Below are 69,626 nucleotides of genomic sequence, written 5' to 3'. Positions count from 1 at the left end.
TCTCTCCCTGTCCCCCTCTCTCTCCCTGTCCCCCTCTCTCTCCCTGTCCCCCTCTCTCTCCCTGTCCCCCTCTCTCTCCCTGTCCCCCTCTCTCTCCCTGTCCCCCTCTCTCTCCCTGTCCCCCTCTCTCTCCCTGTCCCCCTCTCTCTCCCTGTCCCCCTCTCTCTCCCTGTCCCCCTCTCTCTCCCTGTCCCCCTCTCTCTCCCTGTCCCCCTCTCTCTCCCTGTCCCCCCTCTCTCCCTGTCCCCCTCTCTCTCCCTGTCCCCCTCTCTCTCCCTGTCCCCCTCTCTCTCCCTGTCCCCCTCTCTCTCCCTGTCCCCCTCTCTCTCTCTCCCTGTCCCCCTCTCTCTCTCTCTCCCTGTCCCCCCCTCTCTCTCTCTCTCCCTGTCCCCCTCTCTCTCTCTCTCTCCCTGTCCCCCTCTCTCTCTCTCCCTGTCCCCCTCTCTCTCTCTCCCTGTCCCCCTCTCTCTCTCTCCCTGTCCCCCTCTCTCTCTCTCCCTGTCCCCCTCTCTCTCTCTCCCTGTCCCCCTCTCTCTCTCTCCCTGTCCCCCTCTCTCTCTCTCCCTGTCCCCCTCTCTCTCTCTCCCTGTCCCCCTCTCTCTCTCTCCCTGTCCCCCTCTCTCTCTCTCCCTGTCCCCCTCTCTCTCTCTCCCTGTCCCCCTCTCTCTCTCTCCCTGTCCCCCTCTCTCTCTCTCCCTGTCCCCCTCTCTCTCTCTCCCTGTCCCCCTCTCTCTCTCTCCCTGTCCCCCTCTCTCTCTCTCCCTGTCCCCCTCTCTCTCTCTCCCTGTCCCCCTCTCTCTCTCTCCCTGTCCCCCTCTCTTTCTCTCCCTGTCCCCCTCTCTCTCTCTCCCTGTCCCCCTCTCTCTCTCTCTCCCTGTCCCCCTCTCTCTCTCTCCCTGTCCCCCTCTCTCTCTCTCCCTGTCCCCCTCTCTCTCTCTCCCTGTCCCCCTCTCTCTCTCTCCCTGTCCCCCTCTCTCTCTCTCCCTGTCCCCCTCTCTCTCTCTCCCTGTCCCCCTCTCTCTCTCCCTGTCCCCCGCTCTCTCCCTGTCCCCCGCTCTCTCCCTGTCCCCCTCTCTCTCCCTGTCCCCCTCTCTCTCTCTCCCTGTCCCCCTCTCTCTCTCTCCCTGTCCCCCTCTCTCTCTCTCCCTGTCCCCCTCTCTCTCTCTCCCTGTCCCCCTCTCTCTCTCCCTGTCCCCCGCTCTCTCCCTGTCCCCCGCTCTCTCCCTGTCCCCCGCTCTCTCCCTGTCCCCCGCTCTCTCCCTGTCCCCCTCTCTCTCCCTGTCCCCCTCTCTCTCTCCCTGTCCCCCTCACTCTCTCTCGCTGCGTCCCTCACTCTCTCTCGCTGCGTCCCTCACTCTCTCTCGCTGCGTCCCTCACTCTCTCTCGCTGCGTCCCTCACTCTCTCTCGCTGCGTCCCTCACTCTCTCTCGCTGCGTCCCTCACACTCTCTCGCTGCGTCCCTCACTCTCTCTCGCTGCGTCCCTCACTCTCTCTCGCTGCGTCCCTCACTCTCTCTCGCTGCGTCCCTCACTCTCTCTCGCTGCGTCCCTCACTCTCTCTCGCTGCGTCCCTCACTCTCTCTCGCTGCGTCCCTCACTCTCTCTCGCTGCGTCCCTCACTCTCTCTCGCTGCGTCCCTCACTCTCTCTCGCTGCGTCCCTCACTCTCTCTCGCTGCGTCCCTCACTCTCTCTCGCTGCGTCCCTCACTCACTCTCGCTGAGCTCGAACGGCTGAATGGCCCAGTCCTGCTCCTATTCCTTGTGGTCTGTTATTGCTAATTATCTCTCTGTTTATCTATTTAAGATTATCCGGAAAAGTGGGATGGGAATGAATTCGGCATCGTTTTGGATTTGGATACTGGAGAAATCATCATTTGGGGTAAGTATTTACAAATGAGAGGGGCGATATTGTTGGAGAGGACAGTGTGAAACAGATTGGTAAGCTCGAGGAAATACTTGTTAGGAAGGAAGATGTGTTGGGCATTTTGAAAAACTTGAGGATAGACAAGTCCCCCGGGCCTGACGGGTTATATCCAAGGATTCTATGGGAAGCAAGAGATGAAATTGCAGAGCCGTTGGCAATTATCTTTTCGTCCTCACTGTCAACAGGGGTGGTACCAGGGGATTGGAGAGTGGCGAATGTCGTGCCCCTGTTCAAAAAAGGAACTAGGGATAACCCTGGGAATTACAGGCCAGTTAGTCTTACTTCGGTGGTAGGCAAAGTAATGGAAAGGGTACTGAAGGATAGGATTTCTGAGCATCTGGAAAGACACTGCTTGATTAGGGATAGTCAGCACGGATTTGTGAGGGGTAGGTCTTGCCTTACAAATCTTATTGAATTCTTTGAGGAGGTGACCAAGCATGTGGATGAAGGTAAAGCAGTGGATGTAGTGTACATGGATTTTAGTAAGGCATTTGATAAAGTTCCCCATGGTAGGCTTATGAAGAAAGTAAGGAGGCATGGGATAGTGGGAAATTTGGCCAGTTGGATAACGAACTGGCTAACCGATAGAAGTCAGAGAGTGGTGGTGGATGGCAAATATTCAGCCTGGATCCCAGTTACCAGTGGCGTACCGCAGGGATCAGTTCTGGGTCCTCTGCTGTTTGTGATTTTCATTAATGACTTGGATGAGGGAGTTGAAGGGTGGGTCAGTAAATTTGCAGACGATACGAAGATTGGTGGAGTTGTGGATAGTAAGGAGGGCTGTTGTCGGCTGCAAAGAGACATAGATAGGATGCAGAGCTGGGCTGAGAAGTGGCAGATGGAGTTTAACCCTGAAAAGTGTGAGGTTGTCCATTTTGGAAGGACAAATATGAATGCGGAATACAGGGTTAACGGTAGAGTTCTTGGCATTGTGGAGGAGCAGAGAGACCTTGGGGTCTATGTTCATACATCTTTGAAAGTTGCCACTCAAGTGGATAGAGCTGTGAAGAAGGCCTATGGTGTGCTCGCGTTCATTAACAGAGGGATTGAATTTAAGAGCCGTGAGGTGATGATGCAGCTGTACAAAACTTTGGTAAGGCCACATTTGGAGTACTGTGTACAGTTCTGGTCGCCTCATTTTAGGAAGGATGTGGAAGCTCTGGAAAAGGTGCAAAGAAGATTTACCAGGATGTTGCCTGGAATGGAGAGTAGGTCTTACGAGGAAAGGTTGAGGGTGCTAGGCCTTTTCTCATTAGAGCGGAGAAGGATGAGGGGCGACTTGATAGAGGTTTATAAGATGATCAGGGGAATAGATAGAGTAGACAGTCAGAGACTTTTTCCCCAGGTGGAACACACCATTACAAGGGGACATAAATTTAAGGTGAAAGGTGGAAGATATAGGAGGGATATCAGAGGTAGGTTCTTTACCCAGAGAGTAGTGGGGGCATGGAATGCACTGCCTGTGGAAGTAGTTGAGTCAGAAACATTAGGGACCTTCAAGCAGCTGTTGGATAGGTACATGGATTACGGGAAAATTATATAGTGTAGATTTATTTGTTCTTAAGGGCAGCACGGTAGCATTGTGGATAGCACAATTGCTTCACAGATCCATGGTCCCAGGTTCGATTTCGGCTTGGGTCATTGTCTGTGTGGAGTCTGCACGTCCTCCCCGTGTCTGCGTGGGTTTCCTCCGGGTGCTCCGGTTTCCTCCCACAGTCCAAAGATGTGCGGGTTAGGTGAATTGGCCAATGATAAATTGCCCTTAATGTCCAAATTGCCCTTGGTGTTGGGTGGAGGTGTTGAGTTTGGGTAGGGTGCTCTTTCCAAGAGCTGGTGCAGACTCAGGGGGCCGAATGGCCTCCTTCTGCACTGTAGATTCAATGATAATCTATGATTAATCTAGGACAAAGGTTCGGCACAACATCGTGGGCCGAAGGGCCTGTTCTGTGCTGTATTTTCTATGTTCTATGTTCTATGTTCTATTCTGTTCTGTTGAGAATTCACTATCTTCTTTGAAAATAAAACCCTTCCTTTGAAAACATTGCCTCATTCCCACTACTTGCTGTAAATATCCTGGCAGCTTCTGTTGTGGAAATTGGAGAGGAACATTTATTCCGTTTGTAACCCCGTGGTGCACCTGTCCTGGTAGTGTTTGATGGGGACAGTATAGAGGGAGCTTTACTCTGTATCTAACCCCGTGCTGTACCTGTCCTGGGAGTGTTTGATGGGGCAGTGTAGAGGGAACTTTACTCCGTATCTAACCCCGTGCTGTACCTGTCCTGGGAGTGTTTGATGGGGACAGTGTAGAGGTAGCTTTACTCTGTATCTAACCCCGTGCTGTACCTGTCCTGGGAGTGTTTGATGGGGACAGTGTAGAGGGAGCTTTACTCTGTATCTAACCCCGTGCTGTAGCTGTCCTGGGTGTGTTTGATGGGGACAGTGTAGAGGGAGCTTTACTCTGTATCTAACGCCGTGCTGAACCTGTCCTGGGAGTGTTTGATGGGGACAGTGTAGAGGGAGCTTTACTCTGTATCTAACCCCGTGCTGTACCTGTCCTGGGAGCGTTTGCTGGGGACAGTGTAGAGGGAGCTTTACTCTGTATCTAACCCTGTGCTGTACCTGTCCTGGGAGTGTTTGATGGGGACAGTGTAGAGGGAGCTTTACTCTGTATCTAACCCAGTGCTGTACCTGTCCTGGGAGTGTTTGCTGGGGACAGTGTAGAGGGAGCTTTACTCTGTATCTAACCCCGTGCCGTACCTGTCCTGGGAGTGTTTGATGGGGACAGTGTAGAGGGAGCTTTACTCTGTTTCTAACCCCTGTGCTGTACCTGCCCTGGGAGTGTTTGCTGGGGACAGTGTAGAGGGTGCTTTACTCTGTATCTAACCCCGTGCTGTACCTGCCCCGGGAGTGTTTGCTGGGAACAGTGTAGAGGGAGATTTACTCTGTATAAAACTCCGTGCTGTACCTGTCCTGGGAGTGTTTGATGGGGACTGTGTAGAGGTTGCTTTACTCTGTATCTAACCCCGTGCTGTACCTGTCCTGGGAGCGTTTGCTGGGGACAGTGTAGAGGGAGCTTTACTCTGTATCTAACCCTGTGCTGTACCTGTCCTGGGAGTGTTTGATGGGGACAGTGTAGAGGGAGCTTTACTCTGTATCTAACCCAGTGCTGTACCTGTCCTGGGAGTGTTTGATGGGGACAGTGTAGAGGGAGCTTTACTCTGTCTAACCCCGTGCTGTACCTGTCCTGGGAGTGTTTGCTGGGGACAGTGTAGAGGGAGCTTTACTCTGTATCTAACCCTGTGTTGTACCTGTCCTGGGAGTGTTTGATGGGGATAGTGTAGAGGGAGCTATACTCTGTATCTAACTCTGTGCTGTACCTGTTCTGGGAGTGTTTGATGGGGACAGTGTAGAGGGTGCTTTACTCTGTATCTAACCCCGTGCTGTAGCTGCCATGTGAGTTTTTGATGGGGACAGCATAGAGGAACCCTTACTCTGTATCTAACCCTGTGCTGTACCTGTCCTGGGAGTGTTTGATGGGGACAGCGTGAGTGAGTGGTTGTGTCAGTGTATAAGTGAGTGAGTGTGTAAATGTGAATTAGTTAGTGTGTGAGTATGTGAGTGAGTGACTGTGTCAAGAGTTACTGAATGTGTAATGGTGAGTTTGTGTAAGAGTGAGCAAGTCAGTGTGTGTGTGTATGTCAGTGTGAGTGATTGTGTAAGTGAGTTTGAGTGTGTGGGCGAGTTAGTGTGGAACAATGAGTGAGTAGGTGAGTGAGTGTGCGAGTGTGTGTGTAATAGTGGGTGTGAGTGAGTGTGTGTGAGTGAGTGAGAGTGAGTGAGTGTAAGAGCGAGTGTGTGTGTGTGTGTGTGAAGGAATGTGTAAGAGTGAGTGTGCAAGTGAGTGCTTACGTATGAGAGAATGAGTGTGTGTAAGACTGAGTGAGTGGTGTGAATGTGTAAGTGAGAGTGTGAGAGTAAGTCAGTGTGTAATAATGAGTGAGTGTGTAGGAATAATTGAGTTTCAGTGTGTGAGCGAGTGTGTAATAGTGAGCAAGTGTGCATCAGGGTGTGTAAGCGTGATTTCGTTATTAAGTGCGTGATAGTGTGTGTTAGTGAGCGATTGTGTCAGGGTGTGAGTGAGTGTGTAAGAGTGAGTTAAATCTAACCCCTCAATTTGGTTTCACTCTGTAACACACTCCTGGGTATCTGTTATTCTCTATATATGATGTGGAGATGCTGGCGTTGGACTGGGGTGAGCACAGTACGAAGTCTTACAACACCAGGTTAAAGTCCAACAGGTTTGTTTCGATGTCACTAGCTTTCGGAGCGCTGCTCCGTCCTCAGGTGGCAGGATTCACCTGAGGACGGAGCAGCGCTCCGAAAGCTAGTGACATCGAAACAAACCAGTTGGACTTTAACCTGGTGGTGTAAGACTTCGTCCTATTCTCTATATAAACTATCCTGAACCCCTCGATTAGATTCCAGTCTGTAACTCATTCCTGGGTATCTGTTATTCTGTATATAAACCATCCAGAACCCCTCGATTAGATTCCAGTCTGTAACGCACTCCTGGGTATCTGTTATTCTTAAAATAAACTATCCTGAACCCCTCGATTAGATTCCAGTCTGTAACTCATTCCTGGGTATCTGTTATTCTTTATATAAACCATCCTGAACCCCTCGATTAGATTCCAGTCTGTAACTCACTCCTGGGTATCTGTTATTCTATATATAAACTATCCTGAACCCCTCAATTAGATTCCTGTCTGTCACTCACTCCCGGGTATCAGTTATTCTATATATAAACTATCCCGAAGCCCTCTATTAGATTCCAGTCTGTAACTCACTCCCGGGTATCTGTTATTCTATATATAAACTATCCTGATCCCCTCGATTAGTTTCCAGTCTGTAACTCACTCCCGGGTATCTGTTATTCTGTATATAATCTATCCCGAAGCCCTCCATTAGATTGCAGTCTGTAATTCATTCCCAGATATAATCTATTCTGTGTATTAACCAACGATATGCCGGACTGAGATGAGGAGGAATTTTGTCACTCAGATGGTGGTGAATCCTGGGAATTCTCTATCCCAGAGGGATGTGGAGACTCAGTCATTGAGCCGGTTCTGGACTGCGATTGATGGATCAACAAGAGGCACGTGGATAGGGCCGGAAGACGGTGTTGAAATGGAAGAATCTCCATGATCATATTGACTGGTGGAGTGAGTTCGAAGGGCTGAATGGACCAGTCCTGCTCCTATTCCTTGTGGTCTGTCATTGCTAATTATTTCTATGTTTATCTATTTAAGATTATCCGGAAAAGTGGGATGGGAATGAATTCTGCATCGTTTTGGATTTGGATATTGGAGTAATCATCATTTGGGGTCAGTTCTGTTATGTTGATAATTTGCGATCTCTTTTCAAAATAAAACCCTTCCTTTGAAAACATTGCTTCATTCCCTCTACTTGCTGTAAATATCCTGGCAGCTTCTGTTGTGGAAATTGGAGAGGAACATTTATTCCGTTTATAACCCCGTGGTGCACCTGTCCTGGTAGTGTTTGATGGGACAGTGTAGAGGGAGCTTTACTCTGTATCTAACCCCGTGCTGTAGCTGCCCTGGGAGTGTTTGATAGGGATAGTGCAGAGGGAGCTTTACTCTGTATCCAACCTCGTACTGTACCTGTCCTGGGAGTGTTTGATGGGGACAGTGTAGAGGGAGCGTTACTCTGTATCTAACCCCGTGCTGTACCTGTCCTGGGTGTGTTTGATGGGGAGAATGTAGAGGGAGCTTTACACTGTATCTAACCCCGTGCTGTACCTGTCCTGGGAGTGTTTGATGGGGACAGTGTAGAGGGAGCTTTACTCTGTATCTAACCCTGTGCTGTACCTGTCCTGGGTGTGTTTGATGGGGACAGTGTAGAGGGAGCTTTACTCTGTATCTAACCCCGTGCTGTACCTGTCCTGGGAGTGTTTGATGGGGACAGCGTCGAGGAAGCTTTACTCTGTATACATCATCGTAATGTAGCTGCCCTTGGAGTGTTTGATGGGGACGGTTTAGAGGGATGTGTAATCTGTTTGTAACCCCATGATGGACTTTTGCTAACAGTGTTTGATGGAGATTCTGAATCTTGAATTGATGTATTCTGTTAGTCTCCCCATCTTATCTGTCTCTGCATCTCTCTATCTCTCTCTGAGAATCTGTCTAAACAAATCCACGATCAGCAGTCAGCCATTTTAAGTTACTTAACGGTGGCCATTTTATGTGAGCACAACACTGAGACAATTCGGACAGTTGTCCAAGTTAGTGTCAAACAAAAACTGAAGGAAAGAGTTGTATTTAAACATGATATGTTGGGCAATGTGGATGTACAAATGGAGCTTGTACACCAGTCACTGAAAGAGGAGAGGGGGGTGCAGCAAGCAGTTAAGAAGGCCAATGACACGTTGGCCTTCATTGCAAGAGGGATTTGAATTCAGAAGTGGAGATGTCTTCCTGCAGTTACACAAGGCCTTGGTGAGACCACACCTGTAGTATTGCGTATAGTTTCGGTCTCCCTAACTGAGAAAGGATATAGTTGTCAAAGAGAGAGTGCAGCGGAGGGTCAATCGTCTGATAGGGAGGTTGCCGGACTGTCCTAGGAGGAGAGATTGGTTCAATAGGGCCTGAATGAGCCCTGTTTCTCCAACCTAACCCTGGAGATCAAATCCCACATTCCTGGTGATTTCTCCACTCTCAAAGATGGAAAGATATTGACTAAGTTTATAGCAGAAATTGACTGATTTCCAAATCGCATTGACATAAAGGGATATGGGGATAGTGTTGGGGAAAAGACATTGAAGTGAAGATATTTCACAGCTCGATTCACAGAATACAGACAGCAAAGTACCTTAAATTTTGGAAGTGCCACAAATGTTGTCAAACATTTGGGAAATGATTGGAAACAGTTTGGACTGAGATCTCCTCAGTGACCTGTGTGCAGACCCCACCCCCGACTTTCTGTCAGCAATGTCCCCCTCGGTGTGGTTCCTGTGTCTGCTAAGGAAGACACTTGTCCTGTCTATGGTTATGTTAATTCAGCAGTCAGCAACAGATTCTGTCCTGTCCTTATTTCTGTCTTTGGTTTAACATTTGTTTCCCTCTGAATTTCTGACGTGTTTGGAATGACTATTCGTCTGTCGCCTTAGAAAGGCTTTCCATAGAATGAGTAAAAACCAGCAAGAAATCACAGAATGTGAGTTAAACACAACTTCATTTCTGCCTCCATTTTAAGAGAAGATTCCTGGCCAGACAAACAAAGCTCATTGCAAAGTTTCACTTCATATTTTACCTGTTGTTCACAGACAGATTTCTTCAATGAGCCTCGCTGTGTCCCCCACTCTCTCGCTGGGTCTCCCACTCTCTCGCTGGGGCCCCCTCTCTCTCGCTGGGTCCCCCTCTCTCTCGCTGGGTCCCCCTCTCTCTCGCTGGGTCCCCCTCTCTCTCGCTGTGTCCCCCTCTCTCTCGCTGGGTCCCCCTCTCTCTCGCTGTGTCCCCCTCTCTCTCGCTGTGTCCCCCTCTCTCTCGCTGCGTCCCCCTCTCTCTCGCTGCGTCCCCCTCTCTCTCGCTGCGTCCCTCTCTCTCTCGCTGCGGCCCCCTCTCTCTCGCTGCGGCCCCCTCTCTCTCGCTGCGGCCCCCTCTCTCTCGCTGCGGCCCCCTCTCTCTCGCTGCGGCCCCCTCTCTCTCGCTGCGGCCCCCTCTCTCTCGCTGCGGCCCCCTCTCTCTCGCTGCGTCCCCCTCTCTCTCGCTGCCGCCCCGTCTCTCTCGCTGCGGCCCCCTCTCTCTCGCTGCGGCCCCCTCTCTCTCGCTGCGGCCCCCTCTCTCTCGCTGCGGCCCCCTCTCTCTCGCTGCGGCCCCCTCTCTCTCGCTGCGGCCCCCTCTCTCTCGCTGCGGCCCCCTCTCTCTCGCTGCGGCCCCGTCTCTCTCGCTGCGGCCCCCTCTCTCTCGCTGCGGCCCCCTCTCTCTCGCTGCGGCCCCCTCTCTCTCGCTGCGGCCCCCTCTCTCTCGCTGCGGCCCCCTCTCTCTCGCTGCGGCCCCCTCTCTCTCGCTGCGGCCCCCTCTCTCTCGCTGCGGCCCCCTCTCTCTCGCTGCGGCCCCCTCTCTCTCGCTGCGGCCCCCTCTCTCTCGCTGCGGCCCCCTCTCTCTCGCTGCCTCCCCCTCTCTCTCGCTGCCTCCCCCTCTCTCTCGCTGCCTCCCCCTCTCTCTCGCTGCCTCCCCCTCTCTCTCGCTGCCTCCCCCTCTCTCTCGCTGCCTCCCCCTCTCTCTCGCTGCCTCCCCCTCTCTCTCGCTGCCTCCCCCTCTCTCTCGCTGCCTCCCCCTCTCTCTCGCTGCCTCCCCCTCTCTCTCGCTGCCTCCCCCTCTCTCTCGCTGCCTCCCCCTCTCTCTCGCTGCCTCCCCCTCTCTCGCGCTGCCTCCCCCTCTCTCGCGCTGCCTCCCCCTCTCTCCCGCTGCCTCCCCCTCTCTCCCGCTGCCTCCCGCTCTCTCCCGCTGCCTCCCCCTCTCTCCCGCTGCCTCCCCCTCTCTCCCGCTGCCTCCCCCTCTCTCCCGCTGCCTCCCCCTCTCTCCCGCTGCCTCCCCCTCTCTCCCGCTGCCTCCCCCTCTCTCCCGCTGCCTCCCCCTCTCTCCCGCTGCCTCCCCCTCTCTCCCGCTGCCTCCCCCTCTCTCCCGCTGCCTCCCCCTCTCTCCCGCTGCGCCACTCGCTCTGCGCCCCCAGTGTCTGAGTGAGTGTGTAAGTGCGAGTGAGTGTGTATAACAGTGAATGAGTGTGTCAGAGTCAGTGTGGATGTGAGTGTGTCATACAGTGAGTGAGTGTAAGAGTGAGAATTGGTGAGAACTAGTGTGTGTGAGAGTGAGTCAGTACGAGTGTGTGTGTGTAAGTGTGTGAAGAGTGTGTTTGAATAAGAGTGACTGAGTGTATAAGAGTGAGCGTGTGAGTGAATGTGAATGTGCGAGTCTGTGGGCGTGGTTGTGAGCGGGTTGGTGTGTGAGTGATTAGTGTGTGAGTGGGTATGTGAGTGTGAGTGATTGCAAGTGTGGGTGTGTGTGTAAGACTGAGCGAGTTAATGTGTAAAAGTGAGTGAGTATGTGTGTGTAAGTGTGTGCGTATGTAAGAATGTGTGTGTAATAGTGTGTGAGTGAGGATGTGAGTGAGTGTGAGTATGTAAGATTGTGTGTGTGTGAGACAGTGTGTAAGAATGATAGTGTTTGTGTAAGTGTAAGTGTGAGTGTGTAAGTGTGAGTGTAAGAGGATTGTGCAAGCGTGAGTGTGAGTGAGGAATTGTGTGTAAGTGAGTGTGAACAACTGAGTGTGTCTGTGTCTGAGTGAGAGTGATTGAGCGTGTAGGAGTGAGTGAATGTGTGAGTGTGAGTGTATGAGTGAGGATGTGAGTGTCTGAGTATGTATGAGTGAGTGAGTGTGAATGAGTAATTGTGTGTAAGTTAGTGTGAATGAGTGAGTCAGTCTGTGTGTGAGCGAGAGTGAGTGCATGTGTAAGAGTGAGTGAGTGTGAGTGAATAATTGTGTGTGAGTGAGTCTGATCCTGAGTGAGTGTGTGTGAGTGAGTGAGCGTGTGAGTGCATGTGTGAGGATGTGTGTGCCTGAGTATGTATGACTGAGTGAGTGTGAGTGAGAGAGTGTGTAAGAGTCGGGGTGTAAGAGTGAGTGTGTGATTGGGTGAGTTAGTGTGTGTGTAAAAGTGAGTGTGGATGTAAGAGTTAGTGTGAGTGATTGTGTAAGTGTAAGTGTATAAGTGAGTGAGAGTGTAAGTGTGAATTAGTTAGCGTGCATGAGTATGTGAGTGAGTGTGTAATGGTGAGTGTGTAAGAGTGAGCGAGTCTGTGTGTGTGTATGTCAGAGTGAGTGATTGTGTAAGTCAGTTTGAGTGTGTGTGAGTGTGTGAGAGAGAGTTGGCGTGTAAGAATGAGTGAGTGGATTATTGAGTGAAAGAGTGTATCTGTATGTAATAGTGAGCATGTGATTGACTGTGTTGGGGTGAGTGTGAGTGATTATGTAAGAGTGAGTGTGAGTTAGCATGTGGGAGTGACAGTGTGTCAGAGTCACAGTGTGTCAGAGTGACAGTGTGTGTGTGAGAGTGAGTGTGAGTGTGTTTAAGACTGAGTGATAGTGTGTGAGTGATAGTGTGTGAGTGATAGTGTGTGAGTGATAGTGTGTGAGTGATAGTGTGTGAGTGATGGTGTGTGTGAGTGGGTGTGTGTGAGTGGGTGTGTGTGAGTGGGTGTGTGTGAGTGGGTGGGGGTGAGTGGGTGGGGGTGAGTGGGTGTGGGGGTGAGTGGGTGTGGGGGTGAGTGGGTGTGGGGGTGAGTGGGTGTGGGGGTGAGTGGGTGTGGGGGTGAGTGGGTGTGGGGGTGAGTGGGTGTGGGGGTGAGTGGGTGTGGGGGTGAGTGGGTGTGGGGGTGAGTGGGTGTGGGGGTGAGTGGGTGTGGGGGTGAGTGGGTGTGGGGGTGAGTGGGTGTGGGGGTGAGTGGGTGTGGGGGTGAGTGGGTGTGGGGGTGAGTGGGTGTGGGGGTGAGTGGGTGTGTGTGAGAGACCGATTGAGTGTGGAATCAGCGTGCAATAATGAGTGAGTCTGTAGTAATGAGTGAGTTTCAGTGTGTAAGTGAGTGTGAGTGAGTGATTGTGTAATGGTGAGTGAGTGTGAGTCGAGGTGTGTAAGAGTGAGTTAATGAGTGAGAGTATGTTAGTGAGTGATTGTGCAAGAGTGTGTGAGTATGTGTGTGTGTGAGACTGATTGAGTGAGTGTGTGAGAGTGAGTGAGTGTGGAATCAGTGTGTAATAATGAGTGAGTCTATAGGAATGAGTGAGTTTCGGTGTGTAAGTGAGTGTGAGTGAGTGTGTAAGCGTGAGTTAAATCCACTCGATTAGATTGCACACTGTATCGCACTGCAGTGTATCTGTTAACTGTGAGTGTGTGCAAGAGTGAGCGAGTCAGTGTGTGTGATTGTGTAAGTGAATTTGAGTGTGTGAGCGAGTTAGTGTGTAAGAATGAGTGAGTGTGCGAGTGTGTGTAATAGTGGGGGTGAGTGTGTGTAAGAGTGAATGATTAAGTGTGTGAGGGAGTGCGAGTTTGTAGCAGTGTGTGTGAGTGAATGTATAAGAGTGAGTGTGTGAGTGAGTGTGTAAGAGAGTGAGTGTGTGTGTGATTGAATGTGTAAAGGTGAGTGGGGGGTGTGAGTGAGTGTTTAAGTGTGAGAGAGTGTGTGTGAGAGACTGAGTGAGTGTGTGAGAGTAAGTGAGTGTGTAATAATGAGTGAGGGTGTAGGAATAAGAGTGTGAGTGAGTGTGTAATGGTGAGCGAGTGTGAGTCAGGGTGTGTAAGAGTGAGTTAGTGAGTGTGTTAGTGAGTGATTGTGTACGACTGTGTGAGTGAGTGTGTAAGCGTGAGTTAAATCCACTCGATTAGATTGCACACTGTATCGCACTGCAGTGTATCTGTTAACTGTGAGTGTGTGCAAGAGTGAGCGAGTCTTGCACGACTAGAGAGCTCGATTAGATTCCAGTCTGTAACTCACTCCCGGGTATCTGTTATTCAATATATAAACCATTGTGAACCCCTCGATTAGATTCCAGTCTGTAACTCACTCCCAGGTACCTGTTATTCTATATATAAACACGCCTGAATCCCTCAATTAGATTCCAGTCTGTAACTCACTCCCGGGTATCTGTTATTCTATACATAAACACCCCTGAATCCCTCAATTAGATCCTGCTCCTATTCCTTGTGGTCTGTTATTGCTAATTATCTCTCTGTTTATCTATTTCAGAGTATCCAGAAAAGTGGGATGGGAATGAATTCGGCATAGTTTTGGATTTGGATATTGGAGAAATCATCATTTGGGGTAAGTTCTGTTACGTTGATAATTTCCTATCTTCTTTAAAAATAAAACCCTTCTTTTGGAAACATTGCCTCATTCCCTCTACTTGCTGTAAATATCCTGGCAGCTTCTGTTTTGGAAACTGTAGAGGAACATTTATTCCCTTTGTAACCCCATGCTGAACCTGTCCTGGGAGTGTTTGCTGGGGACAGTGTAGAGGGAGCTTTACTCTGTATCTAACACCGTGCTGTACCTGTCCTGGGAGTGTTTGATGGGGACAGTGTAGAGGGAGCTTTACTCTGTATCTGACCCTGTGCTGTACCTGCCCTGGGAGTGTTTGATGGTGACAGTGTCGAGGGAGCATTACTCTTTATCTAACCCCGTGCAGTACCTGTCCTGGGAATGTTTGATGGGTCTTTAAGAGAAGATTCCTGGCCACAAAAACAAAGCTCATTGCAAAGTTTCACTTCATATTTTACATGTTGCTCACAGACAGATTTCTTCAATGAGCTGCTCTATAAATTTGGATTCAATTTGATTTATTCACACTGTGAGATGTCAAGCTTATTCCTCAATCAATACAGGGTCATCGGCAACAACATCATTTTATTAGACAAGGAGGTTCAATGGGATTTTTTCACTGAAATCATCTGATGTCATTTCATGAGATTAGAATTTATAATGAAACAATTTGGATTCAATGAAAACGGTTAGTTTGATAACCCCAACTGCTTTCTGTTAACTCGCCCGTCACTCTCCACTCTCACCTTGTTTTTAAGTTGGGGAATTCTGCTGGCAGCTTGTGCACAGGAAGAGCCCCAAAATGGTGGCACTTTCAAAATTAAGTTCAGAGTCTCTGAAGATGGATTTCTTTCTCTCTTTCTACTTGAACATGTACACACTGACAGCAGGCATATTGATTGCACAGCAAGATTCCCCAGTCAGAAATGTGATCATGGTGGAAAATTCCCCTACGTCCCCTTTGGAAAGGTTGAATTAACTCCCTCATTCCCACGTTTAAGTTTAAGACTTTTAACTCATGACCTTCAAACATTTTGCAGTCCGTGAGCTACTTTTTAATAAGTGTGGTCACTGTTGCTGTGTTTTTTGAAAATATTTTCATTCCGATGAGGACGGACATAACAACATACAAACAATCAGTCAGTCACAACACAAACAAAATACTATTCTCCTCATTTGACATTTATTCCTTTATTTCCATTAAACCTTTCCGCTCTTCCCTCCCCTTACCCACTGGCAACAAACAGATCTGTAAATAGAGACAAGAACAGCTTCCATCTCGTCCAGAAACCCCCATCTGAGCCACAAAGGGCTAACTTTAGTTTCTCAAGTTTAAGGAATTCCGCAATATCCCTCAACCATGTCGATATTTTTGGCGGATCTTCTGACTTCCCTTCCAATAAAATTAGCCTCCGGGCGATCAATGTGACAAAGGCCACCACATCGGCCCCGTCCCCACCTATTAGTCCCGGTACTTCCGACACCCCAGAAATTGCCTCGTGGTCCCAGTAATATTTCCACCTCCACAACTTTTGTTCGTGTTGAAATAGCGAGAGCCAGAAGCCCACAAATCGTGGACGTGACCAGAAGGTGTGGACATGGTTAACTGGTCCTCCTTTACACTCTCACATTTATCTTCTTCCTCTGTGAGGAATCTGCTCATTCGTTCCTGTGTCATATGGGCCCCTGTGTACATCCTTGAATTGTATCAAGCCCATCCGAGCACATGAAGATGTCGCATTGACCCTGTGTATAATCTCACTCCATAGTCCCCATTCCAACTCCATATCCAACTCTTCCTTCCACTTTTGTTTCATCTCTTCAATCGCTGCTTTCTTTCTGTCCATCAGCCACCTGTAAATGTTAGTAATTCTCCCATCACCAACTCAGCTGGGAGGAGCAATTTCTCCAGCAGCTTGTTCTCCGGTAGGCAAACGAACGAGGACAACTCCTTTTTCACCAAGTTTCATCATTGAAGATAATTAAACTTCACGTCCCTCTGCATTTTATGTTTCTCCCTCAATTCTTCAAATCTACTTTCCAACAACAAGTTGTAACCTGTCTCAGCCCAGCTTTATGCCACTGTTTAAATATTGTATCCAGTCTTGCCGCTGGGGTGAATCGGTGGTTTCCATAAATAGGGGCTCGCACCGTCAAGTTTACCAAAGCAAAATGGCGTCTCCGCTTGCTCCAGATGTTGAAGGAAGATGCCAGCACCGGGCTTTGTGTCAACCTCCCCGGGGGAAATGGGAGTGCAGCCGCAGCGGAAGTCTGCAAACTAGCCCCCTTACACGATTCTTCCACCACCTGTACCCATTCCGCTTCTTCCTCTCCCCACCATTGCCCAATCTTCTCCAAATTCACCGCCCAATAATAATACAAAAGATTGGGAAGCACCAACCCTCCCACCCACCCATTCTTTTTAAATATGAGCTGGTCTTTTTGAAGAGAAATCCAATTAATCACCTTCCAGTTACCGATGGAGAAGTCATCTGCCGCATTTTCTATCTGATTAGAGCAGGGTGTCTGTGTGAGGGTAAGTGTGTTACTGTGTGTGTGGACTTTTCTCTATCTGTCTATCTGCCAGTCGCCCTGGTCCAAGATTATATTTCACTCTCCATAGATGCTGCCTGACCTGCTCAGTATTTTCCCGCATTGGTACAAGTGCGCGGAGGTAAGGCTGAACTTATACAAGACACTAGTTAGACCTCAGCTGGAATATTGTGGACAGTTCTGGGTGCCACACTGTAGGAAGGATGTGAACACACTGGAGCGAGTGCAGAGGAGGTTCACAAGAATGGTTCAGGAATGAGATACTTCAGTGATGAGGTTAGATTGGAGAGGTTGGGTCTGTTCTCCACGGAGAGAAATGGCCAAGAGGAGATGAGATAGAGGTGTTCAAATTCTTGGGGGTGCCGGACAGAGTAGACAGGGAGAAACGGTTCCCACTATTAAGAAGATCAAGAACGAGATGGCAGAGAATTAAAGTGAATTGGAAAAGAAGCAAATATGATGTGAGAAAATGGAAACAGTATAGTGTAGAGAGAGCCCTGCTCGATATCTGACCCCGTGCTGTACCTGTCCTGGGAGTGTTTGATGGGGACAGTGTAGAGGGAGCTTTACTCTGTATCTAACCCCGTGCTGTACCTGTCCTGGGAGTGTTTGATGGGGACAGTGTAGAGGGAGCTTTACTCTGTATCTAACCCCGTGCTGTACCTGTCCTGGGAGTGTTTGATGGGGACAGTGTAGAGGGTGCTTTACTCAGTATGTAACCCCGTGCTGTACCTGTCCTGGGAGTGTTTGATGGGGACAGTGTAGAGGGAGCTTCACACTGTATCTAACCCCATGCTGTACCTGTCCTGGGAGTGTTTGATGGGGACAGTGTAGAGGGTGCTTTACTCTGTATCTAACCTCATGCTGTACCTGCCCTGGGAGTGTTTGATGGGGACAGTGTAGAGAGAGCTTTACTCTGTATCTGACCCTGTGCTGTACCTGTCCTGGGAGTGTTTGATGGGGACAGTGTAGAGGGAGCTTTACTCTGTATCTAACCCCATGCTGTACCTGTCCTGGGAGTGTTTGATGGGGACAGTGTAGAGGGTGCTTTACTCAGTATGTAACCCCGTGCTGTACCTGCCCTGGGAGTGTTTGATGGGGACAGTGTAGAGAGAGCTTTACACTGTATCTAACCCCATGCTGTACCTGTCCTGGGAGTGTTTGATGGGGACAGTGTGAGGGAGCTTCACACTGTATCTAACCCCGTGCTGTACCTGTCCTGGGAGAGTTTGATGGGGGACAGTGTAGAGAGAGCTTTACTCTGTATCTGACCCTGTGCTGTTCCTGTCCTGGGAGTGTTTGATGGGGACTGTGTAGAGGGAGCTTTACTCTGTATTTAACCCCGTGCTGTACCTGTCCTGGGAGTGTTTGATGGGGACAGTGTAGAGGGTGCTTTACTCTGTATCTAACCCCGTGCTGAACCTGTCCTGGGAGTGTTTGATGGGGACAGTGTAGAGGGAGCTTTACTCTGTATCTAACCCCGTACTGTACCTGTCCTGTGAGTGTTTGATGGGGACAGTGTAGAGGGAGCTTTACTCTGTATCTAACCCCGTGCTGTACCTGTCCTGGGAGTGTTTGATGGGGACAGTGTAGAGGGAGCTTTACTCTGTATCAAAACCCATGCTGTACCTGTCCTGGGAGTGTTTGATGGGGACAGTGTAGAGGGTGCTTTACTCAGTATGTAACCCCGTGCTGTACCTGCCCTGGGAGTGTTTGATGGGGACAGTGTAGAGAGAGCTTTACACTGTATCTAACCCCGTGCTGTACCTGCACTGGGAGTGTTTGATGGGGACAGTGTAGAGGGTGCTTTACTCAGTATGTAACACCGTGCTGTACCTGCCCTGGGAGTGTTTGATGGGGACAGTGTAGTGAGAGCTTTACACTGTATCTAACCCCATGCTGTACCTGTCCTGGGAGTGTTTGATGGGGACAGTGTGAGGGAGCTTCACACTGTATCTAACCCCATGCTGTACCTGTCCTGGGAGTGTTTGATGGGGGACAGTGTAGAGAGAGCTTTACTCTGTATCTAACCCCGTGCTGTACATGTCCTGGGATTGTTTGGTGGGGACAGTGTAGAGGGAGCTTTACTCTGTATCGAACCCCGTGCTGTACCTGTCCTGGGAGTGTTTGCTGGGGACAGTGTAGAGGGAGCTTTACTCTGTATCTAACCCCGTGCTGTACCTGTCCTGGGAGTGTTTGATGGGGACAGTGTAGAGGGAGCTGTACTCTGTATCTGACCCAGTGCTGTACCTGTCCTGGGAGTGTTTGATGGGGACAGTGTAGAGGGAGCTGTACTCTGTTCTAACCCCATGCTGTACCTGTCCTGGGATTGTTTGATGGGGACAGTGTAGAGGGAACTGTACTCTGTATCTGAACCTGTGCTGTACCTGTCCTGGGAGTGTTTGATGTGGGCAGTGTAGAGGAAACCTTACTCTGTATCTAACTCCTTATTCATGGGTCACTAAACGCGAGCGTGCGGGTACATTAAGCAATCAGGAGGGCCAATGGTACGTTAACTTTCATCGCTCGGGGTTATTAGTACAGGTTTCAGATGACTTGCTGCAATTGTACAGAGCCTTGGTATCAACACACCTGGACCATTGTGTAGAGTTTTGTTCTCCATATCTAAGGAAGGATATACTTGCTGTAGAAGGAGTGTAACGGAGATTCACCAGACGAATCCCTGGGATGGTGAAGTTGTCTGATGAGGAGAGATTGAGGAAAATGTACCCGTGTTCCCGAGAGTGCCGAAAAATGAGAGGTGATCTTGAAACATACACAATTCATACGGGGCATCACAAGATAGATGTAGGTTGGATGATCACTCTGACAGGTGAGATTAGAACCAGGGGAGGGGGCACAGTCTCAAACCACCAGACATAGAAGCAGAATTAGGCTACTCGGCCCATCGAGTCTGCTCCACCATTCAATCATGGGTAATATTTTTCTAATTCCCATTCTCCTGCCTTCTCTCCATAACCACTGATCCCCTTATTGATCAAGAACCTATCTATCCCTGTCTTAGAGATACTCAGTGATTTGGCCTCGACACCCTTCTGCGGCAAAGGGTTCCACAGATTCACCACCCTCTGGCTGAAGAAATTCCTCCTCATCTCTGTTTTAAAGGATCGTCCCTTTAGTCTGAGATGGTGTCCTCTGCTTCTAATTGTTCCTACAAGTGGAAACATCCTCTCCACGTCCACTCTATCCAGGCCTCGCAGTATCCTGTAAGTTTCAATAAGATCCCCCCTCATCCTTCTGACCGCCAACGAGTACAGACCCAGTGTCCTCAACCATTCCTCATACGACAGGTTCTTCATTCCAGGGACCATTCTTGTGAACCTCCTCTGGACCCTTTCCAAGGCCAGCACATCCTTCCTTAGATACCGGGCCCAAAACTGCTCACAATACTCCAAATGGGATCTGACCAGAGCCTTATCCAGCCTCAGAAGTAGATCCCTGGTCTTGTCTTCTCGCCCTCTTGACATGAATGCTCAGAATCAGGGGTAGACCATTGCAGACTGAGATGAGGATGAATTTCTTCATTAAGAGGGTGGAGAATCCAGAGGGTTGTGGAAGCTCAATCATTGAGCATGTTCCAGACACAAATCGAGTGTGTATAATGCAATAGGAATGTGTGTGTGAGTGTGCGTGCGTCTGTGCGTGCCAGGATCTGTTTGAATGGTGGAGCAGACTCGATGGGCCAAATCGCCTACACCTGCTCATATTTTCCTTTGAGACTTAAATGCGTATACACACACAGGTTCACAGATACACACACACATGCGCGTGCACACACTGACTGATACATACATGGGTCCAGATACATGCATACATACACACACATGCGTGCATAGACACATGCGTGTGCACACACATTGGCGCACACACACACATATATATTAGCCATTTAAGACCATTTGATAGAATGCGACACATCCCAGTTTGCCAATGACACCAAACATTAGACAGCGTTGTAAGCAACATAGCTGGAAATATCAAATTGCAGGGAGATATTATCGTTTTGGCAGTAGACTGAACTGGTGGACGTGTTTCAGTGTTGGGAAAGGTTTAGATGATGTGCTTTAGACTTAAAAAGGATAGAACCGTGATCTTTTTAAATGATGAGAAGACAGAAACAGTGGAAGTTTAAACTGTACAGATATTTCACAGCTAGATTCACACAATACAGACAGCAATGTATCGTAGATTTTGGAAGTGCCACAAATGTTGTCAAGTGCAGTGCGAGGCGTACCTCAATGTTTCAGTCTTACTGAGAAACTGTCAGCCCACAGGGATAACCTTTCTGTATAATAGGATTGAAGCACAAGTTCAAACAGTTTTGTTTCAAAGTTTAAAATAACCAGTCATTTTTCTGTGCAGCTTTCGGAATCTGTCAGTGGAATTTAGGTTATACAGGCAAGTGTTAACAAGAGTATTGGGAACTGATTAGAAGTTTTGATGGAGGTATTCCTGCATTATGGAAATGTGTGAGATCTATTTAGGGTTGGGGAATGGATTGATCAAAGGATGTAGTTTTTTGTTATCTATATCAGACTGACAGCCTTGAAGATTCACAACTTCCATGTGCTGAGATAAAGGATTGATTAACCAAGGCCTATTATTCAAATACTTCAGACAAGTGACAAAACAACAATAACAGAGAATATACAAACAGAGACAAGCAGACACCTGGAATCGGAGCTTAAACTTCATGTTTAAATGTGAAGGGCTGAAATAAGCAAGAGTCCACCCTGGGATTCGGTGCAATTTGAGTTCTGCTTTTCCATCAAATAAAAATAACTATCTGCAATGAAAAATTCTTTGGACAGGACAGAGGGATTTTGACTCTGTATTTAAGCCCAGACAGTATTTTGGTTGTGAGTGTTTGATGGACAGTGCAGAGAAAGCTTTACTCTGAAACACTGGAATTTAGTTTAAGGGTGATTTAATCACATGCTTCAGAATAATAATTGATATTGTACATCTCGTGTGTGTCTCAGTGTCAGCTGTGAAACATGTACAGCACAATCTCATCCTGTTTCTGTGTGTCTCTCTGAAATTAGCTGGTCCATTTCCTAAATTACCACTGACTCGATTTCAAAAGGGCTCCATTGCCTGTGAAGCAGTTTGTGATACCCAAAGGTTATGAAAAGTGCTTTCGAAAAGTCTGTCCCCAAGCTGTTGTGAGGATGTTCAGAGTCAGTGTGTAACTTGGGTCACACACAGGCCAGATACACCACTCCAAGTTAAAGGTGGAGAATGGATCTCGCTCCATTTGAAAGATGTAATGACGCAGCCTGTCTGAGTTTGTGTCTGTGTGTGAGTTTGTGTTTGTCTGTACACGTGTTTGTGTGTCTTGGGTGGGGTGGGAGGTTGTGTGTGTGACTCATTACGCGGCACGGTAGCACAGAGTGTAGCACTGTGGCTTCACAGCTCCAGGGTCCCGGGTTCGATTCTTGGCATGTTCTCCCTGTGTCTGCGTGGGTTTCCTCCGGGAGCTCCGGTTTCCTCCCACAAGTCTGAAAGACGTGCTGTTAGGTAATTTGGACATTCTGAATTCTCCCTCTGTATACCCGAACAGGCGCCGGAATGTGGCGACTCGGGGATTTTCACAGTAACTTCATTGCAGTGTTAATGTCAGCCTACGTGTGACAATAAAGATTATTATACATGGTAGTCCCACAGGCTCTTACCCTGGGTACATGGTAGTCAGCACTCCAAAACTGTTAATTGTAGTGTCCACAGCAGTGTGGTGTAATGTAGTATTAACTGGGACAAGAGCTCATAGTATAAACAGTGACGGGGTCAACTGCAGTGATCACTGGGAAAGGAGCTAATGTGTTCTCAATAGAGATGTGGATGAGAACGGTTATATATTACAAGGTAATATTCACAATGACATTCTCTAATGCAGTAATATTTCTCACACCGTGTAGAGCAGGATTTACAGCTACTGATGCTGCTGGGAAATAAAGTCATCCAGGGCTTTGTATCGGATTATTAAAATAGGTTATTGATTAAGGTGGTCTAGTCGCTAAGGCAGATCAGCTGAATGGCCCATTCCAGTTCCTATGTACCTCTCCTGGGAGTATTTGGTGAGGACAGATGTAGAGGGAGCTACATCTGGACAATTTTGGACACTAAGGGCAATTTAGCATGGCCAATCCACCTAACTTGCACATCTTTGGACTGTGGGAGGAAACCGGAGCACCCAGAGGAAACCCACGCACACACGGGGAGCATGTGCAGACTCCGCACAGACAGTGACCCAAGACGGAATCGAACCTGGGTCCCTGGAGCTGTGAAGCAATTGTGCGATCCACAATGCTACCATGCTGCCCCAGAGCTTTACTCTGTATCTCACCGTGTGCTGTACCTGTCTTGGGAGTGTTTGATGGGGACAGTCTAGAGGGAGCTTTACTCTGTATCTCACCCCGTGCTGTACCTGTCCGAGAAGTATTTGATGGGGACAGTGCAGAGGGAGCTTTACTCTTTCTCTAACCTTATGCTGTACCTGTCCTGTTAATGTTTAATGGGGACAGTGTAGAGGGAGCTTTACTCTGTATCTAACCCCGTGCTGTACCTGTGTGGGAGTGTTTGATGGGGACAGTGGAGAGGGAGCTTTACTCTGTATCTAACCCCGTGCTGTGCCTGTCCTGGGAGTGTTTGATGGGGACGACGTGGAGGGAGCTTTAATCTGTATCTAACCCCGTGCTGTACCTATCTTGGGACTGTTTGATGGTGATAGTGTAGAGGGAGCTTTTTACTGTATTTCACCCAGTGCTGTACCTGTCCTGGAAGTGTTTGATGGGGACAGTGTAGAGGGTGCTTTACTCTGTATCTAACCCCGTGCTCTACCTGTCCTGGGTGTGTTTGCTGGGGACAGTGTAGAGGGAGCTTTACTCTGTATCTAACCCCATGCTCTACCTGTCCTGGGTGTGTTTGCTGGGGACAGTGTAGAGGGAGCTTTACCCCACGCTCTCTGTGCGTCCCACGCTCTCTGTGCGTCCCACGCTCTCTGTGCGTCCCACGCTCTCTGTGCGTCCCACGCTCTCTGTGCGGCCCACGCTCTCTGTGCGTCCCACGCTCTCTGTGCGTCCCACGCTCTCTGTGCGTCCCACGCTCTCTGTGCGGCCCACGCTCTCTGTGCGGCCCACGCTCTCTGTGCGTCCCACGCTCTCTGTGCGTCCCACGCTCTCTGTGCGTCCCACGCTCTCTGTGCGTCCCACGCTCTCTGTGCGTCCCACGCTCTCTGTGCGTCCCACGCTCTCTGTGCGTCCCACGCTCTCTGTGCGTCCCACGCTCTCTGTGCGTCCCACGCTCTCTGTGCGTCCCACGCTCTCTGTGCGTCCCACGCTCTCTGTGCGGCCCACGCTCTCTGTGCGTCCCACGCTCTCTGTGCGTCCCACGCTCTCTGTGCGTCCCACGCTCTCTGTGCGTCCCACGCTCTCTGTGCGTCCCACGCTCTCTGTGCGTCCCACGCTCTCGGTGCGTCCCACGCTCTCGGTGCGCCCCTCGCTCTCGGTGCGCCCCTCGCTCTCGGTGCGCCCCTCGCTCTCGGTGCGCCCCTCGCTCTCGGTGCGCCCCTCGCTCTCGGTGCGCCCCTCGCTCTCGGTGCGCCCCTCGCTCTCGGTGCGCCCCTCGCTCTCGGTGCGCCCCTCGCTCTCGGTGCGCCCCTCGCTCTCGGTGCGCCCCTCGCTCTCGGTGCGCCCCTCGCTCTCGGTGCGCCCCTCGCTCTCGGTGCGCCCCTCGCTCTCGGTGCGCCCCTCGCTCTCGGTGCGCCCCTCGCTCTCGGTGCGCCCCTCGCTCTCGGTGCGCCCCTCGCTCTCGGTGCGCCCCTCGCTCTCGGTGCGCCCCTCGCTCTCGGTGCGCCCCTCGCTCTCGGTGCGCCCCTCGCTCTCGGTGCGCCCCTCGCTCTCGGTGCGCCCCTCGCTCTCGGTGCGCCCCTCGCTCTCGGTGCGCCCCTCGCTCTCGGTGCGCCCCTCGCTCTGTGCGTCCCTCGCTCGTACACATGCACACGCACTCATTCACACTCTCACGCACTGCCTCACTTACACACACACACACAAAATCACTTGCGCGCATGCATTCGTGTACACGTGCTCACTCGCACGCGCTCACACTGATGCTTACACACACACACTCACTGTTACACACTCACTCGCTCACTCACACAGATGCTTACACTCATTCTTATGCACACACATTTATTCTTACACACACACTCATTCGTACTCACTCACGCGCACTCACTCACACTCACGTACACACTCCCACTTACACACTCACGCACTCTTTCTATTTGCGTCTCTCTCTCCCTGTCCCCCTCTCTCCCCCTGTCCCCCTCTCTCCCCCTGTCCCCCTCTCTCTCCCTGTCCCCCTCTCTCTCCCTGTCCCCCTCTCTCCCTGTCCCTCTCCCTCCCTGACCCTCTCTCTCTCCCTGCCTGTCCCCCTCTCTCTCCCTGTCCCCCTCTCTCTCCCTGTCCCCCTCTCTCTCCCTGTCCCCCTCTCTCTCCCTGTCCCCCTCTCTCCCTGTCCCCCTCTCTCCCTGTCCCCCTCTCTCCCTGTCCCCCTCTCTCCCTGTCCCCCTCTCTCCCTGTCCCCCTCTCTCCCTGTCCCCCTCTCTCCCTGTCCCCCTCTCTCCCTGTCCCCCTCTCTCCCTGTCCCCCTCTCTCCCCCTTTCCCTCTCTCTCTCCCTGTCCCCCTCTCTCTCTCTCCCTGTCCCCCTCTCTCTCTCTCCCTGTCCCCCTCTCTCTCTCTCCCTGTCCCCCTCTCTCTCTCTCCCTGTCCCCCTCTCTCTCTCTCCCTGTCCCCCTCTCTCTCTCTCCCTGTCCCCCTCTCTCTCTCTCCCTGTCCCCCTCTCCCTCTCTTCCTGTCCCCCTCTCTCTTCCTGTCCCCCTCTCTCTCCCTCTCTTCCTGTCCCCCTCTCTCTCTCTCTCTCCCTGTTCCCCTCTCTCTCTCTCTCGCTGCGTCCCCCTCTCTCGCTGCGTCCCCCTCTCTCGCTGCGTCCCCCTCTCTCGCTGCGTCCCCCTCTCTCGCTGCGTCCCCCTCTCTCGCTGCGTCCCCCTTGTGGTGTTGGGTGCTCTGGTGCACAGATGAGCCAACACAGTTGTATGTGGTACAACTCTATTTTATTATAACTCTTATAATACAGTTCGTTCTGGATACTCTGCACGTGCTGTCTCCCTAAGTGTGTTTGGCAATAGATGTGTCCTGGTTCTCCTCTGCAGCTAATACTGACCACCGGGGGTCGTGTCTGTGCTTTTATATCTTTCTGTCATTGGTTGTGGTGTTGTGTGTTCTGATTTGTCTGTTGGTGTGTCTATCATGATGTGTGTGTTTGAATATCATGACATCCCGCCTTTTTACAAAGATAAGTGCCTACGTGGTTATAAATATAATTGTGTCGTGAGTGCATCTAAGAGTGTGTGTTTGTGTTGTGTACAGCGTGTGTTTATGACGTAACTATTTACATGGGGCGATGTCGGGTGCGTCACACTAACAAGGTTGTACCATAACAAAACTTGGATGCGAGAGAAAAAAAAAACTTGAACATTGGTCCGGTCAGACGATATCTGGAACAATAAACAACAACAGGTTATAATACAGAAGTGTTTGACTTTTTGAACGTATGAACAGCGTTATAAGTCCAGTCTAATGGGTGACCGCCTCAAGAATGGGCTGGTCCTCAAGCCGGTTCAGCTGTGGAGATTTGGGGTCACACTGGTTCACCTTGGACTGTTGGAGGTGATGCTGTTGCCGAAGTCTCTACTTTACCATTTGTTGTACTTCGTGCAGTGCTTGGTTTTTTCATTCGTGCAAATATAACATTCAACATCTTTGTTAGTGGTGCCCTGGCTGTGGTTTGGTTCTGGTGGCGATGGAAGGGGCATGATCCGTGGCATCTCCACGAAGTCATCCTTGGGAACCAGTGGAGGATCCGGCGTGTGCGTACGGTGCAGTTGCGAGCGTGGAAGGCGGCACAAAGCCCGCTGATTGCGCCTACGCACCAATCCATCCGCCCTGCATGCCAGGAACAAGGTGGAGTCTGTTTTCTTTTTATGTTTGTTAAGGACGGCATCTTGTAGCCGATGGGTCGTTGCCATCGAAGTAGCACCATCACTAATATCATGCAAGGCGATGACTGTGCCAGATGTGGAAGTTGGCCGAGACAGTGTACGCTGGTTCCGGCCACCTGCTGTGCCGGAAGGGCGACTCCGCAGAGAAACGTCGAAGCATGTCGCCTTGGAGAGAGAATTGTTGCTCGCATCAACGTCTGGCGATGGCGCGAATTGGTGTGTCCATCTTGGACCGCCGGTGCTGGTTGCCACTGCCGACCCAGTGGGACTGCCACGCGATCCATTCCCTGTCGCCGTGGCATCTGCCGTCACCCTGAGCGTGCCATCACCGAGGCCGCGACACCGCCCGTCCGGAGCAAGGTCTGGCGTGCGCAAATCAGAGTCGGCGCTTGGCTGCTCCCCATCTGGAGTCCGGTCTGCCTTCCGTCGATGCCCCCCGTCCGGAGTCCCAACAGGTTCACTGGAGGCAGCCGAGATTCCCTGAAGCTGCACTTCTGGAGTCGGAACATGCAGGAATGCACCAACCAGCGGAGAGGCTCGAGCCATCGAGGGTGGAAGCGGTGCGCCGCCACCGCAGTCGTCAGTGGTCCCACCGTGATCGTCGAGTGCCTCGGTACGCACTAGGCGAGGTCTGTCACCTTGCACCTTTTGCATGGGAAGTGGGATGCTGTCGTCACTCGTCTCACATCCCGTGGATAGATCGTCATTAGCAGCTTGCTGTTCACTAGGGTTGGGTAAATTGTCAGAGTTTTCATCTGGTGGTGCACACCATGTCGGTGGACTGTCATTGTCTTGCCATTGTCCTTCATTTGGGCTTTTCTTCTTTGGAACTTTAAATCTTCCCCCAGACATTGCAGAACCTTGTTTATTACCCCCAAATTCTCCCATATGTATGGTCTCGAATATAGGATCCACTGTTTCTATCGACATTGTACCATTTTCCAAAGAACATTCCGTTTCACTTTTCTTCTCAGGTACCTCATATGTAACTTTGTTTAATGTACATGCCTTCATGGTCTCTGGGTCTGATTTTGCTGGGACTGGCATGGTCACAGTCTCTATTTTACTGTTCTCAATTGCCCACATTATAACTGCTTAATCACTGGGGTTAGTGTGGTACAATGGATAATCGGGTCGACCTTATCTGCATCTTCACCATTAGTGGAAAGCACACTTGGTTCACTTGAAACTGCTGTGGGTTTTAGATTCGTTATCTGGCTACTCGATGTCGGTGTCCTCAGGATTCTTGCTCCAATGTTCTGCTCAATAATCAGTGGAGTGTGTATAGGTTCAATGCAATTAATGTTCCCCTCCAGGTTTGAAGAGTCATTACTTACTAACTGCTGGTCTCCGAAGTTGGGATTTTGCGGCATTGTGTTGAAGGGAGACATTTGTCCCTGCTGTAGATATGATTCAGGTTGTGTTATTTCCATTACCTGAGGATCAATGCCTTGTCCATTTTTTCGATCCGTACTAAAACACTGGCAATTCTCAGTCTGCTCCTTGCAAGTTAAACATTCAATTAATTTCGTTAGCAAATCCTCAGCATCCTTCTGTGGCCGTGCAGCATTATTAATCTCTGTTCGGCTACAATGATCCTGAAGGTCAGCGCATAAACCATTTTTCTTCGGGCTTGGACGAGGCGATTCCTTTGGCTTGTCTTCAGTTGGGCTTGAACAGTCTTCAGCGCTGTGCCCTTCATTGTAGCATGAGAGACCGTCATGGTCATGCTGCTGTGTAGTGGAGCATGGTAGGCTGTTATAGCCTTCTTGCTGTTCACGTGAGCATGGCAGACTTGCATCGTCTGCCGCTGGTTGGTCAGGAGAGGTTGCTAGACCCTCATGGTCTTGTTCCTGCAAGGACTGCGCTCTGGAGTCTTGCGTTCCTTCCATCGTGGAGTCCGTCCACGAGCTCTCTGTGGAGGCTTGTGACACTGGAGTCACTTCTTGTTCGTGCAAGGACTGCGCTCTGGAGTCTTGCGTTGCTTCTATCGTGGAGGCTGTCCACGAGCTCTCTGTGGAGGCTTGTGACACTGGAGTCACTTCTTGTTCGTGCAAGGACTGCGCTCTGGAGTCTTGCGTTGCTTCTATCGTGGAGGCTGTCCACGAGCTCTCTGTGGAGGCTTGTGACACTGGAGTCACTTCTTGTCCGTGCAAGGACTGCGCTCTGGAGTCTTGCATTTCTGCAATTGTGGAGTCTGTCCACGAGCTTGCTGTGGAAGCTTGTGACACTGGAGTCACTTCTGGTTCATGCGAGGACTGCACTCTGGAGTCTTGCATGTCTTCTTTCATAGAGTCGGGAACGTTGAGCGGGACGTGGACCACGCTCTGTGTGGCAGCAGGGCACTCTCCGTGTACTTGCACCGCTCCCTGTCTGTTAATGTCAGGCTGCAGCATCATCCGGTACTGATAAGTTGGAACGTCATATCTGCTGGATTGAAGATCCTCAAATCCGAAAAATGAATCCGCATCTGCGTCGGATTCAATGTGGGGGCCGCCAATGTGCAACACGAAAGGTTCGTCCGAGTCATAGTCATAAAGGACCACGGAGCTATCATTGGGCTCGCGAGGTCCGGAAACCCTGTAAAAATCGTCATCGAAGTATTCAAGGTCGGAATCATCGGCTTGTGCGTAGGTAACTGCTTGTCGGAGGGTTCTTCGGAGGTCAAATTCATCTCCTGGGTCAATTTGCGGCACTGTGCTGTCATTCCAGGTGAGGGAAGGTTGTTTTTCAGCTTTAACAGATTTTTGTTTTTTTGATTTGGGACGTTTCCCTTTTAAATTGGATTTGGGACATTTCCCTTTTAAATTGGTGCAGTCTGGGGCCTCTGACATCCTGACGCTCGGTATGTAGCACGTAGGAAGCGACTGCGCATGCTCAGATCGCTGTTCCTTTACCGATGGCCGTTTTCTTGACTGCGCATGCGCAGCATCTCGCGCATGCGCAAACGAAACTTCCGGTTCTGCGCACTTCTCGCGCAACTGTGCTAGCGTTATACCTTTAGCAAGATGGCCGCCGAACTCGACCCAGCCTTTTCTCAGGCCCGGGATTTCGGGCTCCGGGATCCCAGCCACGAGGTGAGTACTGCAGCTTTTCTTACCTTTAAGTGCCCATTGGATTGCGTATTCTTCACAGTACTTGGAGAATTTGCCCAGGACTGCCTGGTAATCGTACCTTTGCTGCCTCCTGAAGAACCTGAACCTTCTGAACATTTCTCTTGCCCTTGCACCGACGACGGTGAGGAGAAATTCAATTTTTTCCCTATCATCCAGGTCTTTGAGTTCAGCTGCCACCAGGAACAATTCGAAATTTTGCCGGAATCGCCGCCAGTTTTCGTGGAGGTCGCCGTCGCACTGGAGCGCCTGCGGAACCGGGAGCTTGTACATCATGCCTGGGCACTGCTGGTTGTCTGTGTACACGGAGGTATGCCGGCAGGTATCGCTCCACTCCTGTACCATGTGGTGTTGGGTGCTCTGGTGCACAGATGAGCCAACACAGTTGTATGTGGTACAACTCTATTTTATTATAACTCTTATAATACAGTTCGTTCTGGATACTCTGCACGTGCTGTCTCCCTAAGTGTGTTTGGCAATAGATGTGTCCTGGTTCTCCTCTGCAGCTAATACTGACCACCGGGGGTCGTGTCTGTGCTTTTATATCTTTCTGTCATTGGTTGTGGTGTTGTGTGTTCTGATTTGTCTGTTGGTGTGTCTATCATGATGTGTGTGTTTGAATATCATGACACCCCTGTCTCGCTGCGTCCCCCTCTCTCGCTGCGTCCCCCTCTCTCGCTGCGTCCCCCTCTCCCGCTGCGTCCCCCTCTCCCGCTGCGTCCCCCTCTCTCGCTGCGTCCCCCTCTCTCGCTGCGTCCCCCTCTCTCGCTGCGTCCCCCTCTCTCGCTGCGTCCCCCTCTCTCGCTGCGTCCCACTCTCTCGCTGCGTCCCACTCTCTCGCTGCGTCCCCCTCTCTCGCTGCGTCCCCCTCTCTCGCTGCGTCCCCCTCTCTCGCTGCGTCCCCCTCTCTCGCTGCGTCCCCCTCTCTCGCTGCGTCCCCCTCTCTCGCTGCGTCCCCCTCTCTCGCTGCGTCCCCCTCTCTCGCTGCGTCCCCCTCTCTCGCTGCGTCCCCCTCTCTCGCTGCGTCCCCCTCTCTCGCTGCGTCCCCCTCTCTCGCTGCGTCCCCCTCTCTCGCTGCGTCCCCCTCTCTCGCTGCGTCCCCCTCTCTCGCTGCGTCCCCCTCTCTCGCTGCGTCCCCCTCTCTCGCTGCGTCCCCCTCTCTCGCTGCGTCCCCCTCTCTCGCTGCGTCCCCCTCTCTCGCTGCGTCCCCCTCTCTCGCTGCGTCCCCCTCTCTCGCTGCGTCCCCCTCTCTCGCTGCGTCCCCCTCTCTCGCTGCGTCCCCCTCTCTCGCTGCGTCCCCCTCTCTCGCTGCGTCCCCCTCTCTCGCTGCGTCCCCCTCTCTCGCTGTGTCCCTCACTCTCTCTCTCGCAGTGTCCCTCAGTCTCTCTCTCGCTGTGTCCCTCACTCTCTCTCGCTGTGTCCCTCACTCTCTCTCTCGCAGTGTCCCTCAGTCTCTCTCTCGCTGTGTCCCTCAGTCTCTCTCTCGCTGTGTCCCTCACTCTCTCTCGCTGTGTCACTCTCTCTCGCTGTGTCACTCACTCTCTCTCTCTCTGCGTCCCTCACTCTCTCTCGCTGCATCCCTCACTCTCTCTAGCTGTGTCCGTCACTCTCTCTAGCTGTGTCCCTCACTCTCTCTCGCTGCGTCCCTCACTCTCTCTCGCTGAGTCCCTCACTCTCTCTCGCTGCGTCCCTCACTCTCTCTCGCTGGGTCCCTCACAATCTCTCGCTGGGTCCCTCACTCTCTCTCTCAGCGTCCCTCACTCTCTCTCTCTGCGTCCCTCACTCTCTCTCGCTGCGTCCCTCACTCTCTCTCGCTGCGTCCCTCACTCTCTCTCGCTGCGTCCCTCACTCTCTCTCGCTGCGTCCCTCACTCTCTCTCGCTGCCTCCCTCACTCACTCTCGCTGCGTCCCTCACTCTCTCTCGCTGCGTCCCTCACTCTCTCTCGCTGCGTCCCTCACTCTCTCTCGCTGCGTCCCTCACACTCTCTCGCTGCGTCCCTCACACTCTCTCGCTGCGTCCCTCACTCACTCTCGCTGCGTCCCTCACTCTCTCTCGCTGCGTCCCTCACTCTCTCTCGCTGCGTCCCTCACTCTCTCTCGCTGCGTCCCTCACTCTCTCTCGCTGCGTCCCTCACTCTCTCTCGCTGCGTCCCTCACTCTCTCTCGCTGCGTCCCTCACACTCTCTCGCTGCGTCCCTCACTCTCCCTCGCTGCGTCCCTCACTCTCCCTCGCTGCGTCCCTCACTCTCCCTCGCTGCGTCCCTCACTCTCTCTCGCTGCGTCCCTCACTCTCTCTCGCTGCGTCCCTCACTCTTTCTCGCTGCGTCCCTCACTCTCTCTCGCTGCGTCCCTCACTCTCACTCGCTGCGTCCGTCACTCTCTCTCGCTGCGTCCGTCACTCACTCGCTGAGCTCGAACGGCTGAATGGCCCAGTCCTGCTCCTATTCCTTGTGGTCTGTTATTGCTAATTATCTCTCTGTTTATCTATTTAAGATTATCCGGAAAAGTGGGATGGGAATGAATTCGGCATCGTTTTGGATTTGGATATTGGAGAAATCATCATTTGGGGTAAGTTCTGTTCTGTTGAGAATTCACTATCTTCTTTGAAAATAAAACCCTTCCTTTGAGAACATTGCCTCATTCCCACTACTTGCTGTAAATATCCTGGCAGCTTCTGTTGTGGAAATTGGAGAGGAACATTTATTCCGTTTGTAACCCCGTGGTGCACCTGTCCTGGTAGTGTTTGATGGGGCAGTGTAGAGGGAACTTTACTCTGTATCTAACCCCGTGCTGTACCTGTCCTGGGAGTGTTTGATGGGGACAGTGTAGAGGTAGCTTTACTCTGTATCTAACCCCGTGCTGTACCTGTCCTGGGAGTGTTTGATGGGGACAGTGTAGAGGGAGCTTTACTCTGTATCTAACCCCGTGCTGTACCTGTCCTGGGAGTGTTTGATGGGGACAGTGTAGAGGGAGCTTTACTCTGTATCTAACGCCGTGCTGAACCTGTCCTGGGAGTGTTTGATGGGGACAGTGTAGAGGGAGCTTTACTCTGTATCTAACCCCGTGCTGTACCTGTCCTGGGAGCGTTTGCTGGGGACAGTGTAGAGGGAGCTTTACTCTGTATCTAACCCTGTGCTGTACCTGTCCTGGGAGTGTTTGATGGGGTCAGTGTAGAGGGAGCTTTACTCTGCATCTAACCCCGTGCTGTACCTGTCCTGAGAGTGTTTGCTGGGGACAGTGTGGAGGGAGCTTTACTCTGTATCTAACCCCGTGCTGTACCTGTCCTGGGAGCGTTTGCTGGGGACAGTGTAGAGGGAGCTTTACTCTGTATCTAACCCTGTGCTGTACCTGTCCTGGGAGTGTTTGATGGGGACAGTGTAGAGGGAGCTTTACTCTGTATCTAACCCCTTGCTGTACCTGTCCTGGGAGTGTTTGCTGGGGACAGTGTGGAGGGAGATTTACTCTGTATCTAACCCCGTGCTGTACCTGTCCTGGGAGTGTTTGCTGGGGACAGTGTAGAGGGAGCTTTACTCTATATCTAACCCCGTGCTGTACCTGCCCTGGGAGTGTTTGATGGGGCCAGTGTAGAGGGAGCTATACTCTGTATCTAACTCTGTGCTGTACCTGTTCTGGGAGTGTTTGATGGGGACAGTGTAGAGGGTGCTTTACTCTGTATCTAACCCCGTGCTGTAGCTGCCTTGGGAGTTTTTGATGGGGACAGCATAGAGGAACCCTTACTCTGTATCTAACCCTGTGCTGTACCTGTCCTGGGAGTGTTTGATGGGGACAGCGTGAGTGAGTGGTTGTGTCAGTGTATAAGTGAGTGAGTGTGTAAGTGTGAATTAGTTAGTGTGTGAGTATGTGAGTGAGTGACTGTGTCAAGAGTTACTGAATGTGTAATGGTGAGTTTGTGTAAGAGTGAGCAAGTCAGTGTGTGTGTGTATGTCAGTGTGAGTGATTGTGTAAGTGAGTTTGAGTGTGTGGGCGAGTTAGTGTGGAACAATGAGTGAGTAGGTGAGTGAGTGTGCGAGTGTGTGTGTAATAGTGGGTGTGAGTGAGTGTGTGTGAGTGAGTGAGAGTGAGTGAGTGTAAGAGCGAGTGTGTGTGTGTGTGTGAAGGAATGTGTAAGAGTGAGTGTGCAAGTGAGTGCTTACGTATGAGAGAATGAGTGTGTGTAAGACTGAGTGAGTGGTGTGAATGTGTAAGTGAGAGTGTGAGAGTAAGTCAGTGTGTAATAATGAGTGAGTGTGTAGGAATAATTGAGTTTCAGTGTGTGAGCGAGTGTGTAATAGTGAGCAAGTGTGCGTCAGGGTGTGTAAGCGTGATTTAGTTATTAAGTGCGTGATAGTGTGTGTTAGTGAGCGATTGTGTCAGGGTGTGAGTGAGTGTGTAAGAGTGAGTTAAATCTAACCCCTCAATTTGGTTTCACTCTGTAACGCACTCCTGGGTATCTGTTATTCTGTAGATAAACCATCCAGAACCCCTCGATTAGATTCCAGTCTGTAACGCACTCCTGGGTATCTGTTATTCTATATATAAACTATCCTGAACCCCTCAATTAGATTCCTGTCTGTCACTCACTCCCGGGTATCAGTTATTCTATATATAAACTATCCCGAAGCCCTCTATTAGATTCCAGTCTGTAACTCACTCCCGGGTATCTGTTATTCTATATATAAACTATCCTGATCCCCTCGATTAGTTTCCAGTCTGTAACTCACTCCCGGGTATCTGTTATTCTGTATATAATCTATCCCGAAGCCCTCCATTAGATTGCAGTCTGTAATTCATTCCCAGATATAATCTATTCTGTGTATTAACCAACGATATGCCGGACTGAGATGAGGAGGAATTTTGTCACTCAGATGGTGGTGAATCCTGGGAATTCTCTATCCCAAAGGGATGTGGAGACTCAGTCATTGAGCCGGTTCTGGACTGCGATTGATGGATCAACAAGAGGCACGTGGATAGGGCAGGAAGACGGTGTTGAAATGGAAGAATCTCCATGATCATATTGACTGGTGGAGTGAGTTCGAAGGGCTGAATGGACCAGTCCTGCTCCTATTCCTTGTGGTCTGTCATTGCTAATTATTTCTATGTTTATCTATTTAAGATTATCCGGAAAAGTGGGATGGGAATGAATTCTGCATCGTTTTGGATTTGGATATTGGAGTAATCATCATTTGGGGTCAGTTCTGTTATGTTGATAATTTGCGATCTCTTTTCAAAATAAAACCCTTCCTTTGAAAACATTGCTTCATTCCCTCTACTTGCTGTAAATATCCTGGCAGCTTCTGTTGTGGAAATTGGAGAGGAACATTTATTCCGTTTGTAACCCCGTGGTGCACCTGTCCTGGTAGTGTTTGATGGGACAGTGTAGAGGGAGCTTTACTCTGTATCTAACCCCGTGCTGTAGCTGCCCTGGGAGTGTTTGATAGGGACAGTGCAGAGGGAGCTTTACTCTGTATCCAACCTCGTACTGTACCTGTCCTGGGAGTGTTTGATGGGGACAGTGTAGAGGGAGCGTTACTCTGTATCTAACCCCGTGCTGTACCTGTCCTGGGTGTGTTTGATGGGGAGAATGTAGAGGGAGCTTTACACTGTATCTAACCCCGTGCTGTACCTGTCCTGGGAGTGTTTGATGGGGACAGTGTAGAGGGAGCTTTACTCTGTATCTAACCCCGTGCTGTACCTGTCCTGGGTGTGTTTGATGGGGACAGTGTAGAGGGAGCTTTACTCTGTATCTAACCCCGTGCTGTACCTGTCCTGGGAGTGTTTGATGGGGACAGCGTCGAGGAAGCTTTACTCTGTATACATCATCGTAATGTAGCTGCCCTTGGAGTGTTTGATGGGGACGGTTTAGAGGGATGTGTAATCTGTATGTAACCCCATGATGGACTTTTGCTAACAGTGTTTGATGGAGATTCTGAATCTTGAATTGATGTATTCTGTTAGTCTCCCCATCTTATCTGTCTCTGCATCTCTCTATCTCTCTCTGAGAATCTGTCTAAACAAATCCACGATCAGCAGTCAGCCATTTTAAGTTACTTAACGGTGGCCATTTTATGTGAGCACAACACTGAGACAATTCGGACAGTTGTCCAAGTTAGTGTCAAACAAAAACTGAAGGAAAGAGTTGTATTTAAACATGATATGTTGGGCAATGTGGATGTACAAATGGAGCTTGTACACCAGTCACTGAAAGAGGAGAGGGGGGTGCAGCAAGCAGTTAAGAAGGCCAATGACACGTTGGCCTTCATTGCAAGAGGGATTTGAATTCAGAAGTGGAGATGTCTTCCTGCAGTTACACAAGGCCTTGGTGAGACCACACCTGGAGTATTGCGTATAGTTTCGGTCTCCCTAACTGAGAAAGGATATAGTTGTCAAAGAGAGAGTGCAGCGGAGGGTCAATCGTCTGATAGGGAGGTTGCCGGACTGTCCTAGGAGGAGAGATTGGTTCAATAGGGCCTGAATGAGCCCTGTTTCTCCAACCTAACCCTGGAGATCAAATCCCACATTCCTGGTGATTTCTCCACTCTCAAAGATGGAAAGATATTGACTAAGTTTATAGCAGAAATTGACTGATTTCTAAATCGCATTGACATAAAGGGATATGGGGATAGTGTTGGGGAAAAGACATTGAAGTGAAGATATTTCACAGCTGGATTCACAGAATACAGACAGCAAAGTACCTTAAATTTTGGAAGTGCCACAAATGTTGTCAAACATTTGGGAAATGATTGGAAACAGTTTGGACTGAGATCTCCTCAGTGACCTGTGTGCAGACCCCACCCCCGACTTTCTGTCAGCAATGTCCCCCTCGGTGTGGTTCCTGTGTCTGCTAAGGAAGACACTTGTCCTGTCTATGGTTATGTTAATTCAGCAGTCAACAACAGATTCTGTCCTGTCCTTATTTCTGTCTTTGGTTTAACATTTGTTTCCCTCTGAATTTCTGACGTGCTGTCGCCTTAGAAAGGCTTTCCATAGAATGAGTAAAAACCAGCAAGAAATCACAGAATGTGAGTTAAACACAACTTCATTTCTGCCTCGATTTTAAGAGAAGATTCCTGGCCAGACAAACAAAGCTCATTGCAAAGTTTCACTTCATATTTTACATGTTGTTCACAGACCGATTTCTTCAATGAGCTGCTCTATAAATATGGATTCAATTTGACTTTTTCTCACTGAGATGTTAAGCTTATTCCTGAATCAATACAGGGTCATCGGCAACAACATCATTTTATTAGACAAGGAGGTTCAATGGGATTTTTCACTGAAATCCACTGATGTCAATTCCTGAGATTGGAATTTATAATGAAACAATTTGGATTCAATGAAAACGGTCAGTTTAATAACCCCAATGTCCTGACTGCCTCACGTCCTGGCACCCTCACACCATCACATCCTCATGTCCCCTAACCCTCACATCCTGACCCACTCACGTCCCCGAAACCTCACATCCTGACCCGCTGTGTACTCTTTCTGTGTGTGTCCCTCGCTCTGTGTGGCCCCCTCTCTCTGTCCATCTCTGTATCCCTCTCTCCCTGTGTCCCTGTCTCTCTCTGTGTCCTTCTATCTCACTCTATCCCTCTCTTTTACTGAGTACCTCTTTCTCTCTGTGTCACTCTCTCTGTGTCCCTCTCCCTCTATGTATGGCCCTCTCCATGTCTCTCTCGCTGTGTACCTCTCTCTCTCTGTCCCACTCTCTCTCGCTGTGTCCCTCTCTGACCCCTCTCTCTCGCTGTGTCCCCCTCTCTCTCTCGCTGTGTCCCCCTCTCTCTCGCTGTGTCCCCCTCTCTCTCGCTGTGTCCCCCTCTCTCTCGCTGCGTCCCCCTCTCTCTCGCTGCGTCCCCCTCTCTCTCGCTGCGTCCCCCTCTCTCTCGCGGCGTCCCCCTCTCTCTCGCGGCGTCCCCCTCTCTCTCGCGGCGTCCCCCTCTCTCTCGCTGCGTCCTCCTCTCTCTCGCTGCGTCCCCCTCTCTCTCGCTGCGTCCCCCTCTCTCTCGCTGCGTCCCCCTCTCTCTCGCTGCGTCCCCCTCTCTCTCGCTGCGTCCCCCTCTCTCTCGCGGCGTCCCCCTCTCTCTCGCGGCGTCCCCCTCTCTCTCGCTGCGTCCCCCTCTCTCTCGCTGCGTCCCCCTCTCTCTCGCTGCGTCCCCCTCTCTCTCGCTGCGTCCCCCTCTCTCTCGCTGCGACCCCCTCTCTCTCGCTGCGACCCCCTCTCTCTCGCTGCGTCCCCCTCTCTCTCGCTGCGTCCCCCTCTCTCTCGCTGCGTCCACCTCTCTCTCGCTGCGTCCCCCTCTCTCTCGCTGCGTCCCCCTCTCTCTCGCTGCGTCCCCCTCTCTCTCGCTGCGTGCCTCTCCCTTGCTGCGTCCCTCTCCCTCGCTGCGCCACTCGCTCTGCGCCCCCAGTGTCTGAGTGAGTGTGTAAGTGCGAGTGAGTGTGTATAACAGTGAATGAGTGTGTCAGAGTCAGTGTGGATGTGAGTGTGTCATACAGTGAGTGAGTGTAAGAGTGAGAATTGGTGAGAACTAGTGTGTGTGAGAGTGAGTCAGTATGAGTTAGGGTGACTGTGTGTAAGAGTGAGTGAGTCAGTGTGTGAGTATGTAAGTGTGAGTGATTGTGTAAGTGAGTTTGAGTGTGTGGGCGAGTTAGTGTGGAAGAATGAGTGAGTGTGCGAGTGTGTGTGTAATAGTGGGTGTGAGTGAGTGTGTATGAGTGAGTGAGTGAGTGTGTATGAGTGTGTAAGAGCGAGTGTGTGTGTGAAGGAATGTGTAAGAGTGAGTGAGGGAGTGTGAGTGAGTGTGCAAGTGAGTGCTTACATATGAGAGAATGAGTGTGTGTAAGACTGAGTGAGTGGTGTGAATGTGTAAGTGAGAGTGTGAGAGTAAGTCAGTGTGTAATAATGAGTGAGTGTGTAGGAATAATTGAGTTTCAGTGTGTGAGCGAGTGTGTAATAGTGAGCAAGTGTGCGTCAGGGTGTGTAAGCGTGATTTAGTTATTAAGTGCGTGATAGTGTGTGTTAGTGAGCGATTGTGTCAGGGTGTGAGTGAGTGTGTAAGAGTGAGTTAAATCTAACCCCTCAATTTGGTTTCACTCTGTAACGCACTCCTGGGTATCTGTTATTCTCCATATAAACTATCCTGAACCCCTCGATTAGATTCCAGTCTGTAACGCACTCCTGGGTATCTGTTATTCTATATATAAACTATCCAGAACCCCTCGATTAGATTCCAGTCTGTAACTCACTCCCGGGTATCTGTTATTCTCCATATAAACTATCCTGAACCCCTCGATTAGATTCCCGTCTGTAACACACTCCTGGGTATCTGTTATTCTCCATATAAACTATCCTGAACCCCTCGATTAGATTCCCGTCTGTAACTCACTCCCGGGTATCTGTTATTCTCTACATATGATGTGGAGATGCCGGCGTTGGACTGGGGTGAGCACAGTACGAAGTCTTACAACACCAGGTTAAAGTCCAACAGGTTTGTTTCGATGTCACTAGCTTTCGGAGCGCTGCTCATTCCTCAGGTGGCAGGATTCAACTGAGGAAGGAGCAGTGCTCCGAAAGCTAGTGACATCGAAACAAACCAGTTGGACTTTAACCTGGTGTTGTAAGACTTTGTACTATTCTCTACATAAACTATCCTGAACCCCTCGATTAGATTCCAGTCTGTAACTCACTCCCGGGTATCTGTTATTCTATATGTAAACTATCCTGAACCCCTCGATTAGATTCCCGTCTGTAACTCACTCCTGGGTATCTGTTATTCTATATATAAACTATCCTGATCCCCTCGATTAGATTCCAGTCTGTAACTCACTCCTGGGTATCTGTTGTTCTATTATAAACTATCCTGAACCCCTCGATTAGAATCCTGTCTGTCACTCACTCCCGGGTATCTGTTATTCTATATATAAACTATCCCGAAGCCCTCGATTAGATTCCAGTCTGTAACTCACTCCTGGGTATCTGTTATTCTGTATATCATCTATCCCGAAGCCCTCCATTAGATTGCAGTCAGTAATTCATTCCCAGATATAATCTATTCTGTGTATTAACCAACGATATGCCGGACTGAGATGTGGAGGAATTTTGTCACTCAGATGGTGGTGAATCCTGGGAATTCTCTATCCCAGAGGGATGTGGAGACTCAGTCATTGAGCCGGTTCTAGACTGCGATTGATTGATCAACAAGAGGCACGGGGATAGGGCAGGAAGACGGTGTTGAAATGGAAGAATCTCCATGATCATATTGACTGGTGGAGTGAGTTCGAAGGGCTGAATGGACCAGTCCTGCTCCTATTCCTTGTGGTCTGTCATTGCTAATTATTTCTATGTTTATCTATTTAAGATTATCCGGAAAAGTGGGATGGAAATGAATTCGGCATCGTTTTGGATTTGGATATTGGAGTAATCATCATTTGGGGTCAGTTCTGTTATGTTGATAATTTGCGATCTCTTTTCAAAATAAAACCCTTCCTTTGAAAACATTGCTTCATTCCCTCTACTTGCTGTAAATATCCTGGCAGCGTCTGTTGTGGAAATTGGAGAGGAACATTTATTCCGTTTGTAACCCCGTGGTGCACCTGTCCTGGTAGTGTTTGATGGGACAGTGTAGAGGGAGCTTTACTCTGTATCTAACCCCGTGCTGTACCTGTCCTGGGAGTGTTTGATGGGGCAGTGTAGAGGGAGCTTTACTCTCTTTCTAACCCCGTGCTGTACCTGTCCTGCGAGTGTTTGATGGGGCAGTGTAGAGGGAGCTTTACTCTGTATCTAACACCATGCTGCACCTGTCCTGGAAGTGTTTGATGGGGTCAGTGCAGAGGGAGCTTTACTCTATATCTAACCCCGTGCTGTACCTGTCCTGGGAGTGTTTGATGGGGACAGTGTAGAGGGAACTTTACTCTGTATCTAACCCCACGCTGTACCTGTCCTGGGAGTGTTTGATCGGGACAGTGTAGAGGGAGCTTTACACCGTATCTAACCCTGTGCTGTACCTGTCCTGTGAGTGTTTGATGGGGACAGTGTAGAGGGAGCTTTACTCTGTATCTAACCTCATGCTGTACCTGTCCTGGGAGTGTTTGATGGGGGACAGTGTAGAGAGAGCTTTACTCTGTATCTAACCCCGTGCTGTACATGTCCTGGGATTGTTTGGTGGGGACAGTGTAGAGGGAGCTTTACTCTGTATCTGACCCCGTGCTGTACCTGTCCTGGGAGTGTTTGATGGGGACAGTGTAGAGGGAGCTGTACTCTGTATCTGACCCAGTGCTGTACCTGTCCTGGGAGTGTTTGATGGGGACAGTGTCGAGGGAGCTGTACTCTGTTCTAACCCCATGCTGTACCTGTCCTGGGATTGTTTGATGGGGACAGTGTAGAGGGAGCTGTACTCTGTATCTGAACCTGTGCTGTACCTGTCCTGGGAGTGTTTGATGTGGGCAGTGTAGAGGAAACCTTACTCTGTATCTAACTCCTTATTCATGGGTCACTAAACGTGAGCGTGCGGGTACATTAAGCAATCAGGAGGGCCAATGGTACGTTAACTTTCATCGCTCGGGGTTATTAGTACAGGTTTAAGATGACTTGCTGCAATTGTACAGAGCCTTGGTCACAACACACCTGGACCATTGTGTAGAGTTTTGTTCTCCATATCTAAGGAAGGATATACTTGCTGTAGAAGGAGTGTAACGGAGATTCACCAGACGAATCCCTGGGATGGTGAAGTTGTCTGATGAGGAGAGATTGAGGAAAATGTACCCGTGTTCCCGAGAGTGCCGAAAAATGAGAGGTGATCTTGAAACATACACAATTCATACGGGGCATCACAAGATAGATGTAGGTTGGATGATCATTCTGACTGGTGAGATTAGAACCAGGGGGAGGGGGTACAGTCTCAAACCATAAGACATAGAAGCAGAATTAGGCCACTCGGCCCATCGAGTCTGCTCCGCCATTCAATCATGGGTAATATTTTTCTAATTCCCATTCTCCTGCCTTCTCTCCATAACCCCTGATCCCCTTATTGATCAAGAACCTATCTATCCCTGTCTTAGAGATACTCAGTGATTTGGCCTCCACACCCTTCTGCGGCAAAGAGTTCCACAGATTCACCACCCTCTGGCTGAAGAAATTCCTCCTCATCTCTGTTTTAAAGGATCGTCCCTTTAGTCTGAGATGGTGTCCTCTGCTTCTAATTGTTCCTACAAGTGGAAACATCCTCTCCACGTCCACTCTATCCAGGCCTCGCAGTATCCTGTAAGTTTCAATAAGATCCCCCCTCATCCTTCTGACCGCCAACGAGTACAGACCCAGTGTCCTTAACCATTCATCATACGACAAGTTCTTCATTCCAGGGAACATTCTTGTGAACCTACTCTGGACCCTTTCCAAGGCCAGCACATCCTTCCTTAGATACTGGGCCCAAAACTGCTCACAATACTCCAAATGGGATCTGCCTAGAGCCTTATACAGCCTCAGAAGTACGTCTCTGGTCTTGTATTCTCGCCCTCTTGACATGAATGCTCAGAATCAGGGGTAGACCATTGCAGACTGAGATGAGGAGGAATTTCTTCATTAAGAGGGTGGAGACTCCAGAGGGTTGTGGAAGCTCAATCATTGAGCATGTTCCAGACACAAATCGAGTGTGTATAATGCAATAGGAATGTGTGTGTGAGTGTGCGTGCGTCTGTGCGTGCCAGGATCTGTTTGAATGGTGGAGCAGACTCGATGGGCCAAACGGCCTACACCTGCTCATATTTTCCTTTGAGACTTAAATGCGTATACACACACAGATTCACAGATACACACACACACACACACATGCGCGTGCACACACTGACTGATACATACACGGGTCCAGATACATGCATACATACACACACATGCGTGCATAGACACATGCATGTACACACACATTGGCGCACACACACATATATATTAGCCATTTAAGACCATTTGATAGAATGCTACACATCCCAGTTTGCCAATGACACCAAACATTAGACAGCATTGTAAGCAACATAGCTGGAAATATCAAATTGCAGGGAGATATTATCCTTTTGGCAGTAGACTGAACTGGTGGACGTGTTTCTGTGTTGGGAAATGTAAGATGATGTACTTTAGACTTAAAAAGGATAGAACCGTGATCTTTATAAACGATGAGAAGACAGAAACAGTGGAAGTTTAAACTGTACAGATATTTCACAGCTAGATTCACACACACAATACAGACATCAATGTATGGTAGATTTTGGAAGTTCCACAAATGTTGTCAAGTGCAGTGCGAGGCGTACCTCAATGTTTCAGTCTTACTGAGAAACTGTCAGCCCACAGGGACAACATTTTTGTATAATAGGATTGAAGCACAAGTTCAAATAGTTTTGTTTCAAAGTTTAAAATAACCAGTCATTTTTCTGTGCAGCTTTCGGAATCTGTCAGTGGAATTTAGGTTATACAGGCAAGTGTTAACAAGAGTATTGGGAACTGATTAGAAGTTTTGATGGAGATATTCCTGCATTATGGAAATGTGTGAGATCTATTTAGGGTTGGGGAATGGATTGATCAAAGGATGTAGTTTTTTGTTATCTATATCAGACTGACAGCCTTGAAGATTGACAACTTCCATGTGCTGAAATAAAGGATTGATTAACCAAGGCCTATTATTCAAATACTTCAGACAAGTGACAAAACAACAATAACAGAGAATATACAAACAGAGACAAGCAGACACCTGGAATCGGAGCTTAAACTTCATGTTTAAATGTGAAGGGCTGAAATAAGCAAGAGTCCACCCTGGGATTCGGTGCAATTTGAGTTCTGCTTTTCCATAAAATAAAAATAACTATCTGCAATGAAAAATTCTTTGGACAGGACAGAGGGATTTTGACTCTGTATTTAAGCCCAGACAGTATTTGGGTTGTGAGTGTTTGATGGACAGTGCAGATAAAGCTTTACTCTGAAACACTGGAATTTAGTTTAAGGGTGATTTAATCACATGCTTCAGAATAATAATTGATATTGTACATCTCGTGTGTGTCTCAGTGTCAGCTGTGAAACATGTACAGCACAATCTCATCCTGTTTCTGTGTGTCTCTCTGAAATTAGCTGGTCCATTTCCTAAATTACCACTGACTCGATTTCAAAAGGTCTCCATTGCCTGTGAAGCAGTTTGTGATACCCAAAGGTTATGAAAAGTGCTTTCGAAAAGTCTGTCCCCAAGCTGTTGTGAGGATGTTCAGAGTCAGTGTGTAACTTGGGTCACACACAGGCCAGATACACCTCTCCAAGTTAAAGGTGGAGAATGGATCTCGCTCCATTTGAAAGATGTAATGACGCAGCCTGTCTGAGTTTGTGTCTGTGTGTGAGTTTGTGTTTGTCTGTACACGTGTTTGTGTGTCTTGGGTGGGGTGGGAGGTTGTGTGTGTGACTCATTACGCGGCACGGTAGCACAGAGGGTAGCACTGTGGCTTCACAGCTCCAGGGTCCCGGGTTCGATTCCCGGCATGTTCTCCCTGTGTCTGCGTGGGTTTCCTCCGGGAGCTCCGGTTTCCTCCCACAAGTCTGAAAGACGTGCTGTTTGATAATTTGGACATTCTGAATTCTCCCTCTGTGTACCTGAACAGGCGCCGGAATGTGGCGACTAGGGGATTTTCACAGTAACTTCATTGCAGTGTTAATGTCAGCCTACGTGTGACAATAAAGATTATTATAAATGGTAGTCCCACAGGTTCTTAACCTGGGTACATGGTTGTCAGCACTCCAAAACTGTTAATTGTAGTGTCCACAGCAGTGTGGTGTAATGTAGTATTAACTGGGACAAGAGCTCATAGTATAAACAGTGACGGGGTCAACTGCAGTGATCACTGGGAAAGGAGCTAATGTGTTCTCAATCGAGATGTGGATGAGAACGGTTATACATCACAAGGTAATATTCACAATGACATTCTCTAATGCAGTAATATTTCTCACACCGTGTAGAGCAGGATTTACAGCTACTGATGCTGCTGGGAAATAAATTCATCCAGGGCTTTGTATCGGATTATTAAAATAGGTTATTGATTAAGGTGGTCTAGTCGCTAAGGCAGGCTCGATCAGCTGAATGGCCCATTCCTGTTCCTATGTACCTCCTGGGAGTATTTGGTGAGGACAGATATAGAGGGAGCTACATCTGGACAATTTTGGACACTAAGGGCAATTTAGCATGGCCAATCCACCTAACTTGCACATCTTTGGACTGTGGGAGGAAACCGGAGCACCCAGAGGATACCTACACACACACGGGGAGGATGTGCAGACTCCGCACAGACAGTGACCCAAGACGGAATCGAACCTTGGACCCTGGAGCTGTGAAGCAATTGTGCTATCCACAATGCTACCATGCTGCCCCAGAGCTTTACTCTGTATCTCACCCTGTGCTGTACCTGTCTTGTGAGTGTCCCTCTGTGTCCCTCACTCTCTCTCGCTGTGTCCCTCACTCTCTCTCGCTGTGTCCCTCACTCTCTCTCGCTGTGTCCCTCACTCTCTCTCGCTGTGTCCCTCACTCTCTCTCGCTGTGTCCCTCACTCTCTCTCGCTGTGTCCCTCCCTCTCTCCAGCTGCGTCCCTCCCTCTCTCTCGCTGCGTCCCTCCCTCTCTCTCGCTGCGTCCCTCCCTCTCTCTCGCTGCGTCCCTCCCTCTCTCTCGCTGCGTCCCTCCCTCTCTCTCGCTGCGTCCCTCACTCTCTCTCGCTGCGTCCCTCACTCTCTCTCGCTGCGTCCCTCACTCTCTCTCGCTGCGTCCCTCACTCTCTCTCGCTGCGTCCCTCACTCTCTCTCGCTGTGTCCCTCTCTCTCTCGCTGTGTCCCTCTCTCTCTCGCTGTGTCCCTCTCTCTCTCGTTGTGTCCCTCTCTCTCTCGGTGCGTCCCTCTTTCTCTAGCTGTGTCCCTCTCTCTCTCGCTGTCTCTCTCTCGCAGCGTCCCTCACTCTCTCTCCCTGTCCCCCTCTCTCTCCCTGTCCCCCTCTCTCTCCCTGTCTCCCTCTCTCTCCCTGTCCCCCTCTCTCTCCCTGTCCCCCTCTCTCTCCCTGTCCCCCTCTCTCTCCCTGTCCCCCTCTCTCTCCCTGTCCCCCTCTCTCTCCCTGTCCCCCTCTCTCTCCCTGTCCCCCTCTCTCTCCCTGTCCCCCTCTCTCTCCCTGTCCCCCTCTCTCTCCCTGTCCCTCTCTCTCTCCCTGTCCCTCTCTCTCTCCCTGTCCCCCTCTCTCTCCCGGTCCCCCTCTCTCTCTCTCTCCCTGCCCCTCTCTCTCTCCCTGCCCCTCTCTCTCTCCCTGCCCCTCTCTCTCTCTCTCTCCCTGTCCACCTCTCTCTCTCGCTGTGTCCCCCTCTCTCTCGCTGTGTCCCCCTCTCTCTCGCTGTGTCCCCCTCTCTCTCGCTGTGTCCCCCTCTCTCTCGCTGTGTCCCCCTCTCTCTCGCTGTGTCCCCCTCTCTCTCGCTGTGTCCCCCTCTCTCTCGCTGTGTCCCCCTCTCTCTCGCTGTGTCCCCCTCTCTCTCGCTGTGTCCCCCTCTCTCTTGCTGTGTCCCCCTCTCTCTTGCTGTGTCCCCCTCTCTCTCGCTGTGTCCCCCTCTCTCTCGCTGTGTCCCTCACTCTCTCTCGCTGTCTCCCCCTCTCTCCCTGTCCCCCTCTCTCTCCCTGTCCCCCTCTCTCTCCCTGTCCCCCTCTCTCTCCCTGTCCCCCTCTCTCTCCCTGTCCCCCTCTCTCTCCCTGTCCCCCTCTCTCTCCCTGTCCCCCTCTCTCTCCCTGTCCCCCTCTCTCTCCCTGTCCCCCTCTCTCTCCCTGTCCCCCTCTCTCTCCCTGTCCCCCTCTCTCTCCCTGTCCCCCTCTCTCTCCCTGTCCCCCTCTCTCTCCCTGTCCCCCTCTCTCTCCCTGTCCCCCTCTCTCTCTCGCTGTCTCCCACTCTCTCTCGCTGTGTCCCTCACTCTCTCTCGCTGCGTCCCTCACTCTCTCTCGCAGCGTCCCTCACTCTCTCTCGCTGCGTCCCTCACTCTCTCTCGCTGCGTCCCTCACTCTCTCTCGCTGTGGCCCTCACTCTCTCTCGCTGTGGCCCTCACTCTCTCTCGCTGTGTCCCTCACTCTCTGTCGCTGTGTCCCTCACACTCTCTCGCTGTGTCCCTCACTCTCTCTCGCTCTGTCCCCCTCTCTCTCCCTGTCCCCCTCTCTCTCCCTGTGTCCCCCTCTCTCTCCCTGTGTCCCCCTCTCTCTCCCTGTGTCCCCCTCTCTCTCCCTGTGTCCCCCTCTCTCTCCCTGTGTCCTCCTCTCTCTCGCTGTGTCCCCCTCTCTCTCGCTGTGTCCCCCTCTCTCTCGCTGTGTCCCCCTCTCTCTCGCTGTGTCCCCCTCTCTCTCGCTGTGTCTCCCTCTCTCTCGCTGCGTCCCTCTCTCTCGCTGCGTCCCTCTCTCTCGCTGCGTCCCTCTCTCTCGCTGCGTCCCTCTCTCTCGCTGCGTCCCTCTCTCTCGCTGCGTCCCTCTCTCACTCTCGCTGCGTCCCCCTCTCACTCTCGCTGCGTCCCCCTCTCACTCTCGCTGCGTCCCCCTCTCTCTCTCGCTGCGTCCCCCTCTGTCTCTCGCTGTGTCCCCCTCTGTCTCTCGCTGTGTCCCCCTCTCCCTCTGTGTCCCTGTCTCTCTCTGTGTCCTTCTGTCTCACTCTATCCCGCTCTTTCACTGCGTACCTCTTTCTCTCTGTGTCACTCTCTCTGTGTACCGTCTCTCTCTATGTGTCCCCCTCTCTCTGTGTCCCTCTCTCGCTGTGTCCCCGTCTCTCTCGCTTTGTCCCTCTCTGTCCCCCTCTCTCCACGGTGTGCCCCTCCCTCTCTTGGTGTGTCCCTCCCTCTCTCGGTGTGTCCCTCTCTCTCTCTCTCTCTCTCTCTCTCTCTCTCTCTCTCGCTGCCTCCCTCGCCCTCGCTGCGTCCCTCGCCCTCGCTGCGTCCCTCGCCCTCGCTGCGTCCCTCGCCTTCGCTGCGTCCCTCGCCCTCGCTGCGTCCCTCGCCCTCGCTGCGTCCCTCGCCCTCGCTGCGTCCCTCGCCCTCGCTGCGTCGCTCGCCCTCGCTGCGTCCCTCGCCCTCGCTGCGTCCCTCGCTGCGTCCCTCTCCCTCGCTGCGTCCCTCTCCCTCGCTGCGTCCCTCTCTCTCGCTGCGTCCCTCTCTCTCGCTGCGTCCCTCTCTCTCGCTGCGTCCCTCTCCCTCGCTGCCTCCCTCTCCCTCGCTGCCTCCCTCTCCCTCGCTGCCTCCCTCTCCCTCGCTGCCTCCCTCTCCCTCGCTGCCTCCCTCTCCCTCGCTGCCTCCCTCTCCCCCGCTGCCTCCCTCTCCCCCGCTGCCTCCCTCTCCCTCGCTGCCTCCCTCTCCCTTCGCTGCCTCCCTCTCCCTTCGCTGCCTCCCTCTCCCTTCGCTGCCTCCCTCTCCCTCGCTGCCTCCCTCTCCCTCGCTGCCTCCCTCGCCCTCGCTGCGTCCCTGGAACTCGCTATGTCCCTCGCCCTCATTGCGTCACTAGCCCTCGCTGCGTCCCTCGCCCTCGCTGCGTCCCTCGCCCTCGCTGCGTCCCTCGCCCTCTCTCGCTGCGTCCCTCGCCCTCTCTCGCTGCGTCCCTCGCTCTCTCTCGCTGCGTCCCTCTCTCTCTCTCGCTGCGTCCCTCGCTCTCTCTCGCTGCGTACCTCGCTCTCTCTCGCTGCGTCCCTCGCTCTCTCTCGCTGCGTCCCTCGCTCTCTCTCGCTGCGTCCCTCGCTCTCTCTCGCTGCGTCCCTCGCTCTCTCTCGCTGCGTCCCTCGCTCTCTCTCGCTGCGTCCCTCGCTCTCTCGCTGTGTCCCCCTCTCTCTCGCTGTGTCCCCCTCTCTCTCGCTGTGTCCCCCTCTCTCTCGCTGTGTCCCCCTCTCTCTCGCTGTGTCCCCCTCTCTCTCGCTGTGTCCCCCTCTCTCTCGCTGTGTCCCCCTCTCTCTCGCTGTGTCCCCCTCTCTCTCGCTGTGTCCCCCTCTCTCTCGCTGTGTCCCCCTCTCTCTCGCTGTGTCCCCCTCTCTCTCGCTGTGTCCCCCTCTCTCTCGCTGTGTCCCCCTCTCTCTCGCTGTGTCCCCCTCTCTCTCGCCGTGTCCCCCTCTCTCTCTCCTGTCCCCCTCTCTCTCCCTGTCCCCCTCTCTCTCCCTGTCCCCCTCTCTCTCCCTGTCCCCCTCTCTCTCCCTGTCCCCCTCTCTCTCCCTGTCCCCCTCTCTCTCCCTGTCCCCCTCTCTCTCCCTGTCCCTCCCTCTCTCCCTGTCCCTCTCTCTCTCCCGGTCCCCCTCTCTCTCCCGGTCCCCCTCTCTCTCTCTCTCTCCCTGCCCCTCTCTCTCTCCCTGCCCCTCTCTCTCTCCCTGTGTCCCCCTCTCTCTCGCTGTGTCCCCCTCTCTCTCGCTGTGTCCCCCTCTCTCTCGCTGTGTCCCCCTCTCTCTCGCTGTGTCCCCCTCTCTCTCGCTGTGTCCCCCTCTCTCTCGCTGTGTCCCCCTCTCTCTCGCTGTGTCCCCCTCTCTCTCGCTGTGTCCCCCTCTCTCTCGCTGTGTCCCCCTCTCTCTCGCTGTGTCCCCCTCTCTCTCGCTGTGTCCCCCTCTCTCTCGCTGTGTCCCCCTCTCTCTTGCTGTGTCCCCCTCTCTCTCGCTGTGTCCCCCTCTCTCTCGCTGTGTCCCTCACTCTCTCTCGCTGTCTCCCCCTCTCTCCCTGTCCCCCTCTCTCTCCCTGTCCCCCTCTCTCTCCCTGTCCCCCTCTCTCTCCCTGTCCCCCTCTCTCTCCCTGTCCCCCTCTCTCTCCATGTCCCCCTCTCTCTCTCGCTGTCTCCCACTCTCTCTCGCTGTGTCTCTCACTCTCTCTCGCGGCGTCCCTCACTCCCTCTCGCTGCGTCCCTCACTCTCTCTCGCTGCGTCCCTCACTCTCTCTCGCAGCGTCCCTCACTCTCTCTCGCTGCGTCCCTCACTCTCTCTCGCTGCGTCCCTCACTCTCTCTCGCTGTGGCCCTCACTCTCTCTCGCTGTGGCCCTCACTCTCTCTCGCTGTGTCCCTCACTCTCTGTCGCTGTGTCCCTCACACTCTCTCGCTGTGTCCCTCACTCTCTCTCGCTCTGTCCCCCTCTCTCTCCCTGTCCCCCTCTCTCTCCCTGTGTCCCCCTCTCTCTCCCTGTGTCCCCCTCTCTCTCCCTGTGTCCCCCTCTCTCTCCCTGTGTCCCCCTCTCTCTCCCTGTGTCCCCCTCTCTCTCCCTGTGTCCCCCTCTCTCTCGCTGTGTCCCCCTCTCTCTCGCTGTGTCCCCCTCTCTCTCGCTGTGTCCCCCTCTCTCTCGCTGTGTCCCCCTCTCTCTCGCTGTGTCCCCCTCTCTCTCGCTGTGTCCCCCTCTCTCTCGCTGTGTCCCTCTCTCGCTGTGTCCCCGTCTCTCTCGCTTTGTCCCTCTCTGTCCCCCTCTCTCCTCGGTGTGCCCCTCCCTCTCTTGGTGTGTCCCTCCCTCTCTCGGTGTGTCCCTCTCTCTCTCTCTCTCTCTCTCTCTCTCTCTCGCTGCCTCCCTCGCCCTCGCTGCGTCCCTCGCCCTCGCTGCGTCCCTCGCCCTCGCTGCGTCCCTCGCCCTCGCTGCGTCCCTCGCCCTCGCTGCGTCGCTCGCCCTCGCTGCGTCCCTCGCCCTCGCTGCGTCCCTCGCTGCGTCCCTCTCCCTCGCTGCGTCCCTCTCCCTCGCTGCGTCCCTCTCCCTCGCTGCGTCCCTCTCTCTCGCTGCGTCCCTCTCCCTCGCTGCCTCCCTCTCCCTCGCTGCCTCCCTCTCCCTCGCTGCCTCCCTCTCCCTCGCTGCCTCCCTCTCCCTCGCTGCCTCCCTCTCCCTCGCTGCCTCCCTCTCCCCCGCTGCCTCCCTCTCCCCCGCTGCCTCCCTCTCCCTTCGCTGCCTCCCTCTCCCTTCGCTGCCTCCCTCTCCCTTCGCTGCCTCCCTCTCCCTTCGCTGCCTCCCTCTCCCTCGCTGCCTCCCTCGCCCTCGCTGCGTCCCTGGAACTCGCTATGTTCCTCGCCCTCATTGCGTCACTAGCCCTCGCTGCGTCCCTCGCCCTCGCTGCGTCCCTCGCCCTCGCTGCGTCCCTCGCCCTCTCTCGCTGCGTCCCTCGCCCTCTCTCGCTGCGTCCCTCGCTCTCTCTCGCTGCGTCCCTCGCTCTCTCTCGCTGCGTACCTCGCTCTCTCTCGCTGCGTCCCTCGCTCTCTCTCGCTGCGTCCCTCGCTCTCTCTCGCTGCGTCCCTCGCTCTCTCTCGCTGCGTCCCTCGCTCTCTCTCGCTGCGTCCCTCGCTCTCTCTCGCTGCGTCCCTCGCTCTCTCTCGCTGCGTCCCTCGCTCTCTCTCGCTGCGTCCCTCGCTCTCTCTCGCTGCGTCCCTCGCTCTCTCTCGCTGCGTCCCTCGCTCTCTCTCGCTGCGTCCCTCGCTCTCTCTCGCTGCGTCCCTCGCTCTCTCTCGCTGCGTCCCTCGCTCTCTCTCGCTGCGTCCCCCTCTCTCTCGCTGTGTCCCCCTCTCTCTCGCTGTGTCCCCCTCTCTCTCGCTGCGTCCCTCTCTCTCGCTGCGTCCCTCTCTCTCGCTGCGTCCCTCTCTCTCGCTGCGTCCCCCTCTCTCTCGCTGCGTCCCCCTCACTCTCGCTGTGTCCCCCTCTCACTCTCGCTGTGTCCCCCTCTCACTCTCGCTGTGTCCCCCTCTGTCTCTCGCTGTGTCCCCCTCTGTCTCTCGCTGTGTCCTTCTGTCTCACTCTATCCCGCTCTTTCACTGCGTACCTCTTTCTCTCTGTGTCACTCTCTCTGTGTACCGTCTCTCTCTATGTGTCCCCCTCTCTCTGTGTCCCTCTCTCGCTGTGTCCCCGTCTCTCTCGCTTTGTCCTTCTCTGTCCCCCTCTCTCCTCGGTGTGCCCCTCCCTCTCTTGGTGTGTCCCTCCCTCTCTCGGTGTGTCCCTCTCTCTCTCTCTCTCTCTCTCTCTCTCGCTGCGTCCCTCTCTCTCGCTGCCTCCCTCGCCCTCGCTGCGTCCCTCGCCCTCGCTGCGTCCCTCGCCCTCGCTGCGTCCCTCGCCCTCGCTGCGTCCCTCGCCCTCGCTGCGTCCCTCGCCCTCGCTGCGTCCCTCGCCCTCGCTGCGTCCCTCGCCCTCGCTGCGTCCCTCGCCCTCGCTGCGTCCCTCGCCCTCGCTGCGTCGCTCGCCCTCGCTGCGTCCCTCGCCCTCGCTGCGTCCCTCGCTGCGTCCCTCTCCCTCGCTGCGTCCCTCTCCCTCGCTGCGTCCCTCTCCCTCGCTGCGTCCCTCTCCCTCGCTGCGTCCCTCTCTCTCGCTGCCTCCCTCTCCCTCGCTGCCTCCCTCTCCCTCGCTGCCTCCCTCTCCCTCGCTGCCTCCCTCTCCCTCGCTGCCTCCCTCTCCCTCGCTGCCTCCCTCTCCCCCGCTGCCTCCCTCTCCCTCGCTGCCTCCCTCTCCCTCGCTGCCTCCCTCTCCCTCGCTGCCTCCCACTCCCTCGCTGCCTCCCTCTCCCTTCGCTGCCTCCCTCTCCCTTCGCTGCCTCCCTCTCCCTTCGCTGCCTCCCTCTCCCTTCGCTGCCTCCCTCTCCCTTCGCTGCCTCCCTCTCCCTTCGCTGCCTCCCTCTCCCTTCGCTGCCTCCCTCTCCCTCGCTGCCTCCCTCTCCCTCGCTGCCTCCCTCGCCCTCGCTGCGTCCCTGGAACTCGCTATGTCCCTCGCCCTCATTGCGTCACTAGCCCTCGCTGCGTCCCTCGCCCTCGCTGCGTCCCTCGCCCTCTCTCGCTGCGTCCCTCGCCCTCTCTCGCTGCGTCCCTCGCTCTCTCTCGCTGCGTCCCTCGCTCTCTCTCGCTGCGTCCCTCGCTCTCTCTCGCTGCGTACCTCGCTCTCTCTCGCTGCGTCCCTCGCTCTCTCTCGCTGCGTCCCTCGCTCTCTCTCGCTGCGTCCCTCGCTCTCTCTCGCTGCGTCCCTCGCTCTCTCTCGCTGCGTCCCTCGCTCTCTCTCGCTGCGTCCCTCGCTCTCTCTCGCTGCGTCCCTCGCTCTCTCTCGCTGCGTCCCTCGCTCTCTCTCGCTGCGTCCCTCGCTCTCTCTCGCTGCGTCCCTCGCTCTCTCTCGCTGCGTCCCTCGCTCTCTCTCGCTCCGTCCCTCGCTCTCTCTCGCTGCGTCCCTCGCTCTCTCTCGCTGCGTCCCTCGCTCTCTCTCGCTGCGTCCCTCGCTCTCTCTCGCTGCGTCCCTCGCTCTCTCTCGCTGCGTCCCTCGCTCTCTCTCGCTGCGTCCCTCGCTCTCTCTCGCTGCGTCCCTCGCTCTCTCTCGCTGCGTCCCTCGCTCTCTCTCGCTGCGTCCCTCGCTCTCTCTCGCTGCGTCCCTCGCTCTCTCTCGCTGCGTCCCTCGCTCTCTCTCGCTGCGTCCCTCGCTCTCTCTCGCTGCGTCCCTCGCTCTCTCTCGCTGCGTCCCTCGCTCTCTCTCGCTGCGTCCCTCGCTCTCTCTCGCTGCGTCCCTCGCTCTCTCTCGCTGCGTCCCTCGCTCTCTCTCGCTGCGTCCCTCGCTCTCTCTCTCCCTGCGTCCCTCGCTCTCTCTCTCCCTGCGTCCCTCGCTCTCTCTCTCCCTGCGTCCCTCGCTCTCTCTCGCTGCGTCCTTTACTCACTTTCGCTTTACTCTGTATCCAACCCCATGCTGTACCTGTCCTGGGAGTGTTTGCTGGGGACAGTATAGAGGGAGCTTTACTCTGTATCTAACCCCGTGCTGTACCTGTCCTGGGAGTGTTTGATGGGGACAGTGTAGAGGGAGCTTTACTCTGTATCTAACCCAGTGCTGTACCTGTCCTGGGAGTGTTTGCTGGGGACAGTGTAGAGGGAGCTTTACTCTGTATCTAACCCCGTGCCGTACCTGTCCTGGGAGTGTTTGATGGGGACAGTGTAGAGGGAGCTTTACTCTGTTTCTAACCCCCGTGCTGTACCTGCCCTGGGAGTGTTTGATGGGGACAGTGTAGAGGGTGCTTTACTCTGTATCTAACCCCGTGCTGTACCTGCCCCGGGAGTGTTTGCTGGGAACAGTGTAGAGGGAGATTTACTCTGTATAAAACTCCGTGCTGTACCTGTCCTGGGAGTGTTTGATGGGGACAGTGTAGAGGTTGCTTTACTCTGTATCTAACCCCATGCTGTACCTGTCCTGGGAGTGTTTGATGGGGACAGCATAGAGGAACCCTTACTCTGTATCTAACCCTGTGCTGTACCTGTCCTGGGAGTGTTTGATGGGGACAGCGTGAGTGAGTGGTTGTGTCAGTGTATAAGTGAGTGAGTGTGTAAGTGTGAATTAGTTAGTGTGTGAGTATGTGAGTGAGTGACTGTGTCAAGAGTTACTGAATGTGTAATGGTGAGTTTGTGTAAGAGTGAGCAAGTCAGTGTGTGTGTGTATGTCAGTGTGAGTGATTGTGTAAGTGAGTTTGAGTGTGTGGGCGAGTTAGTGTGGAACAATGAGCGAGTAGGTGAGTGAGTGTGCGAGTGTGTGTGTAATAGTGGGTGTGAGTGAGTGAGTGTGTGTGAGTGAGTGTGTGTGAGTGAGTGAGAGTGAGTGAGTGTAAGAGCGAGTGTGTGTGTGTGAAGGAATGTGTAAGAGTGAGTGAGGGAGTGTGAGTGAGTGTGCAAGTGAGTGCTTACGTATGAGAGAATGAGTGTGTGTAAGACTGAGTGAGTGGTGTGAATGTGTAAGTGAGAGTGTGAGAGTAAGTCAGTGTGTAATAATGAGTGAGTGTGTAGGAATAATTGAGTTTCAGTGTGTGAGCGAGTGTGTAATAGTGAGCAAGTGTGCATCAGGGTGTGTAAGCGTGATTTCGTTATTAAGTGCGTGATAGTGTGTGTTAGTGAGCGATTGTGTCAGGGTGTGAGTGAGTGTGTAAGAGTGAGTTAAATCTAACCCCTCAATTTGGTTTCACTCTGTAACACACTCCTGGGTATCTGTTATTCTCTATATATGATGTGGAGATGCTGGCGTTGGACTGGGGTGAGCACAGTACGAAGTCTTACAACACCAGGTTAAAGTCCAACAGGTTTGTTTCGATGTCACTAGCTTTCGGAGCGCTGCTCCGTCCTCAGGTGAATCCTGCCACCTGAGGACGGAGCAGCGCTCCGAAAGCTAGTGACATCGAAACAAACCAGTTGGACTTTAACCTGGTGTTGTAAGACTTCGTCCTATTCTCTATATAAACTATCCTGAACCCCTCGATTAGATTCCAGCCTGTCACTCACTCCCGGGTATCTGTTATTCTATATGTAAACTATCCTGAAACCCTCGATTAGATTCCAGTCTGTAACTCATTCCTGGGTATCTGTTATTCTGTATATAAACCATCCAGAACCCCTCGATTAGGTTCCAGTCTGTAACGCACTCCTGGGTATCTGTTATTCTATATGTAAACTATCCTGAACCCCTCAATTAGATTCCTGTCTGTCGCTCACTCCCGGGTATCAGTTATTCTTTATATAAACTATCCTGAACCCCTCGATTAGATTCCAGTCTGTAACTCACTCCTGGGTATCTGTTATTCTATATATAAACTATCCTGAACCCCTCAATTAGATTCCTGTCTGTCACTCACTCCCGGGTATCAGTTATTCTATATATAAACTATCCCGAAGCCCTCTATTAGATTCCAGTCTGTAACTCACTCCCGGGTATCTGTTATTCTGTATATAATCTATCCCGAAGCCCTCCATTAGATTGCAGTCTGTAATTCATTCCCAGATATAATCTATTCTGTGTATTAACCAACGATATGCCGGACTGAGATGAGGAGGAATTTTGTCACTCAGATGGTGGTGAATCCTGGGAATTCTCTATCCCAAAGGGGTGTGGAGACTCAGTCATTGAGCCGGTTCTGGACTGCGATTGATGGATCAACAAGAGGCACGTGGATAGGGCAGGAAGACGGTGTTGAAATGGAAGAATCTCCATGAGCATATTGACTGGTGGAGTGAGTTCGAAGGGCTGAATGGACCAGTCCTGCTCCTATTCCTTGTGGTCTGTCATTGCTAATTATTTCTATGTTTATCTATTTAAGATTATCCGGAAAAGTGGGATGGGAATGAATTCTGCATCGTTTTGGATTTGGATATTGGAGTAATCATCATTTGGGGTCAGTTCTGTTATGTTGATAATTTGCGATCTCTTTTCAAAATAAAACCCTTCCTTTGAAAACATTGCTTCATTCCCTCTACTTGCTGTAAATATCCTGGCAGCTTCTATTGTGGAAATTGGAGAGGAACATTTATTCCGTTTGTAACCCCGTGGTGCACCTGTCCTGGTAGTGTTTGATGGGACAGTGTAGAGGGAGCTTTACTCTGTATCTAACCCCGTGCTGTAGCTGCCCTGGGAGTGTTTGATAGGGACAGTGCAGAGGGAGCTTTACTCTGTATCCAACCTCGTACTGTACCTGTCCTGGGAGTGTTTGATGGGGACAGTGTAGAGGGAGCGTTACTCTGTATCTAACCCCGTGCTGTACCTGTCCTGGGTGTGTTTGATGGGGAGAATGTAGAGGGAGCTTTACACTGTATCTAACCCCGTGCTGTACCTGTCCTGGGAGTGTTTGATGGGGACAGTGTAGAGGGAGCTTTACTCTGTATCTAACCCCGTGCTGTACCTGTCCTGGGTGTGTTTGATGGGGACAGTGTAGAGGGAGCTTTACTCTGTATCTAACCCCGTGCTGTACCTGTCCTGGGAGTGTTTGATGGGGACAGCGTCGAGGAAGCTTTACTCTGTATACATCATCGTAATGTAGCTGCCCTTGGAGTGTTTGATGGGGACGGTTTAGAGGGATGTGTAATCTGTATGTAACCCCATGATAGACTTTTGCTAACAGTGTTTGATGGAGATTCTGAATCTTGAATTGATGTATTCTGTTAGTCTCCCCATCTTATCTGTCTCTGCATCTCTCTATCTCTCTCTGAGAATCTGTCTAAACAAATCCACGATCAGCAGTCAGCCATTTTAAGTTACTTAACGGTGGCCATTTTATGTGAGCACAACACTGAGACAATTCGGACAGTTGTCCAAGTTAGTGTCAAACAAAGACTGAAGGAAAGAGTTGTATTTAAACATGATATGTTGGGCAATGTGGATGTACAAATGGAGCTTGTACACCAGTCACTGAAAGAGGAGAGGGGGTGCAGCAAGCAGTTAAGAAGGCCAATGACACGTTGGCCTTCATTGCAAGAGGGATTTGAATTCAGAAGTGGAGATGTCTTCCTGCAGTTACACAAGGCCTTGGTGAGACCACACCTGGAGTATTGCGTATAGTTTCGGTCTCCCTAACTGAGAAAGGATATAGTTGTCAAAGAGAGAGTGCAGCGGAGGGTCAATCGTCTGATAGGGAGGTTGCCGGACTGTCCTAGGAGGAGAGATTGGTTCAATAGGGCCTGAATGAGCCCTGTTTCTCCAACCTAACCCTGGAGATCAAATCCCACATTCCTGGTGATTTCTCCACTCTCAAAGATGGAAAGATATTGACTAAGTTTATAGCAGAAATTGACTGATTTCTAAATCGCATTGACATAAAGGGATATGGGGATAGTGTTGGGGAAAAGACATTGAAGTGAAGATATTTCACAGCTGGATTCACAGAATACAGACAGCAAAGTACCTTAAATTTTGGAAGTGCCACAAATGTTGTCAAACATTTGGGAAATGATTGGAAACAGTTTGGACTGAGATCTCCTCAGTGACCTGTGTGCAGACCCCACCCCCGACTTTCTGTCAGCAATGTCCCCCTCGGTGTGGTTCCTGTGTCTGCTAAGGAAGACACTTGTCCTGTCTATGGTTATGTTAATTCAGCAGTCAACAACAGATTCTGTCCTGTCCTTATTTCTGTCTTTGGTTTAACATTTGTTTCCCTCTGAATTTCTGACGTGTTTGGAATGACTATTCGTCTGTCGCCTTAGAAAGGCTTTCCATAGAATGAGTAAAAACCAGCAAGAAATCACAGAATGTGAGTTAAACACAACTTCATTTCTGCCTCCATTTTAAGAGAAGATTCCTGGCCAGACAAACAAAGCTCATTGCAAAGTTTCACTTCATATTTTACCTGTTGTTCACAGACAGATTTCTTCAATGAGCTGCTCTATAAATATGGATTCAATTTGACTTTTTCTCACTGAGATGTTAAGCTTATTCCTGAATCAATACAGGGTCATCGGCAACAACATCATTTTATTAGACAAGGAGGTTCAATGGGATTTTTCACTGAAATCCATTGATGTCAATTCCTGAGATTGGAATTTATAATGAAACAATTTGGATTCAATGAAAACGGTCAGTTTAATAACCCCAATGTCCTGACTGCCTCACGTCCTGGCACCCTCACACCATCACATCCTCATGTCCCCTAACCCTCACATCCTGACCCACTCACGTCCCCGAAACCTCACATCCTGACCCGCTGTGTACTCTTTCTGTGTGTGTCCCTCGCTCTGTGTGGCCCCCTCTCTCTGTCCATCTCTGTATCCCTCTCTCCCTCTGTGTCCCTGTCTCTCTCTGTGTCCTTCTATCTCACTCTATCCCTCTCTTTTACTGAGTACCTCTTTCTCTCTGTGTCACTCTCTCTGTGTCCCTCTCCCTCTATGTATGGCCCTCTCCATGTCTCTCTCGCTGTGTACCTCTCTCTCTCTGTCCCACTCTCTCTCGCTGTGTCCCTCTCTGACCCCTCTCTCTCGCTGTGGCCCCCTCTCTCTCGCTGTGTCCCCCTCTCTCTCGCTGTGTCCCCCTCTCTCTCGCTGTGTCCCCCTCTCTCTCGCTGTGTCCCCCTCTCTCTCGCTGTGTCCCCCTCTCTCTCGCTGTGTCCCCCTCTCTCTCGCTGTGTCCCCCTCTCTCTCGCTGTGTCCCCCTCTCTCTCGCTGTGTCCCCCTCTCTCTCGCTGTGTCCCCTCTCTCTCGCTGTGTCCCCCTCTCTCTCGCTGTGTCCCCCTCTCTCTCGCTGTGTCCCCCTCTCTCTCGCTGTGTCCCCCTCTCTCTCGCTGTGTCCCCCTCTCTCTCGCTGTGTCCCCTCTCGCTGTGTCCCCTCTCGCTGTGTCCCCCTCTCTCTCGCTGTGTCCCCCTCTCTCTCGCTGTGTCCCCCTCTCTCTCGCTGTGTCCCCCTCTCTCTCGCTGTGTCCCCCTCTCTCTCGCTGTGTCCCCCTCTCTCTCGCTGTGTCCCCCTCTCTCTCGCTGTGTCCCCCTCTCTCTCGCTGTGTCCCCCTCTCTCTCGCTGTGTCCCCCTCTCTCTCGCTGTGTCCCCCTCTCTCTCGCTGTGTCCCCCTCTCTCTCGCTGCGTCCCCCTCTCTCTCGCTGTGTCCCCCTCTATCTCGCTGCGTCCCCCTCTATCTCGCTGCGTCCCCCTCTCTCTCGCTGCGTCCCCCTCTCTCTCGCTGCGTCCCCCTCTCTCTCGCTGCGTCCCCCTCTCTCTCGCTGCGTCCCCCTCTCTCTCGCTGCGTCCCCCTCTCTCTCGCTGCGTCCCCCTCTCTCTCGCTGCGTCCCCCTCTCTCTCGCTGTGTCCCCCTCTCTCTCGCTGTGTCCCCCTCTCTCTCGCTGTGTCCCCCTCTCTCTCGCTGTGTCCCCCTCTCTCTCGCTGTGTCCCCCTCTCTCTCGCTGTGTCCCCCACTCTCTCGCTGTGTCCCCCTCTCTCTCGCTGTGTCCCCCTCTCTCTCGCTGTGTCCCCCTCTCTCTCGCTGTGTCCCCCTCTCTCTCGCTGGGTCCCCCTCTCTCTCGCTGGGTCCCCCTCTCTCTCGCTGGGTCCCCCTCTCTCTCGCTGGGTCCCCCTCTCTCTCGCTGGGTCCCCCTCTCTCTCGCTGGGTCCCCCTCTCTATCGCTGGGTCCCCCTCTCTCTCGCTGGGTCCCCCTCTCTCTCGCTGGGTCCCCCTCTCTCTCGCTGGGTCCCCCTCTCTCTCGCTGGGTCCCCCTCTCTCTCGCTGGGTCCCCCTCTCTCTCGCTGGGTCCCCCTCTCTCTCGCTGGGTCCCCCTCTCTCTCGCTGGGTCCCCCTCTCTCTCGCTGGGTCCCCCTCTCTCTCGCTGGGTCCCCCTCTCTCTCGCTGGGTCCCCCTCTCTCTCGCTGTGTCCCCCTCTCTCTCGCTGTGTACCCCCTCTCTCTCGCTGTGTCCCCCTCTCTCTCGCTGTGTCCCCCTCTCTCTCGCTGTGTCCCCCTCTCTCTCGCTGTGTCCCCCTCCCTCTCGCTGTGTCCCCCTCTCTCTCGCTGTGTCCCCCTCTCTCTCGCTGTGTCCCCCTCTCTCTCGCTGTGTCCCCCTCTCTCTCGCTGTGTCCCCCTCTCTCTCGCTGTGTCCCCCTCTCTCTCGCTGTGTCCCCCTCTCTCTCGCTGTGTCCCCCTCTCTCTCGCTGTGTCCCCCACTCTCTCGCTGTGTCCCCCTCTCTCTCGCTGTGTCCCCCTCTCTCTCGCTGGGTCCCCCTCTCTCTCGCTGGGTCCCCCTCTCTCTCGCTGGGTCCCCCTCTCTCTCGCTGGGTCCCCCTCTCTCTCGCTGGGTCCCCCTCTCTCTCGCTGGGTCCCCCTCTCTCTCGCTGGGTCCCCCTCTCTCTCGCTGGGTCCCCCTCTCTCTCGCTGGGTCCCCCTCTCTCTCGCTGGGTCCCCCTCTCTCTCGCTGGGTCCCCCTCTCTCTCGCTGGGTCCCCCTCTCTCTCGCTGGGTCCCCCTCTCTCTCGCTGGATCCCCCTCTCTCTCGCTGGGTCCCCCTCTCTCTCGCTGGGTCCCCCTCTCTCTCGCTGGGTCCCCCTCTCTCTCGCTGGGTCCCCCTCTCCCTTGCTGCGTCCCTCTCCCTCGCTGCGCCACTCGCTCTGCGCCCCCAGTGTCTGAGTGAGTGTGTAAGTGCGAGTGAGTGTGTATAACAGTGAATGAGTGTGTCAGAGTCAGTGTGGATGTGAGTGTGTCATACAGTGAGTGAGTGTAAGAGTGAGAATTGGTGAGAACTAGTGTGTGTGAGAGTGAGTCAGTACGAGTTAGGGTGACTGTGTGTAAGAGTGAGTGAGTCAGTGTGTGAGTATGTAAGTGTGAGTGATTGTGTAAGTGAGTTTGAGTGTGTGGGCGAGTTAGTGTGGAAGAATGAGTGAGTGTGCGAGTGTGTGTGTAATAGTGGGTGTGAGTGAGTGTGTATGAGTGAGTGAGTGAGTGTTTATGAGTGTGTAAGAGCGAGTGTGTGTGTGTGAAGGAATGTGTAAGAGTGAGTGAGGGAGTGTGAGTGAGTGTGCAAGTGAGTGCTTACGTATGAGAGAATGAGTGTGTGTAAGACTGAGTGAGTGGTGTGAATGTGTAAGTGAGAGTGTGAGAGTAAGTCAGTGTGTAATAATGAGTGAGTGTGTAGGAATAATTGAGTTTCAGTGTGTGAGCGAGTGTGTAATAGTGAGCAAGTGTGCATCAGGGTGTGTAAGCGTGATTTCGTTATTAAGTGCGTGATAGTGTGTGTTAGTGAGCGATTGTGTCAGGGTGTGAGTGAGTGTGTAAGAGTGAGTTAAATCTAACCCCTCAATTTGGTTTCACTCTGTAACACACTCCTGGGTATCTGTTATTCTCTACATATGATGTGGAGATGCCGGCGTTGGACTGGGGTGAGCACAGTACGAAGTCTTACAACACCAGGTTAAAGTCCAACAGGTTTGTTTCGATGTCACTAGCTTTCGGAGCGCTGCTCCTTCCTCAGGTGGCAGGATTCAACTGAGGAAGGAGCAGCGCTCCGAAAGCTAGTGACATCGAAACAAACCTGTTGGACTTTAACCTGGTGTTGTAAGACTTCGTCCTATTCTCTATATAAACTATCCTGAACCCCTCGATTAGATTCCAGCCTGTCACTCACTCCTGGGTATCTGTTATTCTATATATAAACTATCCTGAACCCCTCGATTAGATTCCAGTCTGTAACTCACTCCTGGGTATCTGTTATTCTGTATATAAACTATCCCGAAGCCCTCGATTAGATTGCAGTCTGTAACTCACTCCCGGGTATCTGTTATTCTGTATATAATCTATCCCGAAGCCCTCCATTAGATTGCAGTCTGTAATTCATTCCCAGATATAATCTATTCTGTGTATTAACCAACGATATGCCGGACTGAGATGTGGAGGAATTTTGTCACTCAGATGGTGGTGAATCCTGGGAATTCTCTATCCCAGAGGGATGTGGAGACTCAGTCATTGAGCCGGTTCTAGACTGCGATTGATTGATCAACAAGAGGCACGGGGATAGGGGAGGAAGACGGTGTTGAAATGGAAGAATCTCCATGATCATATTGACTGGTGGAGTGAGTTCGAAGGGCTGAATGGACCAGTCCTGCTCCTATTCCTTGTGGTCTGTCATTGCTAATTATTTCTATGTTTATCTATTTAAGATTATCCGGAAAAGTGGGATGGGAATGAATTCTGCATCGTTTTGGATTTGGATATTGGAGTAATCATCATTTGGGGTCAGTTCTGTTATGTTGATAATTTGCGATCTCTTTTCAAAATAAAACCCTTCCTTTGAAACCATTGCTTCATTCCCTCTACTTGCTGTAAATATCCTGGCAGCGTCTGTTGTGGAAATTGGAGAGAAACATTTATTCCGTTTGTAACCCCGTGGTGCACCTGTCCTGGTAGTGTTTGATGGGACAGTGTAGAGGGAGCTTTACTCTGTATCTAACCCCGTGCTGTACCTGTCCTGGGAGTGTTTGATTGGGCAGTGTAGAGGGAGCTTTACTCTCTTTCTAACCCCGTGCTGTACCTGTCCTGCGAGTGTTTGATGGGGCAGTGTAGAGGGAGCTTTACTCTGTATCTAACACCATGCTGCACCTGTCCTGGAAGTGTTTGATGAGGTCAGTGCAGAGGGAGCTTTACTCTATATCTAACCCCGTGCTGTACCTGTCCTGGGAGTGTTTGATGGGGAGAGTGTAGAGGGAGCTTTACTCTGTATCTAACCCCGTGCTGTACCTGTACTGGGAGTGTTTGATGGGGACAGTGTAGAGGGTGCTTTACTCTGTATCTAACCCTGTGCTGTACCTGTACTGGGAGTGTTTGATGGGGACAGCATAGAGGAACCCCTACTCTGTATCTAACCCCGTGCTGTACCTGTCCTGGGAGTGTTTGATGGGGACAGTGTAGAGGGAGCTGTACTCTATATCTGACCCTGTGCTGTACCTGTCCTGGGAGTGTTTGATGGGGACAGTGTAGAGGGTGCTTTACTCTGTATCTAACCTCGTGCTGTACCTGTCCTGGGAGTGTTTGATGTGGACAGTGTAGAGGGAGCTTTACTCTGTATCTAACCCCACGCTGTACCTGTCCTGGGAGTGTTTGATGGGGACAGTGTAGAGGGAGCTTTACACTGTATCTAACCCCGTGCTGTACCTGTCCTGTGAGTGTTTGATGGGGACAGTGTAGAGGGAGCTTTGCTCTGTATCTGACCCTGTGCTGTACCTGTCCTGGGAGTGTTTGATGTGAGCAGTGTAGAGGAAACCTTACTCTGTATCTAACCCCATGCTGTACCTGTCCTGGGAGTGTTTGATGGGGACAGTGTAGAGGCAGCTTTACTCTGTATCTGACCCCGTGCTGTACCTGCCCTGGGAGTGTTTGATGTGGGGACAGTGTAGAGGGAGCTTTACTCTATATCTGACCCCGTGCTGTACCTGTCCTGGGAGTGTTTGATGTGGACAGTGTAGAGGAAACCTTACTCTGTATCTAACTCCTTATTCATGGGTCACTAAACGCTAGCGTGCGGGTACATTAAGCAATCAGGAGGTCCAATGGTACGTTAACTTTCATCGCTCGGGGTTATTAGTACAGGGGTTAAGATGACTTGCTGCAATTGTTCAGAGCCTTGGTCACAACACACCTGGACCATTGTGTAGAGTTTTGTTCTCCATATATAAGGAAGCATATACTTGCTGTAGAAGGAGTGTAACGGAGATTCACCAGACGAATCCCTGGGATGGTGAAGTTGTCTGATGAGGAGAGATTGAGGAAAATGTATCCGTGTTCCCGAGAGTGCCGAAAAATGAGAGGTGATCTTGAAACATACACAATTCATACGGGGCATCACAAGATAGATGTAGGTTGGATGATCATTCTGACTGGTGAGATTAGAACCAGGGGGAGGGGGGCACAGTCTCAAACCATAAGACATAGATGCAGAATTAGGACACTCGGCCCATCGAGTCTGCTCCGCCATTCAATCATGGGTAATATTTTTCTAATTCCCATTCTCCTGCCTTCTCTCCATAAACCCTGATCCCCTTATTGATCAAGAACCTATCTATCCCTGTCTTAGAGATACTCAGTGATTTGGCCTCCACACCTTTCTGCGGCAAAGAGTTCCACAGATTCACCACCCTCTGGCTGAAGAAATTCCTCCTCATCTCTGTTTTAAAGGATCGTCCCTTTAGTCTGAGATGGTGTCCTCTGCTTCTAATTGTTCCTACAAGTGGAAACATCCTCTCCACGTCCACTCTATCCAGGCCTCGCAGTATCCTGTAAGTTTCAATAAGATCCCCCCTCATCCTTCTGACCGCCAACGAGTACAGACCCAGTGTCCTTAACCATTCATCATACGACAAGTTCTTCATTCCAGGGAACATTCTTGTGAACCTACTCTGGACCCTTTCCAAGGCCAGCACATCCTTCCTTAGATACTGGGCCCAAAACTGCTCACAATACTCCAAATGAGATCTGCCTAGAGCCTTGTACAGCCTCAGAAGTACGTCTCTGGTCTTGTATTCTCGCCCTCTTGACATGAATGCTCAGAATCAGGGGTAGACCATTGCAGACTGAGATGAGGAGGAATTTCTTCATTAAGAGGGTGGAGACTCCAGAGGGTTGTGGAAGCTCAATCATTGAGCATGTTCCAGACACTAATCGAGTGTGTATAATGCAATAGGAATGTGTGTGTGAGTGTGCGTGCGTCTGTGCGTGCCAGGATCTGTTTGAATGGTGGAGCAGACTCGATGGGCCAAACCGCCTACAGCTGTTCATATTTTCCTTTGAGACTTAAATGCGTATACACACACAGATTCACAGATACACACACACACATGCGCGTGCACACACTGACTGATACATACACGGGTCCAGATACATGCATACATACACACACATGCGTGCATAGACACATGCGTGTACACACACATTGGCGCACACACACATATATATTAGCCATTTAAGACCATTTGATAGAATGCTACACATCCCAGTTTGCCAATGACACCAAACATTAGACAGCATTGTAAGCAACATAGCTGGAAATATCAAATTGCAGGGAGATATTATCCTTTTGGCAGTAGACTGAACTGGTGGACGTGTTTCTGTGTTGGGAAATGTAAGATGATGTACTTTAGACTTAAAAAGGATAGAACCGTGATCTTTATAAACGATGAGAAGACAGAAACAGTGGAAGTTTAAACTGTACAGATATTTCACAGCTGGATTCACACAATACAGACAGCAATGTATCGTAGATTTTGGAAGTGCCACAAATGTTGTCCAGTGCAGTGCGAGGCGTACCTCAATGTTTCAGTCTTACTGAGAAACTGTCAGCCCACAGGGACAACCTTTCTGTATAATAGGATTGAAGCACAAGTTCAAATAGTTTTGTTTCAAAGTTTAAAATAACCAGTCATTTTTCTGTGCAGCTTTCGGAACCTGTCAGTGGAATTTAGGTTATACAGGCAAGTGTTAACAAGAGTATTGGGAAATGATTAGAAGTTTTGATGGAGGTAATCCTGCATTATGGAAATGTGTGAGATCTATTTAGGGTTGGGGAATGGATTGATCAAAGGATGTAGTTTTTTGTTATCTATATCAGACTGACAGCCTTGAAGATTCACAACTTCCATGTGCTGAAATAAAGGATTGATTAACCAAGGCCTATTATTCAAATACTTCAGACAAGTGACAAAACAGCAATAACAGAATATACAAACAGAGACAAGCAGACACCTGGAATCGGAGCTTAAACTTCATGTTTAAATGTGAAGGGCTGAAATAAGCAAGAGTCCACCCTGGGATTCGGTGCAATTTGAGTTCTGCTTTTCCATAAAATAAAAATAACTATCTGCAATGAAAAATTCTTTGGACAGGACAGAGGGATTTTGACTCTGTATTTAAGCCCAGACAGTATTTGGGTTGTGAGTGTTTGATGGACAGTGCAGATAAAGCTTTACTCTGAAACACTGGAATTTAGTTTAAGGGTGATTTAATCACATGCTTCAGAATAATAATTGATATTGTACATCTCGTGTGTGTCTCAGTGTCAGCTGTGAAACATGTACAGCACAATCTCATCCTGTTTCTGTGTGTCTCTCTGAAATTAGCTGGTCCATTTCCTAAATTACCACTGACTCGATTTCAAAAGGGCTCCATTGCCTGTGAAGCAGTTTGTGATACCCAAAGGTTATGAAAAGTGCTTTCGAAAAGTCTGTCCCCAAGCTGTTGTGAGGATGTTCAGAGTCAGTGTGTAACTTGGGTCATCCACAGGCCAGATACACCTCTCCAAGTTAAAGGTGGAGAATGGATCTCGCTCCATTTGAAAGATGTAATGACGCAGCCTGTCTGAGTTTGTGTCTGTGTGTGAGTTTGTGTTTGTCTGTACACGTGTTTGTGTGTCTTGGGTGGGGTGGGAGGTTGTGTGTGTGACTCATTACGCGGCACGGTAGCACAGAGGGTAGCACTGTGGCTTCACAGCTCCAGGGTCCCGGGTTCGATTCCCGGCATGTTCTCCCTGTGTCTGCGTGGGTTTCTTCCGGGAGCTCCGGTTTCCTCCCACAAGTCTGAAAGACGTGCTGTTTGATAATTTGGACATTCTGAATTCTCCCTCTGTGTACCTGAACAGGCGCCGGAATGTGGCGACTAGGGGATTTTCACAGTAACTTCATTGCAGTGTTAATGTCAGCCTACGTGTGACAATAAAGATTATTATAAATGGTAGTCCCACAGGTTCTTAACCTGGGTACATGGTTGTCAGCACTCCAAAACTGTTAATTGTAGTGTCCACAGCAGTGTGGTGTAATGTAGTATTAACTGGGACAAGAGCTCATAGTATAAACAGTGACGGGGTCAACTGCAGTGATCACTGGGAAAGGAGCTAATGTGTTCTCAATAGAGATGTGGATGAGAACGGTTATATATTACAAGGTAATATTCACAATGACATTCTCTAATGCAGTAATATTTCTCACACCGTGTAGAGCAGGATTTACAGCTACTGATGCTGCTGGGAAATAAATTCATCCAGGGCTTTGTATCGGATTATTAAAATAGGTTATTGATTAAGGTGGTCTAGTCGCTAAGGCAGGCTCGATCAGCTGAATGGCCCATTCCTGTTCCTATGTACCTCCTGGGAGTATTTGGTGAGGACAGATATAGAGGGAGCTACATCTGGACAATTTTGGACACTAAGGGCAATTTAGCATGGCCAATCCACCTAACTTGCACATCTTTGGACTGTGGGAGGAAACCGGAGCACCCAGAGGATACCTACACACACACGGGGAGGATGTGCAGACTCCGCACAGACAGTGACCCAAGACGGAATCGAACCTTGGACCCTGGAGCTGTGAAGCAATTGTGCTATCCACAAAGCTACCATGCTGCCCCAGAGCTTTACTCTGTATCTCACCCTGTGCTGTACCTGTCTTGGGAGTGTCCCTCTGTGTCCCTCACTCTCTCTCGCTGTGTCCCTCCCTCTCTCCAGCTGCGTCCCTCCCTCTCTCCAGCTGCGTCCCTCCCTCTCTCTCGCTGCGTCCCTCCCTCTCTTTCGCTGCGTCCCTCCCTCTCTCTCGCTGCGTCCCTCCCTCTCTCTCGCTGCGTCCCTCCCTCTCTCTCGCTGCGTCCCTCACTCTCTCTCGCTGCGTCCCTCACTCTCTCTCGCTGCGTCCCTCACTCTCTCTCGCTGCGTCCCTCACTCTCTCTCGCTGCGTCCCTCACTCTCTCTCGCTGCGTCCCTCACTCTCTCTCGCTGCGTCCCTCACTCTCTCTCGCTGCGTCCCTCACTCTCTCTCGCTGCGTCCCTCACTCACTCTCGCTGAGCTCGAACGGCTGAATGGCCCAATCCTGCTCCTATTCCTTGTGGTCTCTTATTGCTAATTATTTCTATGTTTATCTATTTAAGATTATCCGGAAAAGTGGGATGGGAATGAATTCGGCATCGTTTTGGATTTGGATATTGGAGAAATCATCATTTGGGGTAAGTTCTGTTACGTTGATAATTTCCTATCTTCTTTAAAAATGAAACCCTTCCTTTGGAAACATTGCCTCATTCCCTCTACTTGCTGTAAATATCCTGGCAGCTTCTGTTGTGGAAATTGGAGAGGAACATTTATTCCGTTTGTAACCCCGTGGTGCACCTGTCCTGGGAGTGTTTGATGGGACAGTGTAGAGGGAGCTTTACCCCACGCTCTCTGTGCGCCCCACGCTCTCTGTGCGCCCCACGCTCTCTGTGCGCCCCACGCTCTCTGTGCGCCCCACGCTCTCTGTGCGCCCCACGCTCTCTGTGCGCCCCACGCTCTCTGTGCGCCCCACGCTCTCTGTGCGCCCCACGCTCTCTGTGCGCCCCACGCTCTCTGTGCGCCCCACGCTCTCTGTGCGCCCTCCGCTCTCTGTGCGCCCCCCGCTCTCTGTGCGCCCCCCGCTCTCTGTGCGCCCCCCGCTCTCTGTGCGCCCCCCGCTCTCTGTGCGCCCCCCGCTCTCTGTGCGCCCCCCGCTCTCTGTGCGCCCCCCGCTCTCTGTGCGCCCCCCGCTCTCTGTGCGCCCCCCGCTCTCTGTGCGCCCCCCGCTCTCTGTGCGCCCCCCGCTCTCTGTGCGCCCCCCGCTCTCTGTGCGCCCCCCGCTCTCTGTGCGCCCCACGCTCTCTGTGCGCCCCACGCTCTCTGTGCGCCCCACGCTCTCGGTGCGCCCCACGCTCTCGGTGCGCCCCACGCTCTCGGTGCGCCCCACGCTCTCGGCGCGCCCCTCGCTCTCGGCGCGCCCCTCGCTCTCGGCGCGCCCCTCGCTCTCGGCGCGCCCCTCGCTCTCGGCGCGCCCCTCGCTCTCTCTCGCTGCGCCCCTCGCTCTCTCTCGCTGCGCCCCTCGCTCTCTCTCGCTGCGCCCCTCGCTCTCTCTCGCTGCGCCCCTCGCTCTCTCTCGCTGCGCCCCTCGCTCTCTCTCGCTGCGTCCCTCGCTCTCTCTCGCTGCGTCCCTCGCTCTCTCTCGCTGCGTCCCTCGCTCGCTCTCGCTGCGTCCCTCGCTCGCTCTCGCTGCGTCCCTCGCTCGCTCTCGCTGCGTCCCTCGCTCGCTCTCGCTGCGTCCCTCGCTCGCTCTCGCTGCGTCCCTCGCTCGCTCTCGCTGCGTCCCTCGCTCGCTCTCGCGGCGTCCCTCGCTCGCTCTCGCGGCGTCCCTCGCTCGCTCTCGCGGCGTCCCTCGCTCGCTCTCGCTGCGTCCCTCGCTCGCTCTCGCTGCGTCCCTCGCTCGCTCTCGCTGCGTCCCTCGCTGCGTCCCTCGCTGCGTCCCTCGCTCGCTCTCGCTGCGTCCCTCGCTCGCTCTCGCTGCGTCCCTCGCTCGCTCTCGCTGCGTCCCTCGCTCGCTCTCGCTGCGTCCCTCGCTCGCTCTCGCTGCGTCCCTCGCTCGCTCTCGCTGCGCCCCTCGCTCGCTCTCGCTGCGCCCCTCGCTGCGCCCCTCACTCTGTCTTGCTGTGAGATCATATTGACTGGTGGAGTGAGCTCGAAGGGCTGAATGGCCCAATCCTGCTCCTATTCCTTGTGGTCTCTTATTGCTAATTATTTCTATGTTTATCTATTTAAGATTATCCGGATAAGTGGGATGGAAATGAATTCTGCATCGTTTTGGATTTGGATATTGGAAAAATCATCATTTGGGGTAAGTTCTGTTATGTTGAGAATTCACTATCTTCTTTAAAAATATAACCCTTCCTATGGAAACATTGCCTCATTCCCTCTACTTGCTGTAAATATCCTGGCAGCTTCTGTTGTGGAAATGGGAGAGGAACATTTATTCCGTTTGTAACTCTGTGGTGCACCTGTCCTGGGAGTGTTTGATGGGACAGTGTAGAGGGAGCTTTACTCTGTATCTAACCCCGTGCTGTACCTGTCCTGGGAGTGTTTGATGGGGAC

At 52.0% G+C, this 69,626-nt stretch overlaps 3 long non-coding RNA genes across 3 annotated transcripts; all 3 read left to right on the top strand.

Annotated features, from left to right (window-relative positions):
* The first annotated feature begins 1,647 nt into the window (after positions 1-1,647).
* LOC140411577 (uncharacterized) lies at positions 1,648-7,369 on the top strand. Its single transcript, XR_011940871.1, has 2 exons — positions 1,648-1,878; positions 7,233-7,369. It is a non-coding gene; the product is annotated as an uncharacterized lncRNA (long non-coding RNA).
* Positions 7,370-13,741: 6,372 nt separating this feature from the next.
* LOC140410166 (uncharacterized) lies at positions 13,742-34,812 on the top strand. The gene is made up of 3 exons (XR_011940519.1): positions 13,742-13,817; positions 32,056-32,130; positions 34,676-34,812. It is a non-coding gene; the product is annotated as an uncharacterized lncRNA (long non-coding RNA).
* A 4,674-nt stretch (positions 34,813-39,486) lies between these two features.
* Positions 39,487-55,729, top strand: LOC140411576 (uncharacterized). Its single transcript, XR_011940870.1, has 2 exons — positions 39,487-39,992; positions 55,593-55,729. It is a non-coding gene; the product is annotated as an uncharacterized lncRNA (long non-coding RNA).
* Positions 55,730-69,626: the final 13,897 nt, after the last annotated feature.

The sequence above is a fragment of the Scyliorhinus torazame genome, chromosome 4 (assembly GCF_047496885.1).
Source record: "Scyliorhinus torazame isolate Kashiwa2021f chromosome 4, sScyTor2.1, whole genome shotgun sequence".
Classification (NCBI taxonomy): domain Eukaryota; kingdom Metazoa; phylum Chordata; class Chondrichthyes; order Carcharhiniformes; family Scyliorhinidae; genus Scyliorhinus; species Scyliorhinus torazame.
Note: the sequence above shows the minus strand (reverse complement) of the source record. Positions and strands in the feature narration are given on the sequence as shown.